General features: G+C 48.3%; 4 long non-coding RNA genes across 4 annotated transcripts; 2 read left to right on the forward strand and 2 right to left on the reverse strand.

Annotated features, from left to right (window-relative positions):
• The first annotated feature begins 382 nt into the window (after window positions 1-382).
• Window positions 383-3,584, forward strand: LOC142906418 (uncharacterized). The gene is made up of 2 exons (XR_012930233.1): window positions 383-2,786; window positions 3,084-3,584. It is a non-coding gene; the product is annotated as an uncharacterized LOC142906418 (long non-coding RNA).
• A 16,294-nt stretch (window positions 3,585-19,878) lies between these two features.
• LOC142906419 (uncharacterized) lies at window positions 19,879-23,101 on the forward strand. Its single transcript, XR_012930234.1, has 2 exons — window positions 19,879-22,300; window positions 22,598-23,101. It is a non-coding gene; the product is annotated as an uncharacterized LOC142906419 (long non-coding RNA).
• A 6,513-nt stretch (window positions 23,102-29,614) lies between these two features.
• LOC142906420 (uncharacterized) lies at window positions 29,615-46,541 on the reverse strand. Its single transcript, XR_012930235.1, has 4 exons — window positions 46,094-46,541; window positions 39,854-39,993; window positions 34,883-35,064; window positions 29,615-34,497 (listed from the first exon to the last, which is right to left on the reverse strand). It is a non-coding gene; the product is annotated as an uncharacterized LOC142906420 (long non-coding RNA).
• Window positions 46,542-59,921: 13,380 nt separating this feature from the next.
• Window positions 59,922-71,110, reverse strand: LOC142906421 (uncharacterized). Its single transcript, XR_012930236.1, has 4 exons — window positions 70,737-71,110; window positions 67,300-67,439; window positions 61,577-61,758; window positions 59,922-61,191 (listed from the first exon to the last, which is right to left on the reverse strand). It is a non-coding gene; the product is annotated as an uncharacterized LOC142906421 (long non-coding RNA).
• Between the last annotated feature and the right edge of the window lie 979 nt (window positions 71,111-72,089).

Here is a 72,089-nt window from a genome sequence, read left to right on the forward strand (position 1 = left end):
ACTGGTAAACATCAAATAAAAACACGAGTCAGTTCAAGAGAATTTGCTGCTAAAATGAGCATAAGAGGCGGCGTTCATCTTACCCCTTTACAGGCCCTGGAGTAATCGGTTGCAATTCCATGTTCGTATGACGGGGGCAAGTCCATCCATCGTAAGTAACCGTAAACTAAATTTTGATTTAAAGCTTTCGTGACTGAAGTAATTCATATTCTTAGTTCTTTATTGTTTTATATATATGTTATTATTTTATTGTTTCCCTTCAACGTGACTTTACCGAAAGAACTAAGAATTATAACCGTAAACTATTTACGTTCACCGCCATTCAAACCGCTCCAACCACACGTGGTGTCCGTCACGTGCTAGTGACGTAATACCCATTGGCTGACGTCACGCCGCCGGAAGTGTCGTCACGACGACCGCGAACTTTGCCATCGTTGGCTGTGGTTTCCACACCTGATGACGATTTGCTTGTGCGTTGCGGTCGAAACGTCGTGAGAATTTTTATTGTTTTATATATATTGTATTATTTTATTGTTTCCCTTCTACGTGGTGACTTTACCGAAAGAAACAAGAATATCGTTGAGGAGACTTTTATTTTATTTTTGTTAAAAATAAAAACAAATATTTTTGTTAAAAATAAAATAAAATAAAAAATGTTTTGCTAAACATGGCGAGTTCCTTCAAACACGTCTTGTGGCTTCTGGGCATCCTCCTAATCCATCGTGGGGAGCAGCCAGAAATGTCCGCGGTCGAGAACTCCACGACAACCTTCTACGAGTTGATGAACAACAACAACAACCACCACCGCGAGTTAATTAAACTTAAACCGAGCGTCTCTCCAGGACGAGTTGATGAACAACAACCACCACCACCGCGAGTTAATTAAAAACTTAAACCGAGCGTCTCTCCAGGACGAGTTGATGAACAACAACAACCACCACCACCACCGCGAGTTAATTAAAAACTTAAACCGAGCATCTCTCCAGGACGAGTTGATGAACAACAACAACAACCACCACCACCACCGAGCGTCTCTCCAGGACGAGTTGATGAACAACAACAACAACCACCACCACCGAGCGTCTCTCCAGGACGGCGTCGTTGCACGCCGCGTGGGAGGGAGGGCGACCTGGGCAGGTAAGGAGCAGGGCCACCCCCCTCCCTGTAACAGGCCCCCCCCCCACGTAGTTCATAGTTCTATTTATTTGGTATAGCCCTGTGAGCCATTCGGCTCTTGAATTGAGTGCAACCGCAACAAACAAGCCTCTCTCCCTGCCCCTCTCTCCCTGTGCCATGCCAATGTCACTGTCCCTCTCTCCCTGTGCCATGCCTCTGTCACTGTCCCTCTCTCCCTGTGCCATGCCTCTCTCTCTGTGCCATGCCTCTCTCCCTGTGCCATGCCTCTGTCACTGTCCCTCTCTCCCTGTGCCATGCCTCTCTCCCTGCCCGCCTCTGTCACTGCCCCTCTCTCGTGTTTTTCAAGGATCAGAAGAAACAAGATGCTCGGTGTATTCGGCAACTTGGTTCCGTTCATCATTTCGGTTTTGTTTGTGTTTTGTTTAATGCTTTGTTTTATGTAACCCCCACCCCCTTTTCTAGAAGGAAGGATTTATTTATTTTAACGTCAACATTTTTTTTGTTTTTTCTTCACGCCCTGCCGGGGGGCAGAGCCACGAGCGGCCGTCGCGTAACGTCGTCACCCGCTACGTCCTCGAAACGCTTTCCTTGGTGGTCGTCGCGATGCTGCTGCTACTGCTACTCCTGCTGCTGCTACTACTCCTGCTGCTGCTGCTACTACTGCTGCTACTACTCCTGTTACTCCTGCTGCTACTACTGCTACTCCTGCTGCTACTCCTGCTGCTGCTACTACTGCTGCTGCTACTACTCCTGCTGCTGCTACTACTGTTACTGCTGCTACTACTGCTACTGCTGCTACTACTGCTACTCCTCCTGCTGTTACTACTGCTGCTACTACTGCTACTACTACTCCTGCTGCTGCTACTCCTGCTGGTGGTGAGGAGTCACGTGGTTGCGCTGCAGCAGCAGAGACCTTCCGCGACCACCCAGAGTGCGCCGTGCGATGCGCGCTCGTCAGTAAGGCCCCCTTGTACCGCCAGACCCCCTGTGCCTCGAGGCCCCCCGTGCCTTGAGGCCCCCCCGTGCCTTGAGGCTCCCTCGTGCCTTGAGGCCCCCTCGTGCCTCGAGGCCCCCCCGTGCCTCGCGGCCCCCTCGTACCTTGAGGCCCCCCCGTGCCTTGAGGCTCCCTCGTGCCTTGAGGCCCCCCCGTGCCTTGAGGCTCCCTCGTGCCTTGAGGCCCCCCCGTGCCTTGAGGCCCCCTCGTACCTTGAGGCCCCCTCGTGCCTTGAGGCTCCCTCGTGCCTTGAGGCCCCCCCGTGCCGCGAGGCCCCCCGTGCCGCGAGGCGGAGCGTGTGGACTGCTCAGCGCACTACCGCTCCGGTTGCATCAGCGAGCAGGAACGGAAGCAGCACTCCTCCACGATGCCGCCCGCCCCGGCGCCCGCCCCGGCCCTCGCTCGGTCGCGCCACGTAGAGCCCCTCGGTGCCGCACACGAACTGCAGCGCCCCCACCAGCTCGGAGCCGCAGAGCGTCTTGGCCGAGCAGGGTTCGCACCGCAGCGTGGCGCACGGCACCAGCGCCAGCCACGCCACAGCCTGGCCGAGGCCGTGCGGACGCGGCTGGCGGCTTGAGGAGTGGAGGAGGCTCGTGGCGATGGGGGAGCGGTGCCGCCCCTGCATGCTGCTGCTGCTGCCGTGATCGCGGTGAGGGTAAGAACGCCGTGGCTCCCTCCACTTGCCGACTTTCAGCCCCCTCACGCCTCGCTCCTTCCCTCACCGCCTCTCTATCGCCTCAACTCCGCACCTCAAATCACGTAGCAGGGCCACCACCCCTACCCCCCCCCCCCCCCCACGTAGCAGGGCCACCCCCCCCCCCCCCCCCCCACGGAGCAGGGTCACCCCCCCCCCCAACGCGACGGGGCTCCCAAGGCAGCGGCCCCGATGTAACCCATCCACCCGCCACCGTCTCACGTTGTCTACGTTGTCCGTCTGCTGCTGTCCCAACAGAACCGACGAGACCTCGGCCGTCTAAAACGTCCCGGCTCAACGTCCCTTCGGCAGACTCCCACCGTGGACCAAAGTCGAAGCCTCCGACCGCCTCAACGTTCTGTGCCACGTCGTCATCACCCTCGTGCGGCTGTGCCTCTCTGTGCGTCGCAAGGCGGGCGAGCGGTCAGAAGCGCGCGTTGAGATCACCGACATTATTATTATTTTGGCTGCTGTGAATGTCCAAATGATGGGCCGCTTTGTTGAGCTATCACTTTGTGGCCAAGTTGCTTCTAAGAAAATAAGTTAATGGCTCAAGTGGGCTTGGCCTGGTCGAGTGATGGTTTGGTGTTGTATTTGTACGTGTTTGGGCGGTTTTGTTTCCCTTGTACTTTGCACTGCCGTCATATTTTTGTATTGTTCGTTGTGAAGTTCTTACAACTGTGGCCCTACCGGACAACTGTGAAGAGCGTAATAGCTCATCAGATTCCTACAGCATTAATAAATGTTCTGATCCTGGCACTCATTGGACTGGTATATTTCATCATCACCACCAGTCATGATTCATCCACTGCTGGATGAAAAATGCATCCCCAAGCTCGCACCATCTCTCACGCTCCTGCAGTGTAATAATTCACTTAGCAGCTAGCTACACGCCGATGTTAGCACTCCATGTAACCTGATGATGTCCTCTTAGACGCGTTGTAGTCCTTTATTACCGCTCCTTTATTACTAGAGACCCTCAGCCAAGCCAACTTTCTTTCTCTAATCCAAGTGTTCCTCATTATGTATGGTATATTGCACTTCTTTCGCACCGTACGTAACCAACCGTGCTAATCGGTGGTGCGTGCGGAGGACACCAAACTTAACACAAAACGCAGAACCAAAGAAATGAGTTTTAAATTTAGATTTAAAAGTGCATAGCTCCGGTGGCTTTCTAATATCGGAAGGAAGAGCATTCCAGACGGCCGCAAGAAGCGCATCTGGTTAGCCAAAAACTGCTGCGAGGATGATCAGTTTGCACGAGGGAAGCACAACAAACTGAACAACTCGATGTAAAGACATAATACTGAGGGCCAGTCAAAAGCAGGCCAATTTATGTTAAGCAGCATGGGCAGTTATGCTTGTACAGCCCTTTTTTGTCAAGCGACTGCTGGATGAAGGCCTCTCCCCATGCCGTGGTGTTCGTGGGGTTGTGAAGAAGAAAGGGTTTTATTCGCCATGAAAGTTCACACCGACACGGAATTTACTTTGGTACGATGGTGCATACATTCAACATATAGGAATCTAAAATCTTAAATAAGTTTTAAACAAGTCTTACTATAATAATAAGGGTTAAAAGTCTAACTAACACCAAGGAGCTCAAGTATATAAAATTGAATAAATATCGAATATAAAATAGCTTTAAGATATAATTTAAAAATAAAATATACAAATAGGTTAACATAGTTAATATCGGCAAGGTGTCATTATGTAGATAAAATGTTAAAATCAGTGTAAGCCCTTGGCCTTGTTTAACAGGCCAGCAGCAGATGGGAAGAAACTGTTATGGCGTGAGGTTTTGGTCCTGATGGACCGAAGCCTTCTGCGGAGGGGAGTAGCTGAAACAGAGTGTCCAGGGTGGGAGGAATCGGCCACAATCTTCCTCGCTTGCTTCATGGTCCTTGTCGTGTGCAGGTCCTCGAGGGTTGGTAGATTGCAGGCAATTACCTTCTCAGCAGTGTGGATGACACGCTGCAGTCTGCTCTTGTCCTTGGCAGTGGCAGCAGCGTACCAGACGGTTATGGAGGAGATGAGGATGGATTCAATGATCGCTGTATAGAATTGCACCATCATTGTCTTTGGCAGGTTGAATTTCTTCAGCTGCCGTGGAAAGTACATCCTCTGTTGAGCTCTCTTGGTGAGGGAGCTGATGTTCAGTTCCCACTTGAGGTCCCGGGAGAGAATAGTGCCCAGGAAGCGGAAGTACTTCACCAAGATGGTTAGTCCGAGCTGGTCTTACAAAGGTGAAGGTTAATGACTGGTTCAAATGCCGTTCGCCACCGATATTAGACGCTTCTCCGCGACTGTTGACTCCCCCGTTGCAGCCCGTCAAAATGCTTGATGGGCTGCAACGGCCTCGCGTTTTGTTAAATAAAAATTTTCAAATTCATAAAAAGGATGACAACTCAAAGATACATTTGCTACCATATACTGCACATGCAATCCAGATGTTCCCAGGTTACATTCCGTGTCTCAGCGTTTCTCGTTCAAACCATGGGCAAGTTTGTTTTAATGCCTCCCAGTCTCTGTCCACCCAGCAGCATAAATGGCTACGCCACAGCCATTCAACCGATTGGACTGTTTAGTGATTAAAAGTGTGGGTATTCCCATTTTTTCCAGTGTAACGTAGGCCACATGCCCTCTAGAATAGTGGCTTGAGAAGGCGGTTTCAGGGTTTCCGCTTTTATCTTTGTTACTTTTGAAGACATTCAATCCTGTTTGTTTTGTGCTGAATTGCAGAAACCGACGATGATGGTGGCGGCGTCCATTGTGGGCAGGGTCAGAGGTCACAGACGAGCCCCTCGCCCCTGCTCCTCGGATGGCTGCAGCCCGGAGGGAAATACGTGCGTGCAACGATGCCACCGGATGCGGCCACAACCAGACCCACGTTCCTCCGCCTGCACTGCCGCCCACCCCTCCTGCACTGGCGAAGACCGGCGCTCGCGACGCTGGCCAGCGAGGCATCCCTTCGCTGATGTCCACCGTTACATCGCCGGCGGGTACCGGCGCTCGCGATGGTTACCGCGGACAAAGACCACCGCTGCTGGTCACTCCGCCACAATCGGCCACCGTGGCCGCCGCCGGAGCCGATGCGCCCGCCGGAGCTGGTTCCCCGGTGAGGTCTGCCCGTCCGCGCGTCCGCGCGGCACGCGACGCCGTCGGCGTCCCCGCCGTGACGCTGTAGACGTCCCGCCGTGGCTCGGGTATCGAGACCCCAATGGTTTCACGTTGACATGAACAGAGAACACTGCTCCCGATACCAGGTGGTCTGGTAGCGAACGATTCGCACGAACACTACGCAGCGATGCACTCACCAAGACCAGCACATGCATACACACACTCACACAAGTGGATGGAACTGCACCGGACCGAAATGGTTGCTTTAGAGGGGCTCTCTGCTGCTCCCTTTGGTGGACATTGCCATTTTGGTCGCGGTGGGAAGGGCGTGGGCGAGTTTTGTTCCAACAACGAATAAAACTTGTGCTCCTCACCGCAGTTGTCAACGCGTCGTACGTGTGCAGGTGGATTGCGGTGCACGAGAAAAAGGTGCATTATATGTGCTCAACACACACACGCACTTAAACATCGTGCATGTAACGCGAGCCGTCCACTGCTTATCAAGCGAAATTAACAAAACAATAAATAAGACAAACACTCCACCCACCACCCCACCCCTGTGTAGCCCTTAACAGAGTGTCGGGGCAAGTGCTGTCAGCGAGCAGCAGCAAAAGCAGCGCCTACGAAGGACGGCACGGCGCACGAGGGGATGGGTGGGTGGCCCAGCAGCACGCCCGGATGCCTTTGTCTCCCCCAGTGGCGATGTTAACGACACACCGCACCAGGTGCTCATTTAAAGGCCGAGTCGACCTTGGGGAGGCCCGGGACCGGTTCAGATAAAATTCGTTTTAAATTTTGATTTAAAAGTGGCTTTCTAATGTCGGAAGGAAGAACGTTCCAGACGGCCGCAAGAAGCGCATCTGGTTAGCCAAAAGCTGCTGCGAGGATGATCAGTTTGCACGAGGGAAGCACAACAAACTGAACAACTCGATGTAAAGACATAATACTGAGGGCCAGTCAAAAGCAGGCCAATTTATGTTAAGCGGCATGGGCAGTTATGATTGTGTAGTGATGGTAGCATCACTACTGTGTACACACGCACACGCGTGACGTCACTATGTGGGGGAGCGTCATGACCACGCGGGTCTACACACACGCATGACGTCATCCCGGCTGGAGGCGGGAATGACGTCAGGGCCGGTTCTGGGCTCCGGGAGGCCACGAGGGTGGTGTGAGGCCGTGGCACTCTCTGTGACCCCGGCTGGACACGTGACTGGGGGCCTAGGAGGCACCTCGGAGGGCACGTGGACAGCAGGGGGGCTTCGAGAGGGTTCTCGAAGGGAGGCGTGGCCGGGGTGGGGCCCGGGCACGCCGAGGCCCATATAAGCAGCCGCCTCACGAGGTTCGAGGCTGCCCGTATCAAGAACGAAGATGCATCGTGAAGACGCCAAGAAGAGTCAAGCCTCCAGTCAGCGGACCTGGCAGTAGCCACCTGGCTGGGTCACGCTAGAGTATTTGATAAGTATGTGTTAGCTAGAGTAGGTTGGTGCTCACCACCTTATGTGCAGTGTTATATTACTTACCGTTCTAATAAATCAGCGTTGCCTCCCAAGGAGTCGTGTGTGCACCTAATTCGAACCCACTACAATTGTAGCCCTTTTTTGTCAAGCGACTGCTGGATGAAGGCCTCTCCCCATGCCGTGGTGTTCGTGGGGTTGTGTTGACCGTACTTCACCAAGATGGTTAGTCCGAGCTGGTCTTAGAAAGGTGCAGGTTAATGACTGGTTCAAATGCCGTTCGCCACCGATATTAGACGCTTCTCCGCGACTGAGAAGCGTCTAATATGCCGTTCGCCGGACTTGCAAAATGCTTTATGGGCTGCAACGGCCTCGTGTTTTGTTCAATGCAAATTACAGATAGTCCTCCAGTTACGATGGTCCGACTTATATTTTGCTCTTACGATGGCGATACGACTAAGAATTTACCGCGTGTTTTTTTTACTTTACACTTTACTGTGCAATGCAGTATTGTAATTAATACATACAGTATATAGTTTGTACAGTACGGTACTGTAAATTGCTCTGTTTTGCTAAATTATCATAATTCTTTAAGACTCCTGGGTAGGCTAGGCCATCTTCGACTTACGATATTTTGACTTACGATGGGGTCGTCGTAACGCACCTCTATCGTAAGTAGAGGACTACCTGTACAAATATATAAAGGAAAAGGATGACAACTCAAAGATACATTTGCTACCATATACTGCACTTGCAATCCAGATGTTCCCGGGTTCCATTCCGTGTCTCAGCGTTTCTTGTTGAAACCATGGGCAAGTTTGTTTTAATGCCTCCCAGTCTCTGTCCACCCAGCAGCATAAATGGCTACGCCACAGCCATTCATTGGACCACAGCCATTCATTGGACTGTTTAGTGATGAAAAGTGTGGGTATTCCCACTTTTTCCAGTGTAACGTAGGCCACATGCCCTCTAGAATAGGCTCTCTCTAAAGTTCTCTAGAGTATAGGCCAGTCCACTGGCAGTGGTTTGAGAAAGCAGTTTCTGGGTTTGCACCTTTATCTTTGTTACTTTTCAAGACATTCAATCGTGTTTGTTTTGTGCTGAATTGCAGAAACCGATGATGATTGTGGCAGCGCCCAACGTGGGCAGGGTCAGAGGTCACAGACGAGCCCTCGCCCCTGCTCTTCGTGCGGCTGCAGCCCGGAGGATAAGACGTGCACGCAACGCTGCGAGCAGACGTGTCCGCAACCAGGCCCACGTCCCCCAGCCTCCACTGCTGCCCACGCCTCCAGCACCTGCGGTGACCAGCGCTCAGGACCCTGGCCAGCTGAGCTCACCTCCACCACTGCCTACCCCATCCAGTGCCAGGGGAGACCAAGTCTCATGATCCTGACCAGCCGAGCCCACCTCCACCGCTGCTGCCCCACGTATCCTGCCCCTCGGATGGCTGCAGCCCGGAGGGAAATACGTGCGCGCAACGATGCGACAGGATGCGGCCACAACCAGACCCACGTTCCTCCGCCTCCACTGCCACCCACCCCTCCGGCACTGGCGAAGACCGGCGCTCGCGACGCTGGCCAGCGAGGCATCCCGTCGCTGATGTCCACCGTTACATCGCCGGCGGGTACCGGCGCTCGCGATGGTTACCGCGGACAAAGACCACCGCTGCTGGTCACTCCGCCACAATCGGCCACCGTGGCCGCCGCCGGAGCCGATGCGCCCGCCGGAGCTGGTTCCCCGGTGAGGTCTGCCCGTCCGCGCGGCACGCGGCGCCGTCGGCGTCCCCGCCGTGACGCTGTAGACGTCCCGCCGTGGCTCGGGTATCGAGACCCCAATGGTTTCACGTTGACATGAGCAGAGAACACTGCTCCCGATACCAGGTGGTCTGGTAGCGAACGATTCGCACGAACACTACGCAGCGATGCACTCACCAAGACCAGCACATGCATAGACACACTCACACAAGTGGATGGAACTGCACCGGACCGAAATGGTTGCTTTAGAGGGACTCTCTGCTGCTCCCTTTTAGTGGACATTGCCATTTTGGTCGCGGAGGGAAGGGCGTGGGCGAGTTTTGTTCCAACAACGAATAAAACTTGTGCTCCTCACCACAGTTGTCAACGCGTCGTACGTGTGCAGGTGGATTGCGGTGCACGAGAAAAAGGTGCATTATATGTGCTCAACACACACACACTTAAAACATCGTGCGTGTACAGTAAACGCTTGTTAATGCGACACATATGGGGTTTCTGGCCTTTGCCGAATTATCCAATATTCCGATTAATGTACAATGGTACTTCACAGTGCCTCCTGCCCCAATACATCATGTTTTCAAAATTTGGTGAAGGTGGGGGGGTGAGGTGAATGGCGATGGTGGGGGGTGAGGCGATGGTGGGTTGTTGGGCAGATAGTGATGTTTGGGGGTGGGGCGGAAAGTAATGGTGGGGTGTTGGGCGAATAGCGATGTTGCGGGGTTGGTCGGATAGTGATTGTGGGGTTTATGACGGATAGTGATGGTGGAGGGTGAGGCGGATGGTAATGGTGGGGGGGTTGGGCAGATAGTGGTGGCGGAGGGCACGGTGAATAGTGATGGTGGGGGCTGGGGCTTTTTGTGATAGTGGGAGGGGGGGGTGAGATGGTGGAGCAGGATGGAGGGGAGGCGGAGAGAAGATTTTCAGACGAAAATCTTCTCCCCGTGGCAGAGCCTTTTTCCCGATTAAAGGCCTCCTGCAAAAGTCATCATAAATATTCGAGAGGTTGACTCTCAGGTGGCCTCCCACTTCGTGGACCCGCTCCTCGGCCACGAAGGAGGAGCAGGCCCTCTGTGACCCACGCCGTCACCCCCACCGCAGCTCGGGGGTCGCTTTGCGGGACGAGCCAATCAGCTGCTGCTGTCGGGTCCGGCTGCTCTTTTTCCGCCGGGGTCGTTGAGGTGGCTTCATGGCCGCCTCCATCTCGAAGGCGGATGTCCTTGACAGCGGCCTCCTCCCAGAACCCGACTGGAGAACTGGTCGACCTCAGCTATAACGGAGGACCGCACGGGCACAGACAGCAGCTGCTCACATCCGAGCAGGGGCGGCTCGGCCCGTCAGGAGTCAGGCGTCGTGGAGGAGGTGGATTCTGGGGGAAAGCGAGAACTAGGGCAAAGTGGGGGGATGCCATCAGCACTGGGCAGTACCTGGACAGTAGCCTTAATCGTCACGCAATGCCAGCACTCACATTCGTCATTCAGTCATCGACGTCAACATGCTATTATCATTGTACTTAAACGTCGGCCGCACGGAGAGATTGCGATTGGAACGGAGCTTGCAACATGTACGACCCAAAGACATCATCGTGACCTTGAGAAGGGTGGCCTTGGCTAGGTAACGTGTCTGGACGGCCATGTCATCAATGTTTTTATTGTAATTATATACTTATATTTAATATCAACGTAATTGTAACGTGTAACGTTCTACGATGGGGGCGGAGCCTTGCCGAAGAAGAGGGCGGGGCCACCAGAGGTTGTGGCAGTGACGTCACCAGAGGGCGGGGCTCGAGGCCTGGACTGTTGGCAACAGTTGGAGCGGGCGGGGGGGGGGGGCAGTTGCCATGGCTACCCGGGTTTGTTGTTGCCCAGCCACATCGCCATCATATTTACTTGTTTAATTAGCGCTCATATTCTTGGTTCTTTCGGTAAAGTCACGCTGAGGGGAAACAATAAAATAATAATATATAAAAAACAATAAAATTCTCACGACGTTTCGACTGTAACGCAAACAGTCATCATCAAACAGTCATCATCAGCAAACACCTGATGATGACTGTTTGCGTTACAGTCGAAACGTCGTGAGAATTTTATTCTTTTATATATATTTTATTATTTTATTGTTTCCCTTCAACGTGGTGACTTTACCGAAAGAACCAAGAATGTGAATCACTGCAGTCACGAAAGCTTTAAATCACAATTAGCGCTCGTTTACCATGTATTTACTTATTGTTACCGAGACCATCCTCACTAACTTACTTGTTTAAAAGATGGCAACTCGTCACGTTTTTAAGAGGAAAAACCGAAGAGGCAAATGTACATACAAGTGCCGCTGGGAGATGTGGCCACAAGCCAAAGAGTAACACACCTTGAAAGTCGTCAACTCTACGTATGAATGTACTCGTAATCGGACCACCTCCTTTGCCAGCACCAAAATATAATAATAGGGTTTTTCCACTTTTTTTCTGGCAACAAAACTGAAACCTTTTTTTATTGTTATTATGATTATATTTTGGTACTGGCAAAGGAGGAGGAGGTCCAATGATGTAGATGCTTAACCCCGAGCTCCTCATTACTTTGATAGTGGCATTGTCTTTGAGCTGTACGACGCCTTTTGGCGTCATCTGGTCGAGCACCAATTGGGTCGAGGCTCTAAAGAAAGCCGTCTCTGGTGTGGACCAATCAGATTCAAGGACAATGCATCATATTATAAGAGTGTGTTTTTACTGGTAGGAACGAAGTTGTAAACTGAGTGTACCAGCCTGCAATAGATGAATGCGTCCGTCCGTCCGTCCCCTTTCAATACTTTAACGAAGTGAAATCTCCTGCTGTTGGGTGTAAAATCAGCAATAGACAGCGCAGAGACTTGTCCTACCAGCCCACCCTGCAGGGACCTGTTTGTTGTTGCATTTTTGACCACAAGTATTGTGGTTAATGCAGTAACATGAATCCTTGTAAAAAAAAGGCTTCAGTTTTGTTGCCAGAAAAAAGGGGAAAAACCCTATTATTATACTAACGTACTCATCGTCGGTATTAAATAATTGTTTACTATCGATCAAGCACGGGCAAGTCAAAGTTGTTTCCCACTGAAGCAAGCGAGTGGTGGTGTTGACTGGTACTCGTGATGAGCACCTGCCCCAAGTCTGTTACGGCTACACGGGGGGGTTTCTTTCCTTGTCTTTGGTCAGAATCTCAATCTATATTCACGCTGGAGGAATACGATGAACCCGAAAGCTCGTTTTCACAGATTTTCAGTACCTTGGTTCGCCTCGTAGACCGCGACCGCTTCGGCCCAAGCGGCTGTGGATGAGGACCTCGCAGGCTTCTTAGAATCCGGAGTCAAAAGGGAGGGGAACCGGGGGCGGAGGGAAAAAATTGTGAAGCGTGCCGCTAAGCACGCTCCTCACGTACAGCTGCAGAGACGAAGATCCCCCCCCTGGTAGCCTTGGGCCAGAGCCGTGCTGAAGACCAGCATGGCACAACACGCCTGGCCACCTTTGTCTCCCCTATGCTGATGTTTTCAAGGGGAGGTCTCCACATTGGGTAATGTTTGTTGTCTGAGTGGACGTAGAAGAGGCCCACGACTTTTTCAAATAAATCTCAACCACTGTAGAATATAAATTCGCGCTACTCCTCTAGCGAGGCAACAGCCCTGCCGACTCCCCACACGGGAATCTACACACACACACAGCGACACTCGCTCCACTCACCATGTCAAAGTCTTTCTGTGCAATCTTCTCGTACGAGGTCATCCTTCGGGAACCTTGAGCGTGGCAAGAACGCAGCTATTTGGCTGACGTCACGGCACGTCACGTGCTCCGTGGTGCACGAATCAGAGAGGAGCCCAGCACACGAACCACTAGCACGCGCCTCGCGCACCCTTCTGAACAGACTGTTGGTAGAAGTTGCACACACACCCCAACAAATACACTTCGTATATAACACGCATGAATACGAATGTAAATACATGTTCTGTTGTCCAAATATTGAATTCAGATACCAACGTGGTGCTGCGGGGTATTTGTCTTTGCGTGAGTGTGTAAATGTGGGAAGCGGTAGTGTCGTGATGAACACACTTCGCCACGAAGTCGGCCAACTAGTTAGATTCCCGCTCACGGCAAAGACCAGTGACGATTGTCTGAATCGGTTATGGCCTTGCCTCGGTCGATCACTGATACGTTGTTTTTTTAGCTCTATTTTGGTGTTTTTGAAAACGTTTTGGTTTAGCCATGTTTGTTTGTTGTAGTACAGAGTTAGCCTGATAACTTTAATCTAAATTTTCTTATGGTTGTTATTGTTTGACTTGCATCCCACTGGAATTTTTGCACACAGCGTTGAAATGCGGTGTTTTTTCTGGAAGACTTTGCTGTTTTTCTGTTGCGTGTGGCCACTTTAAGATGTTTCCTTGTTCATGTTTTTGTTTGTTGCGGTTGCACCGGAGTCAAGAGGTGCGTGGCTCACAGGGCTATATACCTAAAAAATAAACTTGAATTAGCACGGTTGGCTACGTACGGTAATAAAGAAGTTCAACATACGTACAATGAAAGCACCAAAGAGTAATTCCTGCAGTCACGAAAGTGCCAAATCAAGTTTGATACGTACACTGCACGACAAAGTCGGAGATCCGACTGAAATTCCCAGCCATGGCCAACATCAGTGGTCAGTGATACCTGAAGCACTGCTCATCGCCAACCCATGCTGTCAAGGGGTGCCTCTGCGGATGTGTATACTTTAACTTAGCTATTTCAATGCTAAATTCTATGCTAATTCCTTTGTCAAGGGGTGCCTCTGCGGATGTGTATGCTTTAACTTTAACATAGCCTTTTCTGTGACCAGTTACAAGCTAATCACTCAGCCATTTCAATGCAAAATTATATGCTAATTCCTTTGTCAAGGCGCATTGTTTCTTCTCACACAGCTTAAAGGTCGTGATCTGAGCGTGGCTTTTTCACTCCAGCGCTGTCCTACCAGACAGTCTCGTCCCTTCACCTGATGAAGGCCGCTTGTGTTGTGGCCGAAACGTCGTGAGAATATTATTGTGTTATTTTATTTTATCAATTTATTATTTTATTCTCATTCTACGTGACTTTACCGAAAGAACCAAAGAAGATGAATCCTTGCAGTCACGAAAGCTTTAAATCGAAATTTAAGCGTAGTGAAGTTATGGTCAAACAACCCAGATCATCAACATGGCAAAAAGAAAGGCCTTCATCTAGCCGTGGATTGTCACAGGTCTGCTGAGCTCCATTCTTCATATGCAAATCGATGGTATTCACATTCTGGTGTTTAAAGACGACTTAAGTCATAATTACATCTTTTTAAAGCCAAATCAAAACAGCCACCAAGATTTATAAAAATAAAACACCCACTTAAAATATATTTTTAATAACAATTATAATACAATTAATGAGTCCTGCAACGCTTTGATAAGTCTCACAACACACTTTGGTGAGTCCTGCTTTGCAAAATACCTGACCAGTACCTCCTCAGTAAACAAGAGTTCAAATACAACTCTTATCCGAACCAATATTACCCTCGTATATCCTGTTATCCGCCGGTCCTATACGGTCCACAAAAAACTCCTATTACTCGCACCCCTGTTCGTCATATCACCCACGGATATCCACATGTGTTGTCCCATCCCTGCAACGTGGAATGACATAATCCCGTCATCCGCAAATCTTTCGAGGATAAGAGAGTCGCCGCGTGCGGGTAACAGGGCCGGAGGATAAGCGGAGTTCTCCGGAACACGATTGAAATGTCGGTGCTGTGCTGTGGCTCGCCTGTGACACGTAGCCCGTTGGCACGTGGATGGGAGGTATGGGCCCATTGCGAAAAATCATGGGAATTTTGGTTGGACCTGGTTCCAGAGCCAAAATCAACAGGACGTTTTTGCCAGTATCAAAGGATGAAAAAATAAGAATATGTTTTACCCTTTCTGGCAATTAAACAGCAGGTGTTAAGATGTTCAAACACCAAATTGAAACCTTTTGCAAGGAATCAAGTCTGCATGACACCACACACACTACTTGTGGTGAACATGCAAACAAACATGCTCTGATAATATATGGGCATTGTCTTGGAAACTGATTGGCCTACACCATAGACAGCCTTCTTTAGGGCCTAGTCTCACCAGTGTCAGACCAGAGAACGCCAAAAGGCGAACGATACAAAAACAATGTACTATCAGAGCATTTATAACTTGGAGTGAGCAGCTAGAAAATTGGGACATTTTTGCCAGTATCAAAGTATGAAAAAATAACAATAGTGATTTGAAGCTTTGGTGACTGCAGGGATCCATACTCCTCACAAGGCAGCAGACATCGCAGCTGTCACGATTTTCACCTGAAGACGGGCACTTGTGTTGCGTTCGAAACGTCGTGATTTATTTCATTTTATTTCCACCTACGTGACTTTACCGAAAGAACCAAAGAGTATAAAGAACAATAGCGTTTACCGTTTCCGGCAATAAAACAGCAGGTGTTAAGATGTTCAAACACCAAATATAAACCTATTGCAAGGAATTAAGTACTGCTTTAACCACACGTGCTCTGTTACAGTTATATACACAATGGGTCCATGTTAACCAACCCAACGCCCCCACACAACACCCCCACCACAATGCTAAAATACATTCAGGAATCTTCATTCTGGAATCCAATCGCAAACCAAACGGAATCGCCGAATCGCGACGATTTGCATAATTGATCGCTAGGATGCGAGACATCTCGAGTTTAATATGATCGATGTTTTTACTTGGTTTTGCATTCCGAACTGCAATCGTGAGCCTGGACAATTTGCTCGATTGAGATGATTAATCGGCGGCCAACTCGAGAGGACAATGCCGGTAAGGGGGGAGGGGGGGCGAGTTTACGGATTAATCCAGCAGAAGATTCACTCCGGGTGACTTTCTTTCGAAGATTCGGGGATGTTTGTTTGTTTGTTTGCCCCCGCCCCCCATTTCCAGAGCCAAAATCAATTAGTTTGATCGCGACGCCAGTTTGAATTAGGGTGGCGGACACAGCGGGCTAACCGCTTGTTGTTCATCACAGCCACATAAAGCCACCTGGGTTAGATTCCAGACCGCGTGGGGAGTGTCTCTACATTTGCGCCTCTGTTGAAACTGTACAGTAGTCACCCTACAAGGTAACCGGTACCGGTCATACTTATCGCAATCCTGAAACAAATCCCTTAAAATCTGTGAAATTAGAATTGGACAGCAGCTGCAGCAACTTTGGCCGCAAATTATTGCAGAGCCCACGCCCCCCACCCCCGCCCCTCCTGAAAAAGTCGAGTGACTGTGATGTTCTCCTCTGGGGTGAAACGATTGAAATAAGAAAATAATATTTAGAAAAAAAAACACTTTTTTTAAAGCACGCTTTAATGTACCCCACTGGTAATGTAATAACTCCACGACTCCAGGAAGTGGCCCCGAAGCTTGCCGTGACGTAAGGGAACCCGTGGTGATTTACAGCCAACGTCAGTTGAGCGTGGACAATTAGACCCAAGCTGAAACGTCTCCATATATATAAAAGGCAAAGTGGTGAATGTGTGTGTCTGTTCAAAAATGTTTAGCGTACTTCCCGACATACAACAAACTTGAAATTTGCCATGTGGGTACTTTCCAGACTGTACACCATGCAACAATTATAAAAATACACTTTTTTTGGGGGGGGGGTGGGGGGGGGGTGAGCTCAATAATGCATTTATTTTTTGTACGGCAAGTGAGCTGTGACGTCAAATCTATCATGTGACCCGCGCATGTGGAAGTGTAACGCATTGTAGTGTAGTGGTTAGCGTGCTGTGTGTGTGTGTAATCTGTGTGTGTGTAATATGTGTGTGTGTATGTGTAATATGTGTGTGTGTGTAATCTGTGTGTGTGTGGAAGCGTAACGCATTGTAGTGTAGTGGTTAGTGTGCTGTGTGTGTGTGTAATCTGTGTGTGTGTGTAATCTGTGTGTGTGTGTATGTGTGTGTGTGTAATCTGTGTGTGTGTGTAATCTGTGTGTGTGTAATCTGTGTGTATGTGTGTGTGTAATCTGTGTGTGTGTGTGGAAGTGTAACGCATTGTAGTGTAGCGGTTAGCGCGCCGCGCTACGAACCCGGCGACCCGAGTTCGATTCCAGCTCACTGCCCCCACCGGTGACGATTATTTTAACCGGTCCTGGGTCTCCCCTAGGTCGACTCAGCCTCAAGCGAGTAACTGCTGTGGTGTGTGAACATCGCCACTGGGGGGACAAAGGCGGCCGCGTGTGGTGGATCCAAGTCCCGGGCGAAGCCGGGGGTAGTACAGCTGGTAACATATAAAACATCTTCTTTGGTTCTTTCGGTAAAGTCACATAGAATGAGAATAAAATAGTAAATTAATAAAATAAAATAACACAATAAAATTATCACGACGTTTCGGCCACAACACAAGCGGCCTTCATCGTCCCTTCACCTGATGAAGGCCACTTGTGTTGTGGCCGAAACGTCGTGAGAATTTTGTTGTGTTATTTTATTTTATTAATTTATTATTTTATTCTCATTCTACGTGACTTTACCGAAAGAGCCAAAGAAGATGAATCCTTGCAGTCACGAAAGCTTTAAATCGAAATGTAAAACATGTTTAAAAGTTTGCAGTCGATACCACATTGGGAAGTGGGTAAAAATGTAGATACAAGATTTGAGGATACAACAGAGTGAGTTAATAGAAAGCGTGTATTCTTGGTTCTTTCAGTAAAGGCACGTAGAAGGGAAATAAATAAATAGAACAATACAATTCTCACGACGTTTCGATTGCAATCATCATCAGGTGTGAAAACCACAGTCAAGAAAATTTGATGATGATTTGCTTGCGTTGCAGTCGAAACGTCGTGAGAATTTTATTGTTTTATATTTTTATTATTTTATTGTTTCCCTTCAACGTGACTTTACCGAAAGAGCTAAGTATATACTTGAACGATGTTAAGCTTATTCTTGGTTCTTTCGGTAAAGTCACTACGTAGAAGGGAAACAATAAAAATATATAAAACAATAAAATTCTCACGACGTTTCGACTGCAACACAAGCAATCATCATCAGGTGTGAAAACCACAGTCAAGAAAATTTTATGATGATTGCTTGCGTTGCAGTCGAAACGTCGTGAGAATTTTATTGTTTTATATATATTTTATTATTTTATTGTTTCCCTTCAACGTGGTGACTTTACCGAAAGAACCAAGAATATGAATTCCTGCAGTCACGAAAGCTTTAAATCAAGATGTTAAGCTTGTTGATGGCCACATTAAAGTACGCTGCTGCTGCTGATGCTGCGTTTGCTTGCCGGGAGAAATTATTTTTTTTAACAATTTTGCCGCTAACGCCATCGTTAAGATAGAAATATCGTAAGTCGGGGACTATCCGTATATTTACTCAACTAAGCCACTAAATATAGTAGCTTTTTGTTTCTTCATAATAGTTCAACGAAGCGCGCGCGGAAATGTTAATATCGTCAGATAAATACACAGCAACCATTCCGGGCGCCAAGCATGAGTACAGTACAACTAATTGTACAGTGACCGCGAGTTAATTAAACTTAATTTTGTTTTTAAAATGACCACCACACACCGCGATATAAGTGGAGGGGGGAGGGGTGTAGTTTTAATTGCGTGTAAGTTTGGTGCTCTGTGTGTAGGCTCTTAACGAGTGCGTCAAATATATGTACTGGTTTTTTTTACTCTATACACCGTTTTGTGTTTTATTACTTTAGCTAACTTTAGCTCGCGGTTAAAACAAACTCTACAAGAGCTCACCCCGAGGTGCAGCGAATACACAAACTGGGAGGGCTTCGTTAGTGAGCAGGGGGTATGGAGTAGAGGAATCCCTTATTTGTTAAAGATCAATTAGATGTACAGTACAGTATAGTTAACTCTTTAAGTGTAAGTAAAGTCACGTCAAAGGTGATTTGCTGCTCGAATGAAGCGTAAGAGTTAGTGTTCATCTACTGGCCCCGGAGGTCACCGGGTGAAGTTTCACGATCGTATGACGGGGTTAAGTCCATCCATTTAACAACAATTATTAACTTACCCACATAGCTGTACTGTACTAACTTTAGCATGGGGGGGGGACTTGTTTACTCAGCCACTGAGACTATGGAGGGCTAAATATATAAGTTGATAGGCTTCAAACATGCAATTGAGATGTAAATATAAGTCAGATGGAAATGTATACACATAACGTAAACTTATATGCACATTTCACGCTGCTATTTAAATTAATTAATTTACATTAAACTTTACGATCTATGGACCTTAAGGTCTTTTTTTATTTAAAGTGAAATTTATTTTGATAGGGCCTTACATATGCATAAACAATGTAAATGTAAACTTAACTGGTAAACATCAAATAAAAACACGAGTCAGTTCAAGAGAATTTGCTGCTAAAATGAGCATAAGAGGCGGCGTTCATCTTACCCCTTTACAGGCCCTGGAGTAATCGGTTGCAATTCCATGTTCGTATGACGGGGGCAAGTCCATCCATCGTAAGTAACCGTAAACTAAATTTTGATTTAAAGCTTTCGTGACTGAAGTAATTCATATTCTTAGTTCTTTATTGTTTTATATATATGTTATTATTTTATTGTTTCCCTTCAACGTGACTTTACCGAAAGAACTAAGAATTATAACCGTAAACTATTTACGTTCACCGCCATTCAAACCGCTCCAACCACACGTGGTGTCCGTCACGTGCTAGTGACGTAATACCCATTGGCTGACGTCACGCCGCCGGAAGTGTCGTCACGACGACCGCGAACTTTGCCATCGTTGGCTGTGGTTTCCACACCTGATGACGATTTGCTTGTGCGTTGCGGTCGAAACGTCGTGAGAATTTTTATTGTTTTATATATATTGTATTATTTTATTGTTTCCCTTCTACGTGGTGACTTTACCGAAAGAAACAAGAATATCGTTGAGGAGACTTTTATTTTATTTTTGTTAAAAATAAAAACAAATATTTTTGTTAAAAATAAAATAAAATAAAAAATGTTTTGCTAAACATGGCGAGTTCCTTCAAACACGTCTTGTGGCTTCTGGGCATCCTCCTAATCCATCGTGGGGAGCAGCCAGAAATGTCCGCGGTCGAGAACTCCACGACAACCTTCTACGAGTTGATGAACAACAACAACAACCACCACCGCGAGTTAATTAAACTTAAACCGAGCGTCTCTCCAGGACGAGTTGATGAACAACAACCACCACCACCGCGAGTTAATTAAAAACTTAAACCGAGCGTCTCTCCAGGACGAGTTGATGAACAACAACAACCACCACCACCACCGCGAGTTAATTAAAAACTTAAACCGAGCATCTCTCCAGGACGAGTTGATGAACAACAACAACAACCACCACCACCACCGAGCGTCTCTCCAGGACGAGTTGATGAACAACAACAACAACCACCACCACCGAGCGTCTCTCCAGGACGGCGTCGTTGCACGCCGCGTGGGAGGGAGGGCGACCTGGGCAGGTAAGGAGCAGGGCCACCCCCCTCCCTGTAACAGGCCCCCCCCCCACGTAGTTCATAGTTCTATTTATTTGGTATAGCCCTGTGAGCCATTCGGCTCTTGAATTGAGTGCAACCGCAACAAACAAGCCTCTCTCCCTGCCCCTCTCTCCCTGTGCCATGCCAATGTCACTGTCCCTCTCTCCCTGTGCCATGCCTCTGTCACTGTCCCTCTCTCCCTGTGCCATGCCTCTCTCTCTGTGCCATGCCTCTCTCCCTGTGCCATGCCTCTGTCACTGTCCCTGTCTCCCTGTGCCATGCCTCTGTCACTGTCCCTCTCTCCCTGTGCCATGCCTCTCTCCCTGCCCGCCTCTGTCACTGCCCCTCTCTCGTGTTTTTCAAGGATCAGAAGAAACAAGATGCTCGGTGTATTCGGCAACTTGGTTCCGTTCATCATTTCGGTTTTGTTTGTGTTTTGTTTAATGCTTTGTTTTATGTAACCCCCACCCCCTTTTCTAGAAGGAAGGATTTATTTATTTTAACGTCAACATTTTTTTTGTTTTTTCTTCACGCCCTGCCGGGGGGCAGAGCCACGAGCGGCCGTCGCGTAACGTCGTCACCCGCTACGTCCTCGAAACGCTTTCCTTGGTGGTCGTCGCGATGCTGCTGCTACTGCTACTCCTGCTGCTGCTACTACTCCTGCTGCTGCTGCTACTACTGCTGCTACTACTCCTGTTACTCCTGCTGCTACTACTGCTACTCCTGCTGCTACTCCTGCTGCTGCTACTACTGCTGCTGCTACTACTCCTGCTGCTGCTACTACTGTTACTGCTGCTACTACTGCTACTGCTGCTACTACTGCTACTCCTCCTGCTGTTACTACTGCTGCTACTACTGCTACTACTACTCCTGCTGCTGCTACTCCTGCTGGTGGTGAGGAGTAACGTGGTTGCGCTGCAGCAGCAGAGACCTTCCGCGACCACCCAGAGTGCGCCGTGCGATGCGCGCTCGTCAGTAAGGCCCCCTTGTACCGCCAGACCCCCTGTGCCTCGAGGCCCCCCGTGCCTTGAGGCCCCCCCGTGCCTTGAGGCTCCCTCGTGCCTTGAGGCCCCCTCGTGCCTCGAGGCCCCCCCGTGCCTCGCGGCCCCCTCGTACCTTGAGGCCCCCCCGTGCCTTGAGGCTCCCTCGTGCCTTGAGGCCCCCCCGTGCCTTGAGGCTCCCTCGTGCCTTGAGGCCCCCCCGTGCCTTGAGGCCCCCTCGTACCTTGAGGCCCCCTCGTGCCTTGAGGCCCCCCCGTGCCGCGAGGCCCCCCGTGCCGCGAGGCGGAGCGCGTGGACTGCTCAGCGCACTACCGCTCCGGTTGCATCAGCGAGCAGGAACGGAAGCAGCACCCCTCCACGATGCCGCCCGCCCCGGCGCCCGCCCCGGCCCTCGCTCGGTCGCGCCACGTAGAGCCCCTCGGTGCCGCACACGAACTGCAGCGCCCCCACCAGCTCGGAGCCGCAGAGCGTCTTGGCCGAGCAGGGTTCGCACCGCAGCGTGGCGCACGGCACCAGCGCCAGCCACGCCACAGCCTGGCCGAGGCCGTGCGGACGCGGCTGGCGGCTTGAGGAGTGGAGGAGGCTCGTGGCGATGGGGGAGCGGTGCCGCCCCTGCTTGCTGCTGCTGCTGCTGCCGTGATCGCGGTGAGGGTAAGAACGCCGTGGCTCCCTCCACTTGCCGACTTTCAGCCCCCTCACGCCTCGCTCCTTCCCTCACCGCCTCTCTATCGCCTCAACTCCGCACCTCAAATCACGTAGCAGGGCCACCACCCCTACCCCCCCCCCCCCCCCACGTAGCAGGGCCACCCCCCCCCCCCCCCCCCCACGGAGCAGGGTCACCCCCCCCCCCAACGCGACGGGGCTCCCAAGGCAGCGGCCCCGATGTAACCCATCCACCCGCCACCGTCTCACGTTGTCTACGTTGTCCGTCTGCTGCTGTCCCAACAGAACCGACGAGACCTCGGCCGTCTAAAACGTCCCGGCTCAACGTCCCTTCGGCAGACTCCCACCGTGGACCAAAGTCGAAGCCTCCGACCGCCTCAACGTTCTGTGCCACGTCGTCATCACCCTCGTGCGGCTGTGCCTCTCTGTGCGTCGCAAGGCGGGCGAGCGGTCAGAAGCGCGCGTTGAGATCACCGACATTATTATTATTTTGGCTGCTGTGAATGTCCAAATGATGGGCCGCTTTGTTGAGCTATCACTTTGTGGCCAAGTTGCTTCTAAGAAAATACGTTAATGGCTCAAGTGGGCTTGGCCTGGTCGAGTGATGGTTTGGTGTTGTATTTGTACGTGTTTGGGCGGTTTTGTTTCCCTTGTACTTTGCACTGCCGTCATATTTTTGTATTGTTCGTTGTGAAGTTCTTACAACTGTGGCCCTACCGGACAACTGTGAAGAAGAGCGTAATAGCTCATCAGATTCCTACAGCATTAATAAATGTTCTGATCCTGGCACTCATTGGACTGGTATATTTCATCATCACCACCAGTCATGATTCATCCACTGCTGGATGAAAAATGCATCCCCAAGCTCGCACCATCTCTCACGCTCCTGCAGTGTAATAATTCACTTAGCAGCTAGCTACACGCCGATGTTAGCACTCCATGTAACCTGATGATGTCCTCTTAGACGCGTTGTAGTCCTTTATTACCGCTCCTTTATTACTAGAGACCCTCAGCCAAGCCAACTTTCTTTCTCTAATCCAAGTGTTCCTCATTATGTATGGTATATTGCACTTCTTTCGCACCGTACGTAACCAACCGTGCTAATCGGTGGTGCGTGCGGAGGACACCAAACTTAACACAAAACGCAGAACCAAAGAAATGAGTTTTAAATTTAGATTTAAAAGTGCATAGCTCCGGTGGCTTTCTAATATCGGAAGGAAGAGCATTCCAGACGGCCGCAAGAAGCGCATCTGGTTAGCCAAAAACTGCTGCGAGGATGATCAGTTTGCACGAGGGAAGCACAACAAACTGAACAACTCGATGTAAAGACATAATACTGAGGGCCAGTCAAAAGCAGGCCAATTTATGTTAAGCAGCATGGGCAGTTATGCTTGTACAGCCCTTTTTTGTCAAGCGACTGCTGGATGAAGGCCTCTCCCCATGCCGTGGTGTTCGTGGGGTTGTGAAGAAGAAAGGGTTTTATTCGCCATGAAAGTTCACACCGACACGGAATTTACTTTGGTACGATGGTGCATACATTCAACATATAGGAATCTAAAATCTTAAATAAGTTTTAAACAAGTCTTACTATAATAATAAGGGTTAAAAGTCTAACTAACACCAAGGAGCTCAAGTATATAAAATTGAATAAATATCGAATATAAAATAGCTTTAAGATATAATTTAAAAATAAAATATACAAATAGGTTAACATAGTTAATATCGGCAAGGTGTCATTATGTAGATAAAATGTTAAAATCAGTGTAAGCCCTTGGCCTTGTTTAACAGGCCAGCAGCAGATGGGAAGAAACTGTTATGGCGTGAGGTTTTGGTCCTGATGGACCGAAGCCTTCTGCGGAGGGGAGTAGCTGAAACAGAGTGTCCAGGGTGGGAGGAATCGGCCACAATCTTCCTCGCTTGCTTCATGGTCCTTGTCGTGTGCAGGTCCTCGAGGGTTGGTAGATTGCAGGCAATTACCTTCTCAGCAGTGTGGATGACACGCTGCAGTCTGCTCTTGTCCTTGGCAGTGGCAGCAGCGTACCAGACGGTTATGGAGGAGATGAGGATGGATTCAATGATCGCTGTATAGAATTGCACCATCATTGTCTTTGGCAGGTTGAATTTCTTCAGCTGCCGTGGAAAGTACATCCTCTGTTGAGCTCTCTTGGTGAGGGAGCTGATGTTCAGTTCCCACTTGAGGTCCCGGGAGAGAATAGTGCCCAGGAAGCGGAAGTACTTCACCAAGATGGTTAGTCCGAGCTGGTCTTACAAAGGTGAAGGTTAATGACTGGTTCAAATGCCGTTCGCCACCGATATTAGACGCTTCTCCGCGACTGTTGACTCCCCCGTTGCAGCCCGTCAAAATGCTTGATGGGCTGCAACGGCCTCGCGTTTTGTTAAATAAAAATTTTCAAATTCATAAAAAGGATGACAACTCAAAGATACATTTGCTACCATATACTGCACATGCAATCCAGATGTTCCCAGGTTACATTCCGTGTCTCAGCGTTTCTCGTTCAAACCATGGGCAAGTTTGTTTTAATGCCTCCCAGTCTCTGTCCACCCAGCAGCATAAATGGCTACGCCACAGCCATTCAACCGATTGGACTGTTTAGTGATTAAAAGTGTGGGTATTCCCATTTTTTCCAGTGTAACGTAGGCCACATGCCCTCTAGAATAGTGGCTTGAGAAGGCGGTTTCAGGGTTTCCGCTTTTATCTTTGTTACTTTTGAAGACATTCAATCCTGTTTGTTTTGTGCTGAATTGCAGAAACCGACGATGATGGTGGCGGCGTCCATTGTGGGCAGGGTCAGAGGTCACAGACGAGCCCCTCGCCCCTGCTCCTCGGATGGCTGCAGCCCGGAGGGAAATACGTGCGTGCAACGATGCCACCGGATGCGGCCACAACCAGACCCACTTTCCTCCGCCTCCACTGCCGCCCACCCCTCCGGCACTGGCGAAGACCGGCACTCGCGACGCTGGCCAGGGAGGCATCCCATCGCTGATGTCCACCGTTACATCGCCGGCGGGTACCGGCGCTCACGATGGTTACCGCGGACAAAGACCACCGCTGCTGGTCACTCCGCCACAATCGGCCACCGTGGCCGCCGCCGGAGCCGATGCGCCCGCCGGAGCTGGTTCCCCGGTGAGGTCTGCCCGTCCGCGCGTCCGCGCGGCACGCGACGCCGTCGGCGTCCCCGCCGTGACGCTGTAGACGTCCCGCCGTGGCTCGGGTATCGAGACCCCAATGGTTTCACGTTGACATGAACAGAGAACACTGCTCCCGATACCAGGTGGTCTGGTAGCGAACGATTCGCACGAACACTACGCAGCGATGCACTCACCAAGACCAGCACATGCATACACACACTCACACAAGTGGATGGAACTGCACCGGACCGAAATGGTTGCTTTAGAGGGGCTCTCTGCTGCTCCCTTTGGTGGACATTGCCATTTTGGTCGCGGTGGGAAGGGCGTGGGCGAGTTTTGTTCCAACAACGAATAAAACTTGTGCTCCTCACCGCAGTTGTCAACGCGTCGTACGTGTGCAGGTGGATTGCGGTGCACGAGAAAAAGGTGCATTGTGCTCAACACACACACACACACGCACTTAAACATCGTGCATGTAACGCGAGCCGTCCACTGCTTATCAAGCGAAATTAACAAAACAATAAATAAGACAAACACTCCACCCACCACCCCACCCCTGTGTAGCCCTTAACAGAGTGTCGGGGCAAGTGCTGTCAGCGAGCAGCAGCAAAAGCAGCGCCTACGAAGGACGGCACGGCGCACGAGGGGATGGGTGGGTGGCCCAGCAGCACGCCCGGATGCCTTTGTCTCCCCCAGTGGCGATGTTAACGACACACCGCACCAGGTGCTCATTTAAAGGCCGAGTCGACCTTGGGGAGGCCCGGGACCGGTTCAGATAAAATTCGTTTTAAATTTTGATTTAAAAGTGGCTTTCTAATGTCGGAAGGAAGAACGTTCCAGACGGCCGCAAGAAGCGCATCTGGTTAGCCAAAAGCTGCTGCGAGGATGATCAGTTTGCACGAGGGAAGCACAACAAACTGAACAACTCGATGTAAAGACATAATACTGAGGGCCAGTCAAAAGCAGGCCAATTTATGTTAAGCGGCATGGGCAGTTATGATTGTGTAGTGATGGTAGCATCACTACTGTGTACACACGCACACGCGTGACGTCACTATGTGGGGGAGCGTCATGACCACGCGGGTCTACACACACGCATGACGTCATCCCGGCTGGAGGCGGGAATGACGTCAGGGCCGGTTCTGGGCTCCGGGAGGCCACGAGGGTGGTGTGAGGCCGTGGCACTCTCTGTGACCCCGGCTGGACACGTGACTGGGGGCCTAGGAGGCACCTCGGAGGGCACGTGGACAGCAGGGGGGCTTCGAGAGGGTTCTCGAAGGGAGGCGTGGCCGGGGTGGGGCCCGGGCACGCCGAGGCCCATATAAGCAGCCGCCTCACGAGGTTCGAGGCTGCCCGTATCAAGAACGAAGATGCATCGTGAAGACGCCAAGAAGAGTCAAGCCTCCAGTCAGCGGACCTGGCAGTAGCCACCTGGCTGGGTCACGCTAGAGTATTTGATAAGTATGTGTTAGCTAGAGTAGGTTGGTGCTCACCACCTTATGTGCAGTGTTATATTACTTACCGTTCTAATAAATCAGCGTTGCCTCCCAAGGAGTCGTGTGTGCACCTAATTCGAACCCACTACAATTGTAGCCCTTTTTTGTCAAGCGACTGCTGGATGAAGGCCTCTCCCCATGCCGTGGTGTTCGTGGGGTTGTGTTGACCGTACTTCACCAAGATGGTTAGTCCGAGCTGGTCTTAGAAAGGTGCAGGTTAATGACTGGTTCAAATGCCGTTCGCCACCGATATTAGACGCTTCTCCGCGACTGAGAAGCGTCTAATATGCCGTTCGCCGGACTTGCAAAATGCTTTATGGGCTGCAACGGCCTCGTGTTTTGTTCAATGCAAATTACAGATAGTCCTCCAGTTACGATGGTCCGACTTATATTTTGCTCTTACGATGGCGATACGACTAAGAATTTACCGCGTGTTTTTTTTACTTTACACTTTACTGTGCAATGCAGTATTGTAATTAATACATACAGTATATAGTTTGTACAGTACGGTACTGTAAATTGCTCTGTTTTGCTAAATTATCATCATTCTTTAAGACTCCTGGGTAGGCTAGGCCATCTTCGACTTACGATATTTTGACTTACGATGGGGTCGTCGTAACGCACCTCTATCGTAAGTAGAGGACTACCTGTACAAATATATAAAGGAAAAGGATGACAACTCAAAGATACATTTGCTACCATATACTGCACTTGCAATCCAGATGTTCCCGGGTTCCATTCCGTGTCTCAGCGTTTCTTGTTGAAACCATGGGCAAGTTTGTTTTAATGCCTCCCAGTCTCTGTCCACCCAGCAGCATAAATGGCTACGCCACAGCCATTCATTGGACCACAGCCATTCATTGGACTGTTTAGTGATGAAAAGTGTGGGTATTCCCACTTTTTCCAGTGTAACGTAGGCCACATGCCCTCTAGAATAGGCTCTCTCTAAAGTTCTCTAGAGTATAGGCTAGTCCACTGGCAGTGGTTTGAGAAAGCAGTTTCTGGGTTTGCACCTTTATCTTTGTTACTTTTCAAGACATTCAATCGTGTTTGTTTTGTGCTGAATTGCAGAAACCGATGATGGTGGCAGCGCCCATCATGGGCAGGGTCAGAGGTCACAGACGAGCCCTCGCCCCTGCTCTTCGTGCGGCTGCAGCCCGGAGGATAAGACGTGCACGCAACGCTGCGAGCAGACGTGTCCGCAACCAGGCCCACGTCCCCCAGCCTCCACTGCTGCCCACGCCTCCAGCACCTGCGGTGACCAGCGCTCAGGACCCTGGCCAGCTGAGCTCACCTCCACCGCTGCCTACCCATCCAGTGCCAGGGGAGACCAAGTCTCATGATCCTGACCAGCCGAGCCCACCTCCAACGCTGCTGCCCCACGTATCCTGCCCCTCGGATGGCTGCAGCCCGGAGGGAAATACGTGCGCGCAACGATGCGACAGGATGCGGCCACAACCAGACCCACGTTCCTCCGCCTCCACTGCCGCCCACCACTCCGGCACTGGCGAAGACCGGCGCTCGCGACGCTGGCCAGCGAGGCATCCCGTCGCTCATGTCCACCGTTACATCGCCGGCGGGCACCGGCGCTCGCGATGGTTACCGCGGACAAAGACCACCGCTGCTGGTCACTCCGCCACAATTTGCCACAGTGGCCGCCGCCGCCGGAGCCGATGCGCCCGCCGGAGCTGGTTCCCCGGTGAGGTCTGCCCGTCCGCGCGGCACGCGGCGCCGTCGGCGTCCCCGCCGTGACGCTGTAGACGTCCCGCCGTGGCTCGGGTATCGAGACCCCAATGGTTTCACGTTGACATGAACAGAGAACACTGCTCCCGATACCAGGTGGTCTGGTAGCGAACGATTCGCACGAACACTACGCAGCGATGCACTCACCAAGACCAGCACATACATACACACACTCGCACAAGTGGATGGAACTGCACCGGACCGAAATGGTTGCTTTAGAGGGGCTCTCTGCTGCTCCCTTTGGTGGACATTGCCATTTTGGTCGCGGTGGGAAGCGCGTGGGCGAGTTTTGTTCCAACAACGAATAAAACTTGTGCTCCTCAACACAGTTGTCAACGCGTCGTACGTGTGCAGGTGGATTGCGGTGCACGAGAAAAAGGTGCATTATGTGTGCTCAACACACACACACACACGCACTTAAAACATCGTGAATTTAACGCTAGCCGCCCACTGCTCATCAAGCGAAATTAACAAAACAATAAATAAGACAAAGACTCCACCCACCACCCCACCCCTGTGTAGCCCTTAACAGAGTGTCGGGGCAAGTGCTGTCAGCGAGCAGCAGCAGCAAAAGCAGCGCCTACGAAGGACGGCACGGCGCACGAGGGGATGGGTGGGTGGCCCAGCAGCACGCCCGGACGCCTTTGTCTCCCCCCAGTGGCGATGTTAACGACACACCGCACCAGGTGCTCATTTAAAGGCCGAGTCGACCTTGGGGAGGCCCGGGACTGGTTCAGATAAAATTCGATTTAAATTTTGATTTAAAAGTGGCTTTCTAATGTCGGAAGGAAGAACGTTCCAGACGGCCGCAAGAAGCGCATCTGGTTAGCCAAAAGCTGCTGCGAGGATGATCAGTTTGCACGAGGGAAGCACAACAAACTGAACAACTCGATCTAAAGACATAATACTGAGGGCCAGTCAAAAGCAGGCCAATTTATGTTAAGCGGCATGGGCAGTTATGATTGTACAGCCCTTTTGTCAAGTGACTGCTGGATGAAGGCCTCTCCCCATGCCGTGGTGTTCGTGGCGTTGTGTTGACCGTACTTCACCAAGATGGTTAGTCCGAGCTGGTCTTAGAAAGGTGCAGGTTAATGACTGGTTCAAATGCCGTTCGCCACCGATATTAGACGCTTCTCCGCGACTGAGAAGCGTCTAATATGCCGTTCGCCGGACTTGCAAAATGCTTGACGGGCTGCAACGGTCTCGCGTTTTGTTCAATGCAAATTACAGATAGTCCCCGAGTTACGATGGTCCGACTTACGATATTTTGCTCTTACGATGGCGATACGACAAATTGCATGTAAAAAGTTTTTAACAGCAGATAGGATTGTTTCCTGAAAAAAACTTGCAATTAAATTGCAGTTCATATAGGTAGGCTAAGAATTTACCGCGTGTTTTTTTTACTTTACACTTTACTGTGCAATGCAGTATTGTAATTAATACATACAGTATATAGTTTGTACAGTACGGTACTGTAAATTGCTCTGTTTTGCTAAATTATCATCATTCTTTAAGACTCCTGGGTAGGCTAAGGCCATCTTCGACTTACGATATTTTGACTTACGATGGGGTCGTCGTAACGCACCTCTATCGTAAGTAGAGGACTACCTGTACAAATATATAAAGGAAAAGGGTGACAACTCAAAGATACATTTGCTACCATATGCTGCACTTGCAATCCAGATGTGCCCGGGTTCCATTCCGTGTCTCAGCGTTTCTTGTTGAAACCATGGACAAGTTTGTTTTAATGCCTCCCAGTCTCTGTCCACCGAGCAGCATAAATGGCTACGCCACAGCCATTCATTGGACTGTTTAGTGATGAAAAGTGTGGGTATTCCCACTTTTTCCAGTGTAACGTAGGCCACATGCCCTCTAAAGTTCTCTAGAGTGTAGGCCAGTCCACTGGCAGTGGCTTGAGAATGCAGTTTCTGGGTTTGCACCTTTATCTTTGTTACTTTTGAAGACATATTCAATCCTGTTTGTTTTGTGCTGAATTGCAGAAACCGATGATGGTGGCAGCGCCCAACGTGGGCAGGGTCAGAGGTCACAGACGAGCCCTCGCCCCTGCTCTTCGTGCGGCTGCAGCCCGGAGGATAAGACGTGCACGCAACGCTGCGAGCAGACGTGTCCGCAACCAGGCCCACGTCCCCCAGCCTCCACTGCTGCCCACGCCTCCAGCACCTGCGGTGACCAGCGCTCAGGACCCTGGCCAGCTGAGCTCACCTCCACCACTGCCTACCCCATCCAGTGCCAGGGGAGACCAAGTCTCATGATCCTGACCAGCCGAGCCCACCTCCACCGCTGCTGCCCCACGTATCCTGCCCCTCGGATGGCTGCAGCCCGGAGGGAAATACGTGCGCGCAACGATGCGACAGGATGCGGCCACAACCAGACCCACGTTCCTCCGCCTCCACTGCCGCCCACCCCTCCGGCACTGGCGAAGACCGGCGCTCGCGACGCTGGCCAGCGAGGCATCCCGTCGCTGATGTCCATCGTTACATCGCCGGCGGGTACCGGCGCTCGCGATGGTTACCGCGGACAAAGACCACCGCTGCTGGTCACTCCGCCACAATCCGCCACCGTGGCCGCCGCCGCCGGAGCCGATGCGCCCGCCGGAGCTGGTTCCCCGGTGTGGTCTGCCCGTCCGCGCGGCACGCGGCGCCGTCGGCGTCCCCGCCGTGACGCTGTAGACGTCCCGCCGTGGCTCGGGTATCGAGACCCCAATGGTTTCACGTTGACATGAACAGAGAACACTGCTCCCGATACCAGGTGGTCTGGTAGCGAACGATTCGCACGAACACTACGCAGCGATGCACTCACCAAGACCAGCACATGCATAGACACACTCACACAAGTGGATGGAACTGTACCGGACCGAAATGGTTGCTTTAGAGGGGCTCTCTGCTGCTCCCTTTGGTGGACATTGCCATTTTGGTCACGGTGGGAAGGGCGTGGCCGAGTTTTGTTCCAACAACGAATAAAACTTGTGCTCCTCACCACAGTTGTCAATGCGTCGTACGTGTGCAGGTGGATTGCGGTGCATGAGAAAAAGGTGCATTATATGTGCTCAACACACACACACACACACTTAAACATCGTGCGTGTACAGTAAACGCTTGTTAATGCGACACATATGGGGTTTCCGGCCTTTGCCGAATTATCCAATATTCCGATTAATGTGCAATGGTACTCCACAGTGCCTCCTGCCCCAATACATTATGTTTTCCAAATTTGGTGAAGGTGGGGGGTGAGGCGATGGTGATGGTGGGGGGTTTGGGCAGATAGTGGTGGCGGAGGGCACGGTGAATAGTGATGGTGGGGGTTGGGGCTTTTGTGATAGTGGGGGGGGGGGGTGAGATGGTCGAGCAGGATGGAGGGGAGGCGGAGAGAAGATTTTCAGACGAAAATCTTCTCCCCGTGGCAGCGCCTTTTTCCCGATTCAAGGCCTCCTGCAAAAGTCATTATAAATATTCGAGAGGTTGACTCTCAGGTGGCCTCCCACTTCGTGGACCCGCTCCTCGGCCACGCAGGAGGAGCAGGCCCTCTGTGACCCACGCCGTCACCCCCACCGCAGCTCGGGGGTCGCTTTGCGGGACGAGCCAATCGGCTGCTGCTGTCGGGTCCGGCTGCTCTTTTTCCGCCGGGGTCGTTGAGGTGGCTCCATGGCCGCCTCCATCTCGAGGCGGATGTCCTTGACAGCAGCCTCCTCCCAGAACCCGACTGGAGAACTGGTCGACCTCAGATATAACTGAGGACCGCACGGGCACAGACAGCAGCTGCTCACATCCGAGCAGGGGCGGCTCGGCCCGTCAGGAGTCAGGCGTCGTGGAGGAGGTGGATTCTGGGGGAAAGCGAGAACTAGGGCAAAGTGGGGGGATGCCATCAGCACTGGGCAGTACCTGGACAGTAGCCTTAATCGTCACGCAATGCCAGCACTCACATTCGTCATTCAGTCATCGACGTCAACATGCTATTATCATTGTACTTAAACGTCGGCCGCACGGAGAGATTGCGATTGGAACGGAGCTTGCAACATGTACGACCCAAAGACATCATCGTGACCTTGAGAAGGGTGGCCTTGGCTAGGTAACGTGTCTAGACGGCCATGTCATCAATGTTTTTATTGTAATTATATACTTATATTTAATATCAACGTAATTGTAACGTGTAACGTTCTACGATGGGGGCGGAGCCTGCAGAAGAAGAGGGCGGGGCCACCACAGAGGTCGTGGCAGTGACGTCACCAGAGGGCGGGGCTCGAGGCCTGGACTGTTGGCAACAGTTGGAGCGGGGGGGGGGCAGTTGCCATGGCTACCCGGGTTTGTTGTTGTTGCCCAGCCACATCGCCATCATATTTACTTGTATAATTAGTGCTCATATTCTTGGTTCTTTCGGTAAAGTCACACTGAGGGGAAACAATAAAATAATAATATATAAAAAACAATAAAATTCTCACGACTTTCGACTGTAACGCAAACAGTCATCATCAAACAGTCATCATCAGCAAACACCTGATGATGACTGTTTGCATTACAGTCGAAACGTCGTGAGAATTTTATTCTTTTATATATATTTTATTATTTTATTGCTTCCCTTCAACGTGGTGACTTTACCGAAAGAACCAAGAATGTGAATCACTGCAGTCGCGAAAGATTTAAATCACAATTGGCGCTCGTTTACCATGTATTTACTTATTGTTACCGAGACCATCCTCACTAACTTACTTGTTTAAAAGATGGCAACTCGTCACGTTTTCAAGAGGAAAAACCAAAGAGGCAAATGTACATACAAGTGCCGCTGGGAGGGAGATGTGGCCATAAGCCAAAGAGTAACACACCTTGAATGTCATAAACTCTACGTATGAATGTACTCATAATCGGACCACCTCCTTTGCCAGTAACAAAAAATAATGTTTTTTCCCCTTTTTTTCTGGCAACAAAACTGAAACCTTTTTTTATTATTGTTATTATGATTACATTTTGGTACTGGCAAAGGAGGAGGAGGTCCAATGATGTAGATGCTTAACCCCGAGCTCCTCATTACTTTGATAGTGGCATTGTCTTTGAGCTGTACGACGCCTTTTGGCGTCATCTGGTCGAGCACCAATTGGGTCGAGGCTCTAAAGAAAGCCGTCTCTGGTGTGGACCAATCAGATTCAAGGACAATGCATCATATTATAAGAGTGTGTTTTTACTGGTAGGAACGAAGTTGTAAACTGAGTGTACCAGCCTGCAATAGATTCATGCGTCCGTCCGTCCGTCCATCTCCTTTCAATACTTTAACGAAGTGAAATCTCGTGCTGTTGGGTGTAAAATCAGCAATAGACAGCGCAGAGACTTATCCTACCAGCCCACCCTGCAGGGACCTGTTTGTTGTTGCATTATTGACCACAAGTATTGTGGTTAATGAAGTAACATGAATCCTTGTAAAAAAAAAGCTTTCAGTTTTGTTGCCAGAAAAAAGGGGAAAAACCCTATTATTATATTAACGTACTCATCGTCGGTATTAAATAATTGTTTACTATCGATCAAGCATGGGCACGTCAAAGTTGTTTCCCACTGAAGCAAGCGAGTGGTGGTGTTGACTGGTACTCGTGATGAGCACCTGCCCCAAGTCTGTTACGGCTACACGGAGGGTTTCTTTCCTCGTCTTTGGTCAGAATCTCAATCTATATTCACGCTGGAGGAATACGATGAACCCGAAAGCTCGTTTTCACACATGATCAGTACCTTGGTTCGCCTCGTAGACCGCGACCGCTTCGGCCCAAGCGGCTGTGGATGAGGACCTCGCAGGCTTCTTAGAATCCGGAGTCAAAAGGCAGGGGAACCGGGGGCGGAGGGAAAAAATTGTGAAGCGTGCCGCTAAGCACGCTCCTCACGTACAGCTGCAGAGACGAAGATCCCCCCCCTGGTAGCCTTGGGCCAGAGCCGTGCTGAAGACCAGCACGGCACACCACGCCTGGCCACCTTTGTCTCACCTATGCTGATGTTTTCAAGGGGAGGTCTCCACATTGGGTAATGTTTTTTGTCTGAGTGGACGTAGAAGAGGCCCACGACTTTTTCAAATAAATCTCAACCACTGTAGAATATAAATTCGCGCTACTCCTCTAGCGAGGCAACAGCCCTGCCGACTCCCCACACGGGAATCTACACACACACACAGCGACACTCGCTCCACTCACCATGCCAATGTCTTTCTGTGCAATCTTCTCGTACGAGGTCATCCTTCGGGAACCTTGAGCTTGGCAAGAACGCAGCTATTTGGCTGACGTCACGGCACGTCACGTGCTCCGTGGTGCACGAATCAGAGAGGAGCCCAGCACACGAACCACTCGCACGCGCCTCGCGCACCCTTCTGAACAGACTGTTGGTAGAAGGTGCACACACACCCCAACAAATACACTTCGTATATAACACGCATGAATACGAATGTAAATACATGTTCTGTTGTCCAAATATTGAATTCAGATACCAACGTGGTGCTGCGGGGTATTTGTCTTTGCGTGTGTAAATGTGGGAAGCGGTAGTGTCGTGATGAACACACTTCGCCACAAAGTCGGCCAACTAGTTAGATTCCCGCTCACGGCAAAGACCAATGACGATTGTCTGAATCGGTTATGGCCTTGCCTCGGTCGATCACTGTTACGTTGTTTTCATAGCTATATTTTGGCGATTTTGATAACGTTTTGGTTTAGCCATGTGTTTGTTTTAGCACAGAGTTAGCCTGATAACTTCAATCTAAATTTTCTTATGGTTGTTATTGTTTGACTTGCATCCCACTGGAATTTTTGCACACAGCGTTGAAATGCGGTGTTTTTTCTGGAAGACTTTGCTGTTTTTTCCTGCATTTTTCTGTTGCGTGTGGCCACTTTAAGATGTTTCCTTGTTCATGTTTTTGTTTGTTGCGGTTGCACTGGAGTCAAGAGCCGCGTGGCTCACAGGGCTATGTGCCTAATAAATAAACTTGAATTAGCACGGTTGGCTACGTACGGTAATAACGAAGTTCAACATACGTACAATGAAAGCACCAAAGAGTAATTCCTGCAGTCACGAAAGTGCCAAATCAAGTTTGATACGTACACTGCACGACAAAGTCGGAGATCCGACTGAAATTCCCAGCCATGGCCAACATCAGTGGTCAGTGATACCTGAAGCACTGCTCATCGCCAACCCACGCTGACAAGCGTAGTGAAGTTATGGTCAAACAACCCAGATCATCAACATGGCAAAAAGAAAGGCCTTCATCTAGCCGTGGATTGTCAAAGGTCTGCTGAGCTCCATTCTTCAGATGCAAATCGATGGTATTCACATTCTGGTGTTTAAAGACGACTTAAGTCATAATTACATCTCTTTAAAGCCTAATCAAAACAGCCACCAAGTTTTATAAAAATAAAACACCCACTTAAAATATATTTTTAATAACAATTATAATACAATTAATGAGTCCTGCAAAGCTTTGATAAGTCTCACAACACACTTTGGTGAGTCCTGCTTTGCAAAATACCTGACCAGTACCTCCTCAGTAAACAAGAGTTCAAATACAACTCTTGTCCGCACCAATATTACCCTCGCATCATGTCATCCGCCGGTCCTATACGGTCCACAAAAAACTCCTATTACTCGCACCCCTGTTCGTCATATCACCCACGGATATCCACATGTGTTGTCCCATCCCTGCAATGTGGAATGACATAATCCCGTCATCCGCAAATCTTTCGAGGATAAGAGAGTCGCCGCGTGCGGGTAACAGGGCCGGAGGATAAGCGGAGATCTCCGGAACACGACTGAAATGTCGGTGCTGTGCTGTGGCTCGCCTGTGACACGTAGCCCGTTGGCACGTGGATGGGAGGTATGGACCCATTGCGAAAAACCATGGGAACTTCGGTTGGACCTGGTTCCAGAGCCAAAATCAATAGGACGTTTTTGCCAGTATCAAAGGATGAAAAAATAAGAATATGCTTTACCCTTTCTGGCAATTAAACAGCAGGTGTTAAGATGTTCAAACACCAAATTGAAACCTTTTGCAAGGAATCAAGTCTGCATGACACCACACACACTACTTGTGGTGAACATGCAAACAAACATGCTCTGATAATATATGGGCATTGTCGTGGAAACTGATTGGCCTACACCATAGACAGCCTTCTTTAGGGCCTAGTCTCACCAGTGTCAGACCAGAGAACGCCAAAAGGCGAACGATACAAAAACAATGTACTATCAGAGCAGCTAGAAAATGGGACATTTTTGCCAGTATCAAAGTATGAAAAAATAACAATAGTGATTTGAAGCTTTCGTGACTGCAGGGATCCATACTCCTCACAAGGCAGCAGACATCGCAGCTGTCACAATTTTCACCTGAAGACGGGTGCTTGTGTTGCGTTCGAAACGTCGTGATTTATTTCATTTTATTTCTACCTACGTGACTTTACCGAAAGAACCAAAGAGTATAAAGAACAATAGCGTTTACCCTTTCCGGCATTAAAACAGCAGGTGTTAAGATGTTCAAACAACAAATATAAACCTATTGCAAGGAATTAAGTACTGCTTTAACCACACGTGCTCTGTTACAGTTATATACACAATGGGTCCATGTTAACCAACCCAACGCCCCCACACAACACCCCCACCACAATGCTAAAATACATTCTGGAATCTTCATTCTGGAATCCAATCGCAAACCAAACGGAATCGCCGAATCGCGACGATTTGCATAATTGATCGCTAGGATGCGAGACATCTCGAGTTTAATATGATCGATGTTTTTACTTGGTTTTGCATTCAGAACTGCAATCGTGAGCCTGGACAATTTGCTCGATTGAGATGATTAATCGGCGGCTAACTCGTGAGGACAATGCCGGTAAGGGGGGAGGGGGGGGCGAGTTTACGGATTAATCCAGCAGAAGATTCACTCCGGGTGATTTTCTTTCGAGGATTCGGGGATGTTTGTTTGTTTGTTTGCCCCCGCCCCCCCATTTCCAGAGCCAAAATCAATTAGTTTGATCGCGACGCCAGTTTGAATTAGCGTGGCGGACGCAGCGGGCTAACCGCTTGTTGTTCATCACAGCCACAGAAAGCCACCTGGGTTCGATTCCAGACCGCGTGGGGAGTGTCTCTACGTTTGCGCCTCTGTTAAAACTGTACAGTAGTCACCCTACAAGGTAACCGGTACCGGTCATGCTCATCGCAATCCTGAAACAAATCTGTGAAATTGGGATTGGACAGCAGCTGCAGCAACTTTGGCCGCAAATTATTGCAGAGCCCACGCCCCCACCCCCACCCCTCCTGAAAAAGTCGAGTGACTGTGATGTTCTCCTCTGGGGTGAAACGATTGAAATAAGGAAATAATATTTTAAAAAAAACCTTTTTTTTTAAAGCACGCTTTAATGTACCCCACTGGTAATGTAATAACTCCACGACTCCAGGAAGTGGCCCCGAAGCTTGCCGTGACGTAAGGAAACCCGTGGTGATTTACAGCCAACGTTAGTTGAGCGTGGACAATTAGACCCAAGCTGAAACATCTCCATATATATAAAAGGCAAAGTTGTGATTGTGTGTGTCTGTTCAAAAATGTTTAGCGTACTTCCCGACATGCAACAAACTTGAAATTTGCCACGTGGGTACTTTCCAGACTGTACACCATGCAAAAATTATAAAAATACACTTTTTTTGGGGGGGGGGTGGGGGGGGTGAGCTCAATAATGCATTTATTTTTTGCACGGCAAGTGAGCTGTGACGTCAAATCTATCATCTGACCCGCGCATGTGGAAGCGTAACGCATTGTAGTGTAGTGGTTAGCGTGCTGTGTGTGTGTGTAATCTGTGTGTGTTTGGAAGCATAACGCAGTATAGTGGTTAGCGTGCTGTGTGTGTGTAATCTGTATGTGTGTGTATCTGTGTGTGTATGTGTGTGTATGTGTCTCTGTGTGTGTAATCTGTGTGTGTGTGTGTAATCTGTGTGTGTGGAAGCATAACGCAGTATAGTGGTTAGCGTGCTGTGTGTGTGTGTAATCTGTGTGTGTGTGGAAGTGTAACACATTGTAGTGTAGTGGTTAGCGTGCTGTGTGTGTGTGTAATCTGTGTGTGTGTGTGTAATCTGTGTGTGTGTGTGTAATCTGTGTGTGTGTGTGTAATTTGTGTGTGTGTGGAAGCGTAACGCATTGTAGTGTAGTGGTTAGTGTGCTGTGTCTGTGTAATCTGTGTGTGTGTGTGGAAGCGTAACGCCTTGTAGTGTAGTGGTTAGCGTGCTGTGTGTGTGTAATCTGTGTGTGTGTAATCTGTGTGTGTGTAATCTGTGTGTGTATGTGTGTGTGTAATCTGTGTGTGTGTGGAAACGTAACGCATTGTAGTGTAGCGGTTAGCACACCGCGCTACGAACCCAGCGACCCGAGTTCGATTCCAGCTCACTGCCCCCACCGGTGACGATTATTTAACCGGTCCTGGGTCTCCCCTAGGTCGACTCAGCCTCAAACGAGTAACTGCTGTGGTGTGTGAACATCGCCACTGGGGGGACAAAGGCGTGTGGTGGATCCAAGTCCCGGGCGAAGCCGGGGGTAGTACAGCTAGTAACATATGAAACATGTTTAAAAGTTTGCAGTCGATACCACATTGGGAAGTGAGTAAAAATGTAGTTACAAGATTTGAGGATACAACAGAGTGAGTTAATAGAAAGCGTGTATTCTTGGTTCTTTCAGCAAAGGCACGTAGAAGGGAAATAATTAAATAAAATAAACCAATACAATTCCCACGACGTTTCGATTGCAACACAAGCAATAATCATCAGGTGTGAAAACCACTTTTTTCAAATTTCCTTGCTGTGGTTTTTACACCTGATGATGATTGCTTGTGTTGCAATCGAAACGTCGTGATAATTTTATCGGTTTATTTTTATTATTTTATTATTTCCCTTCTACGTGGTGGTGACTTTACCGAAAGAACCAAGAATATGAATCCCTGCAGTCACGAAAGCTTTGGATCGAAACAGAAAGCGTGTAAATAAACATCCGTTTCGTATTGTTGATTCTAAGCGGGTTTTTTTGGTGATATTCCCCCATGCCCCCCCCCCTAGGCAAAATTAGTATTTCAGCCGATGAGATGTGCAGGTGAATTTTTGATGGCCTTACACCGTATCGGCCAGACCACACCAATACCAGTTACCTGGTGTGCTGTGTAAACATCGCCCACTGGGAAGACAAAGGCGGTCGGGCGTGGTTGCTGGCCAACCCCACCCCCTCCGTGTGCCCCGGTGCCGGCCTTCACAGGTGCTGCTCCTCGCTGACAGCGCTCGCCCCAACAGTCTGTCACAGGCGACACGGTGACGGTCAAGGTCTCTGTAGAGTGTTTACAATGAAAGCGTCAACATCTCGCGACTAGAAACAACAACAACAACAAACAAACAGCCGCCACCGCCTTTCACGATTAAGTTGGCGGGAGACGTCAACCACGGCGCTTGTGCCAGGCTAGGTGCACCTTGAGGCAAGTGCACTAAACAAAACAAAAACCCAAAACCGCTCTCGCCTGCCCATGGATCTACATCCACCAACCCAAACGCAGAAGCAATGTATACGTGTTAAACTTCTTTCGCACCGTACGTAGCCAACCGTGCTAATCGCAGAGTTCCAGAGCCACGTGGACAGCATGCAGAGACCAGTGTCGACGAGACTCAAAAAAAGGGGCAGCAATTGTTGAACAGAATCATTGCGTCTTGCGTTAATTGTGAAGTAAATGACTCATGTTTTTTTGTTTAGTATCGAGATTCGGTTAACCCCAAAGTCGTCAACGCCACACACGCGCACGCGTGCGAACTAAACTATAAACATTCATAATAAAGGTTTTTGGGTTAGATCGCGTTTATTTATAAATGTGTCGTAACCCTCCACCACCCGACACGGCCAATCAGCAAAAAAGTGTCACGTTGACAAAAGACAAATAATTCACTACTTCAGGCTGAAGTAGTGAATTATTTGTCTTTTGTCAACGTGACACACTTCAGGCTGAAGTAGTGAATTATTTGTCTTTTGTCAACGTGACACTTTTTTGCTGATTGGCCGTGTCGGGTGGTAGAGGGTTACGACACATTTATAAATAAACGCGATCTAACCCAAAAACCTTTATTATGAATAATATTGGTCGCGAAAGCCTACGTGTTAAACTAAACTATAAACATGTTTTTAAATTTTGATTTAAAGCTTTCGTGACTGCAGTAATTCATATTCTTAGTTTTTTCGGTAAAGTCACGTTGAAGAGAAACAACAAAATAACAAAATATATATAAAACAATAAAAAATTCTCACGACGTTTCGACCATAACTCAAACGGTCATCATCAGGTGTGTTGGTTTGCATAAATTTATTTTTAAACGGCACATTTATTTATTTATAAAAAAACGTTGGCGTCACGCGCAGCGATTGGCAGTTTGCCCAGGACTAGTCCATCTATTTTTTTGAAAAGAGGAGGGGGGAGACGAAATTTTATACGCACAGAACTAGATCAGTTAGACAAGACACTCTACAAATCACACTTATCATTGACGGCAATAATGTCCACATCGGATTGGGAACATGTAGACAATATGACTGCCTCTTCAGCTGCTACTATGTCGACCAAATGTAAGGAAAACCTGATTTCCAAATTTAACCTCCTCTTCAACAAAAGACCGGACCCACACACCAAAAAGTTAGACGTTAATAAAGTCGTAATTAATCGCAGTAACAGTTCTATTTCCGATGGTCTGAAATCCGTTTTAGCTAAAGGTCTAAACTTTGCAGTCACACCTAAACACATACCAGTTAATGATATAATTGCCCAAGTAGACGTTGCTCTCAGGGGCCTGGGTCACATCGCTGCAGACGTAGCAAGATCTGAAATCGCTGCAACCCTCAAAAACGCTAAGATGCCAGCTAGCAACCTCAGCAAAGATGAGCGTTTTGAATTATATAAATTAAAAAAGAGGAATGATATTGTAGTTCTCTCAGCTGACAAAGGCAATGCTACTGTCATCATGGATAAAATAGAATACAACAACAAAATTAAAGAATTACTCGACGATGGTAGTTATACAAAAATAAAAAGAGATCCCACCAACAGCCTCGTCACACAAACCAACAAAATAATTTCTGATTCAACCGCATTAATTGATCAATCTAAACAGTTTTCGTTGAAACTGTCTGCTGCCAGGCCACCAAGATTATACGGCTTACCAAAAATACATAAAGTTGATACACCTCTTCGTCCCATAGTCTCTACTATCAGCTCCCCCACCTACAAACTAGCTCGTTTTTTGTCTGAAATCCTGCGTCCTTTCACTGGAAAGACCACCTCTGCGGTACAAAATTCTACTCACCTGGTATCAACAATCAAGGGTATTTCCCTGTCCCCAGACGACCTGCTTGTCAGTTTTGATGTAGTTTCCTTATTCACCAAGGTTCCTGTACCTGACACCATTGCAATCATTGAAGACTTGGTTCATCAAGGACTAAACACTGAGGTACCCCCCCTGGTGAGACAGTTTAACCAATACATACTTCACTTGGAATGGAACTTTCTACAAACAAACTGAGGGCACCCCAATGGGCTCCCCCCTTTCTCCAGTTATAGCTAACATTTTCATGGAGAGATTTGAGACTGACGCCATCCAGACTGCCACTCTGCGCCCAACCTTATGGAAGAGGTACGTGGATGACACTTTTGTCATCTGGCCACATGGCCGGCCTGCTCTAGACCAATTCTTCGACCACATCAATTCCATACACCCAGCCATCAGATTTACCATGGAAGTCGAAATAGATGGCAAGATACCTTTTTTGGATGTCCTAATTAAAAAGAGACCTGATGGTTCAATGAGCCACTCTGTCTACAGGAAAGCTACCCATACGGATGCTTATCTGAAACCGGATTCCCACCACCATCCATCACAGAAGAATTCTCTCATCAAGACTCTGTATCATAGAGCCCAATGCATATCCGACCAGGAACACATAAGCAGTGAACTCAAGCACGTACACCAAGCTCTTAGGGCTAATGGTTACTCCGACTATACAATCCGCAAAGCTATCACTCAAACCATGAAGAAGAACCCTCTTGAGGAGCCTTTCAAAACCATCACTTTACCCTACATTGCTGGGATCACAAAAAAGATCTCCAAAATCTTGAATAAACACAAGATCCAGGTCCGTTTCAACACATTACATAAAATCCGTGATCTGGTTCTGTCTGTAAAAGATGTGATTCCGGACATACAATACCCTGGTGTCTACAAACTAAGTTGCCTCTGTGGTAGTAGTTACATTGGAGAAACCAAACGCCATGTCTCGGACCGCATTCGTGAACATAAAGCAAACCTTAAACACGGTAGGACCAACACCTCGGCCGTAGCAGATCATTGTTCTAATTCAGTAGGCTCACATGCCATTGACTTTTCCAAGACGGAGGTTCTTTGTAAGCCATCTGGCTTCCATGAGAGATTCGTTCATGAGGCTATCCACATATACAAGCACAGAGACAATTTCAACCGAGAAGATGGATTCTATCTTAGCAATCATTGGAAAGATTTGATAAATCATTTCAGTTCTTGATTGATTGTTCACGCTTACAGTGGCTTTCAGACAGCATACATTATAAAAAATTTCGTCTCCCCCCTCCTCTTTTAAAAAAAAAAGATGGACTAGTCCTGGGCAAACTGCCAATCGCTGCGCGTGACGCCAACGTTTTTTTATAAATAAATAAATGTGCCGTTTAAAAATAAATTTATGCAAACCAACACACCTGATGATGACCGTTTGAGTTATGGTCGAAACGTCGTGAGAATTTTTTTATTGTTTTATATATATTTTGTTATTTTGTTGTTTCTCTTCAACGTGACTTTACCGAAAAAACTAAGAATATAAACATATTTATATATATTCTTGGTTCTTTCGGTAAAGTCACCACGTAGAAGGGAAACAATAAAATAATAAAAATATAAAACAATAAAATTCTCACGACGTTTCGACTGCAACACAAGCAGCAATCATCATCACATTTTCTTGACTGTGGTTTTCGCACCTGATGATGACTGTTTGTGTTGCAGTCGAAACGTCGTGAGAATTTTATTGTTTTATATTTTTATTATTTTATTGTTTCCCTTCTACGTGGTGACTTTACCGAAAGAACCAAGTATATGAATCCCTGCAGTCACGAAAGCTTTAAATCAAAATATACTCAAATGTTAAATTCTCCCATAGACTACAATGTTAAATTCTCAAAGGTATGCCAATGTTACATTCTCCCACAGACGCCAATCTGAAATTATCCTATAGACGCCAGTGTTAAATTCTCCCATGTTTATATATTTACCCAGTTAAGCCCCCCCACTTAGCCACTATAAAGGTAGTCCCCGACTTACGATACAGGGTAGTCCCCGACTTACGATGGAGATGCGTTACGACTCCATCGTTAAGTCAAGAATATCGTAAGTCGAAGATGGCCCTAGCCTAACCCAGGAGTCTTAAAGAATGTAATAATTTTGCAAAACAGAGCAATATACAGTACCGTACTGTATAAAGTATATACTGTATTTATTAATTACAATACTGTATTGGCACAGTAAGATGTAAAGTTAAAAAAACAAGGTAAAATTCTCAGCCTACCTATATGAACTGCAATATAACGGAACGTTTTTTTTTCATGAAACAATCCTATCTGCTACATATATATAAAAAACACTTTTAACGTGCATTGAACCTACGTACCGTATCGTGGTAACCCTAAAATGAATGAAATCGCTAAAGCAAAGTATCATCATACATTCTGTCCGTCGTCTGGCATACGTGAGAATTTTATTGTTTTTTATATATTTTTTATTTTATTGTTTCCCTTCAACGTGACTTTAGCGAAAGAGCTAAGAATAGACTTGAACGATGTTAAGCTTATTCTTGGTTCTTTCGGTAAAGTCACCACGTAGAAGGGAAACAATAAAAATATATAAAAATATATAAAACAACAAAATTCTCACGACGTTTCGACTGCAACACAAGCAATCATCATCAGGTGTGAAAACCACAGTCAAGAAAATTTGATTTTGATTGCTTGCGTTGCAGTCGAAACGTCGTGAGAATTTTATATTTTTTATATTTTTATTATTTTATTGTTTCCCTTCTACGTGGTGACTTTACCGAAAGAACCAAGAATATGAATCACTGCAGTCACGAAAGCTTTAAATAAAGATGTTAAGCTTGTTGATGGCCACATTAAAGTACGCTGCTGCTGATGCGTTTGCTTGCCCGGCGAAATTAAAAAAAATATTTAACAATTTTGTCGCTGACGCCATCGTTAAGATCGAAATATCGTAAGTCGGGGACTATCCGTATATTTACTCAACTAAGCCACTAAATATAGTAGCTTTTTGTTTCTTCATAATAGTTCAACGAAGCGCGCGCGGAAATGTTAATATCGTCAGATAAATACACAGCAACCATTCCGGGCGCCAAGCATGAGTACAGTACAACTAATTGTACAGTGACCGCGAGTTAATTAAACTTAATTTTGTTTTTAAAATGACCACCACACACACCGCGATATAAGTTGGAGGGGGGAGGGGTGTAGTTTTAATTGTGTGTAAGTTTGGTGCTCTGTGTGTAGGCTCTTAACGAGTGCGTCAAATATATGTACTGGTTTTTTGTACTCTATACACCGTTTCGTGTTTTATTACTTTAGCTAACTTTAGCTCGCGGTTAAAACAAACTCTACAAGAGCTCACCCCGAGGTGCAGCGAATACACAAACTGGGAGGGCTTCGTTAGTGAGCAGGGGGTATGGAGTAGAGGAATCCCTTATTTGTTAAAGATCAATTAGATGTACAGTACAGTATAGTTAAATCTTTAAGTGTAAGTAAAGTCACGTCAAAGGTGATTTGCTGCTCGAATGAAGCGTAAGAGTTAGTGTTCATCTACTGGCCCTGGAGGTCACCGGGTGAAGTTTCACGATCGTATGACGGGGTTAAGTCCATCCATTTAACAACAATTGTTAACTTACCCACATAGCTGTACTGTACTAACTTTAGCATGGGGGGGGGGGGACTTGTTTACTCAGCCACTGAGACTATGGAGGGCTAAATATATAAGTTGATAGGCTTCAAACATGCAATTGAGATGTAAATATAAGTCAGATGGAAATGTATACACATAACGTAAACTTATATGCACATTTCACACTGCTATTTAAATTAATTAATTTACATTAAACTTTACGATCTATGGACCTTAAGGTATTTTTTATTTAAAGTGAAATTTATTTTGATAGGGCCTTACATATGCATAAACAATGTACATGTAAACTTAACTGGTAAACATCAAATAAAAACACGAGTCAGTTCAAGAGAATTTGCTGCTAAAATGAGCACAAGAGGCGGCGTTCATCTTACCCGTTTACAGGCCCTGGAGTAATCGGTTGCAATTCCATGTTCGTACGACGGGGACAAGTCCATCCATCGTAAGTAACCGTAAACTAAATTTTGATTTAAAGCTTTCGTGACTGCAGTAATTCATATTCTTAGTTCTTTATTGTTTTATATATATGTTATTTTATTGTTTCCCTTCAACGTGACTTTACCGAAAGAACTAAGATTATAACCGTAAACTATTTCCGTTCACCGCCATTCAAACCGCTCCAACCACACGTGGTGTCCGTCACGTGCTAGTGACGTAATACCCATTGGCTGACGTCACGCCGCCGGAAGTGTCGTCACGACGACCGCGAACTTTGCCATCGTTGGCTGTGGTTTTCACACCTGATGACGATTTGCTTGTGCGTTGCGGTCGAAACGTCGTGAGAATTTTATTGTTTTATATTTTTATTATTTTATTGTTTCCCTTCTACGTGGTGACTTTACCGAAAGAAACAAGAATATCGTTGAGGAGACTTTTATTTTATTTTTGTTAAAAAAATATTTCTGTTAAAAATAAAATAAAATAAAAAATGTTTTGCTAAACATGGCGAGTTCCTTAAAACACGTCTTGTGGCTTCTGGGCATCCTCCTAATCCATCGTGGGGAGCAGCCAGAAATGTCCGCGGTCGAGAACTCCACGACAACCTTCTACGAGTTGATGAACAACAACAACCACCACCACAACCACCGCGAGTTAATTAAAAACTTAAACCGAGCGTCTCTCCAGGACGAGTTGATGAACAACCACAACAACCACCACCACCACCGCGAGTTAATTAAACTTAAACCGAGCGTCTCTCCAGGACGAGTTGATGAACAACAACAACCACCACCACCGCGAGTTAATTAAAAACTTAAACCGAGCGTCTCTCCAGGACGAGTTGATGAACAACAACAACCACCACCGCTGAGCGTCTCTCCAGGACGGCGTCGTCGCACGCCGCGTGGGAGGGAGGGCGACCTGGGCAGGTAAGGAGCAGGGCCACCCCCCCTCCCTGTAGCAGTGCCCCCACCCCACACGTACCAGGGCCCCCCCCCCCCCCCACGTAGTTCATAGTTCTATTTATTTTGGTATAGCCCTGTGAGCCATTCGGCTCTTGAATCGGGTGCAACCACAACAAACACAAAAACTAAAACACGAACAATAAAAACTTCTTAAAGTGACTACTTTGTGTTGACTGTGCAAACAGAAAATCCAGGACACAAAAAAAACATCAAAATATTCCTGAAATAGCACCGTACACCAACGCTGTGTGCAAAACATCCCAGTGGCACGCAAGTCAACAACAACAACCACAAGACAACTAAGTTTAAGGCCATCAGCCTAACTCCGTACTACAATAAACAAAAACATGGCCAAACCACGCAAAAAAAAACCAGCGAGGCGACACACGGACGGACATCACAAACAGCACACACAACAATGTCAAAACCGCACGGAGGCAGCAATGAATCTCCCTGGCTTTAAACGTTTTGATAAGATTGGGACATGCGCACTGACCAGATGAATGTGGACTGAGAGGAGGAAGAGAGTGGTGGGAGATGCGTTGAGAGATGGGGAGTTCGATATCTATCGCGAGAGACCAAGGACGCATGGAGTCGGGAGATTTACAGAGATGTCATCATAGAAGGCTGTAAGCATCTGTTTGAAGATGCACCAGGAGGAGGAGGAGACATGCTTATTATTTTAACTGGGCTATTGTATACGTGTGTATTATGGTAACGATTGATGATAACAAGCGTTGGTAATCATGGAAGTGTGTGTACAGATGATGTGGGTGTTGTATATTATAATTTATGATGACTGTGATCGTGATGGTGGTCGCGGTCATTACCAGCAGCAGCAGCGATGATGCTGTGATATTCCTTATGGATAGTGGACAGTTAAGATTATTAAGATGACGAAGATAACGATCATGGTGATTTAATACGAGAGACGATGATGCTACTGCTCCATGATGAAGTTGGTGGTCTAAGACTCGCGCAGATGATTTGTGTGCTTGCAAATTCCCTGCGGGGAATCCCCACGTAAATATTCCCATAGACCACTGCGCGCTGTGCAATCCGAAGGTTCAACAACCATCGCCAACCATCATCATCACCAACAACATAAATCATTATCAACACCGTCGTCATAATCATCAGCTCCTGCAGCAACATCACCACCACCTCGGCCAGGACCACCATCATGACAATATCACTTACTGTGCACCGTTATTGTCGTCAACGTGCCACCATCACCACCATTACCACCACCACTACCATCATCACCACCATCGTCACCATCATCACCACCATCATTAACATAGTGGACAATATCGCCATCACCACCACCATCAACACTCTCTCACCTGACCTGGCGATGGCCCGCCTCTCGTTCCGTCCCTCTTCCTCCCCCCTCTCCTCTCTCCATCTCCTCTTTTTGTTTCGCCTTCCCACTCCTCTTCAGTGACGAGCTTCTTCCTCCCTCTGCTGCTCTCACTGTCCCTCTCTCTCTCTCTCCCTGTGCCATGCCTCTGTCACTGTCCCTCTCTCCCTGTGCCATGCCTCTCTCCCTGTGCCATGCCTCTGTCACTGTCCCTCTCTCCCTGTGCCATGCCTCTGTCACTGTCCCTCTCTCCCTGTGCCATGCCTCTGTCACTGTCTCTCTCCCTGTGCCATGCCTCTGTCACTGTCTCTCTCTCTCTGTGCCATGCCTCTCTCCCTGTGCCATGCCTCTCTCCCTGTGCCATGCCTCTCTCCCTGTGCCATGCCTCTCTCCCTGTGCCATGCCTCTCTCCCTGTGCCATGCCTCTGTCACTGCCCCTCTCTCCCTGTGCCATGCCTCTCTCCCTGTCCCTCTCTCCCTGTGCCATGCCTCTCTCCCTGCCCGCCTCTGTCACTGCCCCTCTCTCGTTTTTTTCAAGGATCAGAAGAAACAAGATGCTCGGTGTATTCGGCAACTTGGTTCCGTTCATCATTTCGGTTTTGTTTGTGTTTTGTTTAATGCTTTGTTTTACGTAACCCCCACCCCCTCTTCTTTTCCAGAAGGATTTATTTATTTTAACGTCAACATTTTTTTTGTTTTTTCTTCACGCCGTGCCGGGGGGCAGAGCCACGAGCGGCCGTCGCGTAACGTCGCCACCCGCTACGTCCTCGAAACGCTTTCCTTGGTGGTCGTCGCGATGCTGCTGCTACTACTACTCCTGCTGCTGTTACTGCTGTTACTACTGCTGCTACTACTGCTACTACTCCTGCTGCTGCTGTTACTGCTGTTACTACTGCTGCTACTACTACTACTCCTGCTGCTGCTACTCCTGCTGGTGGTGAGGAGTCACGTGGTTGCGCTGCAGCAGCAGAGACCTTCCGCGACCACCCAGAGTGCGCCGTGCGATGCGCGCTCGTCAGTAAGGCCCCCTTGTACCGCCAGACCCCCTGTGCCTCGAGGCCCCCCGTGCCTCCAAGCCCCCCCGTGCCTCGCGGCTCCCTCGTGCCTTGAGGCCCCCTCGTACCTTGAGGCCCCCCTGTGCCGCGAGGCCCCCCGTGCCGCGAGGCGGAGCGTGTGGACTGCTCAGCGCACTACCGCTCCGGTTGCATCAGCGAGCAGGAACGGAAGCAGCACTCCTCCACGATGCCGCCCGCCCCGGCGCCCGCCCCGGCCCTCGCTCGGTCGCGCCACGTAGAGCCCCTCGGTGCCGCACACGAACTGCAGCGCCCCCCACCAGCTCGGAGCCGCAGAGCGTCTTGGCCGAGCAGGGTTCACAACGCAGCGTGGCGCACGGCACCAGCGCCAGCCACGCCACAGCCTGGCCGAGGCAGTGCGGACGTGGCTGGCGGCTTGAGTGGAGGAGGCTCGTGGCGATGGGGGAGCGGTGCCGCCCCTGCTTGCTGCTGCTGCTGCCGTGATCGCGGTGAGGGTAAGAACGCCGTGGCTCCCTCCACTTGCCGACTTTCAGCCCCCTCACGCCTCGCTCCTTCCCTCACCGCCTCTCTATCGCCTCAACTCCGCACCTCAAATCACGTAGCAGGGCCACCACCCCTACCTCCACCCCCCCCCCCCACGTAGCAGGGCCCCCCCCCCCCCCCCACGGAGCAGGGCCACCCCCCCCCCCCCCCCCCCACGGAGCAGGGCCACCCCCCCCCCAACGCGCTACCGTCATATTTTTGTATTGTTCGTTGTGAAGTTCTTACAACCGTGGCCCTACCGGACAACTGTGAAGAAGAGCCTAATAGCTCATCAGATTCCTACAGCATTAATACATGTTCTGATCCTGGCACTCATTGGACTGCTATATTTCATCATCACCACCAGTCATGATTTATCGACTGCTGGATGAAGAAGGCATCCCCAAGCTCTCACCAACTCTCACGCTCCTGCAGTGTAATAAAGCCGATGTTAGCACTCCATCTAACCTTATGATGTCCTCTTAGACGCGTTGTAGTCCTTTATTACCGCTCCTTTATTACTAGAGACCCTCAGCCAAGCCAACTTTCTTTCTCTAATCCAAGTGTTCCTCCTTATGTATGGTATATTGCACTTCTTTCGCACCGTACGTAACCAACCGTGCCAATCGGTGGTGCGTGCGGAGGACACCAAACTTAACACAAAACGCAGAACCAAAGAAATGAGTTTTAAATTTAGATTTAAAAGTGCATAGCTCCGGTGGCTTTCTAATATCAGAAGGAAGAGCATTCCAGACGGCCGCAAGAAGCGCATCTGGTTAGCCAAAAGGTGCTGCGAGGATGATCAGTTTGCACGAGGGAAGCACAACAAACTGAACAACTCGATGTAAAGACATAATACTGAGGGCCAGTCAAAAGCAGGCCAATTTATGTTAAGCGGCATGGGTAGTTATGCTTGTACAGCCCTTTTTTGTCAAGCGACTGCTGGATGAAGGCCTCTCCCCATGCCGTGGTGTTCGTGGGGTTGTGAAGAATAAGAAAGGGTTTTATTCGCCATGAAAGTTCACACCGACACGGAATTTACTTTGGCACGATGGTGCATACATTCAACATATAGGAATCTGAAATCTTAAATAAGTTTTAAACAAGTCTTACTATAATAATAAGGGTTAAAAGTCTAACTAACACCAAGGAGCTAAAGTACATAAAATTGAATAAATATCGAATATAAAATAGCTTTAAGATATAATTTTAAAATAAAAAATACAAATAGGTTAACATAGTTAATATCGGCAAGGTGTCATTATGTAGATAAAATGTTAAAATCAGTGTAAGCCCTTGGCCTTGTTTAACAGGCCAGCAGCAGATGGGAAGAAACTGTTTTTATGGCGTGAGGTTTTGGTCCTGATGGACCGAAGCCTTCTGCGGAGGGGAGTAGCTGAAACAGAGAGTGTCCAGGGTGGGAGGAATCGGCCACAATCTTCCTCGCTCGCCTCATGGTCCTTGTCGTGTGCAGGTCCTCGAGGGTTGGTAGATTGCAGGCAATTACCTTCTCAGCAGTGTGGATGACACGCTGCAGTCTGCTCTTGTCCTTGGCAGTGGCAGCAGCGTACCAGACGGTTATGGAGGAGATGAGGATGGATTCAATGATCGCTGTATAGAATTGCACCATCACTGTCTTTGGCAGGTTGAATTTCTTCAGCTGCCGTGGAAAGTACATCCTCTGTTGAGCTCTCTTGGTGAGGGAGCTGATGTTCAGTTCCCACTTGAGGTCCCGGGAGAGAATAGTGCCCAGGAAGCGGAAGTACTTCACCAAGATGGTTAGTCCGAGCTGGTCTTACAAAGGTGAAGGTTAATCACTGGTTCAAATGCCGTTCGCCACCGATATTAGACGCTTCTCCGCGACTGTTGACTCCCCCGTTGCAGCCCGTCAAAATGCTTGATGGGCTGCAACGGCCTCGCGTTTTGTTAAATAAAAATTTTCAAATTCATAGAAAGGATGACAACTCAAAGATACATTTGCTACCATATACTTCACATGCAATCCAGATGTTCCGAGGTTCCATTCCGTGTCACAGCGTTTCTCGTTCAAACCATGGGCAAATTGTTTTAATGCCTCCCAGTCTCTGTCCACCCAGCAGCATAAATGGCTACGCCACAGCCATTCAACCGATTGGACTGTTTAGTGATTAAAAGTGTGGGTATTCCCATTTTTTCTAGTGTAACGTAGGCCACATGCCCTCTAGAATAGTGGCTTGAGAAGGCGGTTTCAGGGTTCCCGCTTTTATCTTTGTTACTTTTGAAGACATTCAATCCTGTTTGTTTTCTGCTGAATTGCAGAAACCGACGATGATGGTGGCGGCGCCCATTGTGGGCAGGGTCAGAGGTCACAGACGAGCCCTCGCCCCTGCTCATCGGATAGCTGCAGCCCAGAGGCAAATACGTGCGCGCAACGATGCGACAGGATGCGGCCACAACCAGACCCACGTTCCTCCGCCTCCACTGCCGCCCACCACTCCGGCACTGGCGAAGACCGGCGCTCGCGACGCTGGCCAGCGAGGCATCCCGTCGCTGATGTCCACCGTTACATCGCCGGCGGGCACCGGCGCTCGCGATGGTTACCGCGGACAAAGACCACCGCTGCTGGTCACTCCGCCACAATCCGCCACCGTGGCCGCCGCCGCCGGAGCCGATGCGCCCGCCGGAGCTGGTTCCCCGGTGTGGTCTGCCCGTCCGCGCGGCACGCGGCGCCGTCGGCGTCCCCGCCGTGACGCTGTAGACGTCCCGCCGTGGCTCGGGTATCGAGACCCCAATGGTTTCACGTTGACATGAACAGAGAACACTGCTCCCGATACCAGGTGGTCTGGTAGCGAACGATTCGCACGAACACTACGCAGCGATGCACTCACCAAGACCAGCACATGCATACACACACTCGCACATGTGGATGGAACTGCACCGGACCGAAATGGTTGCTTTAGAGGGGCTCTCTGCGGCTCCCTTTGGTGGACATTGCCATTTTGGTCGCGGTGGGAAGGGCGTGGGCGAGTTTTGTTCCAACAACGAATAAAACTTGTGCTCCTCACCACAGTTGTCAACGCGTCGTACGTGTGCAGGTGGATTGCGGTGCACGAGAAAAAGGTGCAATATGTGCTCAACACACACACACACGCACTTAAACATCGTGCATTTAACGCTAGCCGCCCACTGCCCATCAAGCGAAATTAACAAAACAATAAATAAGACAAAGATTCCACCCACCACCCCACCCCTGTGTAGCCCTTAACAGAGTGTCGGGGCAAGTGCTGTCAGCGAGCAGCAGCAAAAGCAGCGCCTACGAAGGACGGCACGGCGCACGAGGGGATGGGTGGGTGGCCCAGCAGCACGCCCGGACGCCTTTGTCTCCCCCCAGTGGCGATGTTAACGACACACCGCACCAGGTGCTCATTTAAAGGCCGAGTCGACCTTGGGGAGGCCCGGGACTGGTTCAGATAAAATTCGATTTAAATTTTGATTTAAAAGTGGCTTTCTAATGTCGGAAGGAAGAACGTTCCAGACGGCCGCAAGAAGCGCATCTGGTTCGCCAAAAGCTGCTGCGAGGATGATCAGTTTGCACGAGGGAAGCACAACAAACTGAACAACTCGATGTAAAGACATAATACTGAGGGCCAGTCAAAAGCAGGCCAATTTATGTTAAGCGGCATGGGCAGTTATGATTGTACAGCCCTTTTGTCAAGTGACTGCTGGATGAAGGCCTCTCCCCATGCCGTGGTGTTCGTGGCGTTGTGTTGACCGTACTTCACCAAGATGGTTAGTCCGAGCTGGTCTTAGAAAGGTGCAGGTTAATGACTGGTTCAAATGCCGTTCGCCACCGATATTAGACGCTTCTCCGCGACTGAGAAGCGTCTAATATGCCGTTCGCCGGACTTGCAAAATGCTTGACGGGCTGCAACGGCCTCGCGTCTTGTTCAATGCAAATTACAGAAAGTCCCCGAGTTACGATGGTCCGACTTACGATATTTTGCTCTTATGATGGCGATACGACAAATTGCATGTAAAAAGTTTTTAACAGCAGATAGGATTGTTTCCTGAAAAAAACTTGCAATTAAATTGCAGTTCATATAAGTAGGCTAAGAATTTACCGCGTGTTTTTTTACTTTACACTTTACTCTGCAATGCAGTATTGTAATTAATAAATACATACAGTATATAGTTTTTACAGTACGGTACTGTAAATTGCTCTGTTTTGCTAAATTATCATCATTCTTTAAGACTCCTGGGTAGGCTAAGGCAATCTTCGACTTACGATATTTTGACTTACGATGGGGTCGTCGTAACACACCTCTATCGTAAGTAGAGGACTACCTGTACAAATATATAAAGGAAAAGGATGACAACTCAAAGATACATTTGCTACCATATGCTGCACTTGCAATCCAGATGTTCCCGGGTTCCATTCAGTGTCTCAGCGTTTCTTGTTGAAACCATGGGCAAGTTTGTTTTAATGCCTCCCAGTCTCTGTCCACCGAGCAGCATAAATGGCTACGCCACAGCCATTCATTGGACCACAGCCTTTCATTGGACTGTTTAGTGATGAAAAGTGTGGGTATTCCCACTTTTTCCAGTGTAACGTAGGCCACATGCCCTCTAGAATGGGCTCTCTCTAAAGTTCTCTAGAGTGTAGGCCAGTCCACTGGCAGTGGCTTGAGAATGCAGTTTCTGGGTTTGCACCTTTATCTTTGTTACTTTTGAAGACATATTCAATCCTGTTTGTTTTGTGCTGAATTGCAGAAACCGATGATGGTGGCAGCGCCCAACGTGGGCAGGGTCAGAGGTCACAGACGAGCCCTCGCCCCTGCTGTTCGTGCGGCTGCAGCCCGGAGGATAAGACGTGCACGCAACGCTGCGAGCAGACGTGTCCGCAACCAGGCCCACGTCCCCCAGCCTCCACTGCTGCCCACGCCTCCAGCACCTGCGGTGACCAGCGCTCAGGACCCTGGGCCAGCCGAGCTCACCTCCACCGCTGCCTACCCATCCAGTGCCAGGGGAGACCAAGTCTCATGATCCTGACCAGCCGAGCCCACCTCCACCGCTGCTGCCCCACGTATCCTGCCCCTCGGATGGCTGCGGCCCGGAGGGAAATACGTGCGCGCAACGATGCGACAGGATGCGGCCACAACCAGACCCACGTTCCTCCGCCTCCACTGCCGCCCACCACTCCGGCACTGGCGAAGACCGGCGCTCGCGACGCTGGCCAGCGAGGCATCCCGTCGCTGATGTCCACCGTTACATCGCCGGCGGGCACCGGCGCTCGCGATGGTTACCGCGGACAAAGACCACCGCTGCTGGTCACTCCGCCACAATCGGCCGCCGGAGCCGATGCGCCCGCCGGAGCTGGTTCCCCGGTGAGGTCTGCCCGTCCGCGCGGCACGCGGCGCCGTCGGCGTCCCCGCCGTGACGCTGTAGACGTCCCGCCGTGGCTCGGGTATCGAGACCCCAATGGTTTCACGTTGACATGAACAGAGAACACTGCTCCCGATACCAGGTGGTCTGGTAGCGAACGATTCGCACGAACACTACGCAGCGATGCACTCACCAAGACCAGCACATGCATACACACACTCACACAAGTGGATGGAACTGCACCGGACCGAAATGGTTGCTTTAGAGGGGCTCTCTGCTGCTCCCTTTGGTGGACATTGCCATTTTGGTCGCGGTGGGAAGGGCGTGGGCGAGTTTTGTTCCAACAACGAATAAAACTTGTGCTCCTCAACACAGTTGTCAACGCGTTGTACGTGTGCAGGTGGATTGCGGTGCACGAGAAAAAGGTGCATTATATGTGCTCAACACACACACACACACACGCACTTAAACATCGTGCATTTAACGCTAGCCGCCCACTGCTCATCAAGCGAAATTAACAAAACAATAAATAAGACAAAGACTCCACCCACCACCCCACCCCTGTGTAGCCCTTAACAGAGTGTCGGGGCAAGTGCTGTCAGCGAGCAGCAGCAAAAGCAGCGCCTACGAAGGACGGCACGGCGCACGAGGGGATGGGTGGGTGGCCCAGCAGCACGCCCGGATGCCTTTGTCTCCCCCCAGTGGCGATGTTAACGACACACCGCACCAGGTGCTCATTTAAAGGCCGAGTCGGCCTTGGGGAGGCCCGGGACTGGTTCAGATAAAATTCGTTTTAAATTTTGATTTAAAAGTGGCTTTCTAATGTCGGAAGGAAGAACGTTCCAGACGGCCGCAAGAAGCGCATCTGGTTAGCCAAAAGCTGCTGCGAGGATGATCAGTTTGCACGAGGGAAGCACAACAAACTGAACAACTCGATGTAAAGACATAATACTGAGGGTCAGTCAAAAGCAGGCCAATTTATGTTAAGCGGCATGGGCAGTTATGATTGTACAGCCCTTTTTTGTCAAGCGACTGTTGGATGAAGGCCTCTCCCCATGCCGTGGTGTTCGTGGGGTTGTGTTGACCGTACTTCACCAAGATGGTTAGTCCGAGCTGGTCTTAGAAAGGTGCAGGTTAATGACTGGTTCAAATGCCGTTCGCCACCGATATTAGACGCTTCTCCGCGACTGAGAAGCGTCTAATATGCCGTTCGCCGGACTTGCAAAATGCTTGATGGGCTGCAACGGCCTCGTGTCTTGTTCAATGCAAATTACAGATAGTCCTCCAGTTACGATGGTCCGACTTATGATATTTTGCTCTTACGATGGCGATACGACTAAGAATTTACCACGTGTTTTTTTTACTTTACACTTTACTGTGCAATGCAGTATTGTAATTAATACATACAGTATATAGTTTGTACAGTACGGTACTGTAAATTGCTCTGTTTTGCTAAATTATCATCATTCTTTAAGACTCCTGGGTAGGCTAAGGCCATCTTCGACTTACGATATTTTGACTTACGATGGGGTCGTCGTAACGCGCCTCTATCGTAAGTAGAGGACTACCTGTACAAATATATAAAGGAAAAGGATGACAACTCAAAGATACATTTGCTACCATATACTGCACTTGCAATCCAGATGTTCCCGGGTTCCATTCCGTGTCTCAGCGTTTCTTGTTGAAACCATGGGCAAGTTTGTTTTAATGCCTCCGAGTCTCTGTTCACCGAGCAGCATAAATGGCTACGCCACAGCCATTCATTGGACCACAGCCATTCATTGGACTGTTTAGTGATGAAAAGTGTGGGTATTCCCACTTTTTCCAGTGTAACGTAGGCCACATGCCCTCTAGAATGGGCTCTCTCTAAAGTTCTCTAGAGTGTAGGCCAGTCCACTGGCAGTGGCTTGAGAATGCAGTTTCTGGGTTTGCACCTTTATCTTTGTTACTTTTGAAGACATATTCAATCCTGTTTGTTTCGTGCCGAATTGCAGAAACCGATGATGATGGTGGCAGCGCCCAACGTGGGCAGGGTCAGAGGTCACAGACGAGCCCTCGCCCCTGCTCTTCGTGCGGCTGCAGCCCGGAGGATAAGACGTGCACGCAACGCTGCGAGCAGACGTGTCCGCAACCAGGCCCACGTCCCCCAGCCTCCACTGCTGCCCACGCCTCCAGCACCTGCGGTGACCAGCGCTCAGGACCCTGGGCCAGCTGAGCTCACCTCCACCGCTGCCTACCCCTCCAGTGCCAGGGGAGACCAAGTCTCATGATCCTGACCAGCCGAGCCCACCTCCACCGCTGCTGCCCCACGTATCCTGCTCCTCGGATGGCTGCAGCCCGGAGGGAAATACGTGCGCGCAACGATGCGACAGGATGCGGCCACAACCAGACCCACGTTCCTCCGCCTCCACTGCCGCCCACCCCTCCGGCACTGGCGAAGACCGGCGCTCGCGACGCTGGCCAGCGAGGCATCCCGTCGCTGATGTCCATCGTTACATCGCCGGCGGGCACCGGCGCTCGCGATGGTTACCGCGGACAAAGACCACCGCTGCTGGTCACTCCGCCACAATCCACCACCGTGGCCGCCGCCGCCGCCGGAGCCGATGCGCCCGCCGGAGCTGGTTCCCCGGTGAGGTCTGCCCGTCCGCGCGGCACGCGGCGCCGTCGGCGTCCCCGCCGTGACGCTGTAGACGTCCCGCCGTGGCTCGGGTATCGAGACCCCAATGGTTTCACGTTGACATGAACAGAGAACACTGCTCCCGATACCAGGTGGTCTGGTAGCGAACGATTCGCACGAACACTACGCAGCGATGCACTCACCAAGACCAGCACATGCATACACACACTCGCACAAGTGGATGGAACTGTACCGGACCGAAATGGTTGCTTTAGAGGGGCTCTCTGCTGCTCCCTTTGGTGGACATTGCCATTTTGGTCGCGGTGGGAAGGGCGTGGGCGAGTTTTGTTCCAACAACGAATAAAACTTGTGCTCCTCACCGCAGTTGTCAACGCGTCGTACGTGTGCAGGTGGATTGCGGTGCACGAGAAAAAGGTGCATTATGTGCTCAACACACACACACACTTAAACATCGTGCGTGTACAGTAAACGCTTGTTAATGCGACACATTGTGGGGTTTCCGGCCTTTGCCGAATTATCCAATATTCCGATTAATGTGCAATGGTACTCCACAGTGCCTCCTGCCCCAATACATTATGTTTTCCAAATTTGGTGAAGGTGGGGGGTGAGGCGATGGTGATGGTGGGGGGGTTGGGCAGATAGTGGTGGCGGAGGGCACGGTGAATAGTGATGGTGGGGGTTGGGGCTTTTTGTGATAGTTGGGGGGGGGGTGAGATGGTCGAGCAGGATGGAGGGGAGGCGGAGAGAAGATTTTCAGACGAAAATCTTCTCCCCGTGGCAGCGCCTTTTTCCCGATTCAAGGCCTCCTGCAAAAGTCATTATAAATATTCGAGAGGTTGACTCTCAGGTGGCCTCCCACTTCGTGGACCCGCTCCTCGGCCACGCAGGAGGAGCAGGCCCTCTGTGACCCACGCCGTCACCCCCACCGCAGCTCGGGGGTCGCTTTGCGGGACGAGCCAATCAGCTGCTGCTGTCGGGTCCGGCTGCTCTTTTTCCGCCGGGGTCGTTGAGGTGGCTCCATGGCCGCCTCCATCTCGAGGCGGATGTCCTTGACAGCAGCCTCCTCCCAGAACCCGACTGGAGAACTGGTCGACCTCAGATATAACTGAGGACCGCACGGGCACAGACAGCAGCTGCTCACATCCGGGCAGGGGCGGCTCGGCCCGTCAGGAGTCAGGCGTCGTGGAGGAGGTGGATTCTGGGGGAAAGCGAGAACTAGGGCAAAGTGGGGGGAATGCCATCAGCACTGGGCAGTACCTGGACAGTAGCCTTAATCGTCACGCAATGCCAGCACTCACATTCGTCATTCAGTCATCGACGTCAACATGCTATTATCATTGTACTTGAACGTCGGCCGCACGGAAAGATTGCGATTGGAACGGAGCTTGCAACATGTACGACCCAAAGACATCATCGTGACCTTGAAAAGGGTGGCCTTGGCTAGGTAACGTGTCTAGACGGCCATGTCATCAATGTTTTTATTGTAATTATATACTTATATTTAATATCAACGTAATTGTAACGTGTAACGTTCTACGATGGGGGCGGAGCCTGCAGAAGAAGAGGGCGGGGCCACCACAGAGGTCGTGGCAGTGACGTCACCAGAGGGCGGGGCTCGAGGCCTGGACTGTTGGCAACAGTTGGAGCGGGGGGGGGGGGGGCGCAGTTGCCATGGCTACCCGGGTTTGTTGTTGTTGCCCAGCCACATCGCCATCATATTTACTTGTTTAATTAGCGCTAATGTTCTTGGTTATTTCGGTGAAGTCACGCTGAGGGGAAACAATAAAATAATATATAAAAAACAATAAAATTCTCACGACGTTTCGACTGTAACGCAAACAGTCATCATCAAACAGTCATCATCAGCAAACACCTGATGATGACTGTTTGCGTTACAGTCGAAACGTCGTGAGAATTTTATTCTTTTATATATATTATTATTATTTTATTGCTTCCCTTCAACGTGGTGACTTTACCGAAAGAACCAAGAATGTGAATCACTGCAGTCGCGAAAGATTTAAATCACAATTGGCGCTCGTTTACCATGTATTTACTTATTGTTACCGAGACTATCCTCACTAACTTACTTGTTTAAAAGATGGCAACTCGTCACGTTTTTAAGATGGAAAAACCAAAGAGGCAAATGTACATACAAGTGCCGCTGGGAGATGCGGCCACAAGCCAAAGAGTAACACACCTTGAATGTCATAAACTCTACGTATGAATGTACTCGTAATCGGACCACCTCCTTTGCCAGTACCAAAATATAATAATAGGGTTTTTCCACTTTTTTTCTGGCAACAAAACTGAAACCTTTTTTTAATTGTTATTATGATTATATTTTGGTACTGGCAAAGGAGGAGGAGGTCCAATGATGTAGATGCTTAACCCCGAGCTCCTCATTACTTTGATAGTGGCATTGTCTTTGAGCTGTACGACGCCTTTTGGCGTCATCTGGTCGAGCACCAATTGGGTCGAGGCTCTAAAGAAAGCTGTCTCTGGTGTGGACCAATCAGATTCAAGGACAATGCATCATATTATAAGAGTGTGTGTTTTACTGGTAGGAACGAAGTTGTAAACTGAGTGTACCAGCCTGCAATAGATTAATACGTCCGTCCGTCCCCTTTCAATACTTTAACGAAGTGAAATCTCGTGCTGTTGGGTGTAAAATCAGCAATAGACAGCGCAGAGACTTGTCCTACCAGCCCACCCTGCAGGGACCTGTTTGTTGATGCATTTTTGACCACAAGTATTGTGGTTAATGCAGTAACATGAATCCTTGTAAAAAAAAGGTTTCAGTTTTGTTGCCAGAAAAAAGGGGAAAAACCCTATTATTATATTAACGTACTCATCGTCGGTATTAAATAATTGTTTACTATCGATCAAGCACGGGCAAGTCAAAGTTGTTTCCCACTGAAGCAAGTGAGTGGTGGTGTTGACTGGTACTCGTGATGAGCACCTGCCCCAAGTCTGTTACGGCTACACGGGGGGTTTCTTTCCTCGTCTTTGGTCAGAATCTCAATCTATATTCACGCTGGAGGAATACGATGAACCCGAAAGCTCGTTTTCACAGATGTTCAGTACCTTGGTTCGCCTCGTAGACCACGACCGCTTCAGCCCAAGCGGCTGTGGATGAGGACCTCGCAGGCTTCTTAGAATCCGGAGTGAAAAAGGAGGGGAACCGGGGGCAGAGGGAAAAAATTGTGAAGCGTGCCGCTAAGCACGCTCCTCACGTACAGCTGCAGAGACGAAGATCCCCCCCCTGGTAGCCTTGGGCCAGAGCCGTGCTGAAGACCAGCACGGCACACCACGCCTGGCCACCTTTGTCTCCCCTATGCTGATGTTTTCAAGGGGAGGTCTCCACATTGGGTAATGTTTGTTGTCTCAGTGGACGTAGAAGAGGCCCACGACTTTTTCAAATAAATCTCAACCACTGTAGAATATAAATTCGCGCTACTCCTCTAGCGAGGCAACAGCCCTGCCGACTCCCCACACGGGAATCTACACACACACACAGCGACACTCGCTCCACTCACCATGCCAATGTCTTTCTGTGCAATCTTCTCGTACGAGGTCATCCTTCGGGAACCTTGAGCGTGGCAAGAACGCAGCTATTTGGCTGACGTCACGGCACGTCACGTGCTCCGTGGTGCACGAATCAGAGAGGAGCCCAGCACACGAACCACTAGCACGCGCCTCGCGCACCCTTCTGAACAGACTGTTGGTAGAAGGTGCACACACACCCCAACAAATACACTTCGTATATAACACGCATGAATACGAATGTAAATACATGTTCTGTTGTCCAAATATTGAATTCAGATACCAACGTGGTGCTGCGGGGTATTTGTCTTTGCGTGAGTGTGTAAATGTGGGAAGCGGTAGTGTCGTGATGAACACACTTCGCCACAAAGTCGGCCAACTAGTTAGATTCCCGCTCACGGCAAAGACCAGTGACGATTGTCTGAATCGGTTATGGCCTTGCCTCGGTCGATCACTGTTACGTTGTTTTTATAGCTCTATTTTGGTGTTTTTGAAAACGTTTTGGTTTAGCCATGTTTGTTTGTTGTAGTACAGAGTTAGCCTGATAACTTTAATCTAAATTTTCTTATGGTTGTTATTGTTTGACTTGCATCCCACTGGAATTTTTTGCACACAGCGTTGAAATGCGGTGTTTTTTCTGGAAGACTTTGCTGTTTTTCTGTTGCGTGTGGCCACTTTAAGATGTTTCCTTGTTCATGTTTTTGTTTGTTGCGGTTGCACCGGAGTCAAGAGGTGCTTGGCTCACAGGGCTATATACCTAAAAAATAAACTTGAATTAGCACGGTTGGCTACGTACGGTAATAAAGAAGTTCAACATACGTACAATGAAAGCACCAAAGAGTAATTCCTGCAGTCACGAAAGTGCCAAATCAAGTTTGATACGTACACTGCACGACAAAGTCGGAGATCCGACTGAAATTCCCAGCCATGGCCAACATCAGTGGTCAGTGATACCTGAAGCACTGCTCATCGCCAACCCATGCTGTCAAGGGGTGCCTCTGCGGATGTGTATACTTTAACTTAGCTATTTCAATGCTAAATTCTATGCTAATTCCTTTGTCAAGGGGTGCCTCTGCGGATGTGTATGCTTTAACTTTAACATAGCCTTTTCTGTGACCAGTAACAAGCTAATCACTCAGCCATTTCAATGCAAAATTATATGCTAATTCCTTTGTCAAGGCGCTTTGTTTCTTCTCACACAGCTTAAAGGTCGTGATCTGAGTGTGGCTTTTTCACTCCAGCGCTGTCCTACCAGACAGTCTCGTCCCTTCACCTGATGAAGGCCGCTTGTGTTGTGGCCGAAACGTCGTGAGAATATTATTGTGTTATTTTATTTTATCAATTTATTATTTTATTCTCATTCTACGTGACTTTACCGAAAGAACCAAAGAAGATGAATCCTTGCAGTCACGAAAGCTTTAAATCGAAATTTAAGCGTAGTGAAGTTATGGTCAAACAACCCAGATCATCAACATGGCAAAAAGAAAGGCCTTCATCTAGCCGTGGATTGTCAAAGGTCTGCTGAGCTGCATTCTTCATATGCAAATCGATGGTATTCACATTCTGGTGTTTAAAGACGACTTAAGTCATAATTACATCTCTTTAAAGCCTAATCAAAACAGCCACCAAGTTTTATAAAAATAAAACGCCCACTTAAAATATATTTTTAATAACAAATATAATACAATTAATGTGTCCTGCAACGCCTTGATAAGTCTCACAACACACTTTGGTGAGTCCTGCTTTGCAAAATACCTGACCAGTACCTCCTCAGTAAACAAGAGTTCAAATACAACTCTTGTCCGCACCAATATTACCCTCGCATCCTGTCATCCGCCGGTCCTATACGGTCCACAAAAAACTCCTATTACTCGCACCCCTGTTCGTCATATCACCCACGGATATCCACATGTGTTTTCCCATCCCTGCAACGTGGAATGACATAATCCCGTCATCCGCAAATCTTTCGAGGATAAGAGAGTCGCCGCGTGCGGGTAACAGGGCCGGAGGATAAGCGGAGTTCTCCGGAACACGATTGAAATGTCGGTGCTGTGCTGTGGCTCGCCTGTGACACGTAGCCCGTTGGCACGTGGATGGGAGGTATGGACCCATTGGGAAAAATCATGGGAATTTTGGTTGGACCTGGTTCCAGAGCCAAAATCAATAGGACGTTTTTGCCAGTATTAAAGGATGAAAAAATAAGAATATGCTTTACCCTTTCTGGCAATTAAACAGCAGGTGTTAAGATGTTCAAACACCAAATTGAAACCATTTGCAAGGAATCAAGTCTGCATGACACCACACACACCACTTGTGGTGAACATGCAAACAAACATGCTCTGATAATATATGGGCATTGTCTTGGAAACTGATTGGCCTACACCATAGACAGCCTTCTTTAGGGCCTAGTCTCACCAGTGTCAGACCAGTGAAGGCCAAAACGCGAACGATACAAAAACAATGTACTATCAGAGCATTTATAACTTGGAGTGAGCAGCTAGAAAATTGGGACATTTTTGCCAGTATCAAAGTATGAAAAAATAACAATAGTGATTTGAAGCTTTGGTGACTGCAGGGATCCATACTCCTCACAAGGGAGCAGACATCGCAGCTGTCACGATTTTCACCTGAAGACGGGCACTTGTGTTGCGTTCGAAACGTCGTGATTTATTTCATTTTATTTCCACCTACGTGACTTTACCGAAAGAACCAAAGAGTATAAAGAACAATAGCGTTTACCGTTTCCGGCAATAAAACAGCAGGTGTTAAGATGTTCAAACACCAAATATAAACCTATTGCAAGGAATTAAGTACTGCTTTAACCACACGTGCTCTGTTACAGTTATATACACAATGGGTCCATGTTAACCAACCCAACGCCCCCACACAACACCCCCACCACAATGCTAAAATACATTCAGGAATCTTCATTCTGGAATCCAATCGCAAACCAAACGGAATCGCCGAATCGCGACGATTTGCATAATTGATCGCTAGGATGCGAGACATCTCGAGTTTAATATGATCGATGTTTTTACTTGGTTTTGCATTCCGAACTGCAATCGTGAGCCTGGACAATTTGCTCGATTGAGATGATTAATCGGCGGCCAACTCGAGAGGACAATGCCGGTAAGGGGGGAGGGGGGGCGAGTTTACGGATTAATCCAGCAGAAGATTCACTCCGGGTGACTTTCTTTCGAAGATTCGGGGATGTTTGTTTGTTTGTTTGCCCCCGCCCCCCCATTTCCAGAGCCAAAATCAATTAGTTTGATCGCGACGCCAGTTTGAATTAGGGTGGCGGACACAGCGGGCTAACCGCTTGTTGTTCATCACAGCCACATAAAGCCACCTGGGTTAGATTCCAGACCGCGTGGGGAGTGTCTCTACGTTTGCGCCTCTGTTAAAACTGTACAGTAGTCACCCTACAAGGTAACCGGTACCGGTCATACTCATCGCAATCCTGAAACAAATCCCTTAAAATCTGTGAAATTAGAATTGGACAGCAGCTGCAGCAACTTTGGCCGCAAATTATTGCAGAGCCCACGCCCCCCACCCCCGCCCCTCCTGAAAAAGTCGAGTGACTGTGATGTTCTCCTCTGGGGTCAAACGATTGAAATAAGAAAATAATATTTAGAAAAAAAAACACTTTTTTTTTTAAAGCACGCTTTAATGTACCTTACTGGTAATGTAATAACTCCACGACTCCAGGAAGTGGCCCCGAAGCTTGCCGTGACGTAAGGGAACCCGTGGTGATTTACAGCCAACGTTAGTTGAGCGTGGAAAATTAGACCCAAGCTGAAACATCTCCATATATATAAAAGGCAAAGTTGTGAATGTGTGTGTCTGTTCAAAAATGTTTAGCGTACTTCCCGACATGCAACAAACTTGAAATTTGCCATGTGGGTACTTTCCAGACTGTACACCATGCAAAAAATTATAAAAATACACCTTTTTTTTGGGGGGGGGGGTGGGGGGGGTGAGCTCAATAATGCATTTATTTTTTGCACGGCAAGTGAGCTGTGACGTCAAATCTATCATCTGACCCGCGCATGTGGAAGTGTAACGCATTGTAGTGTAGCGGTTAGCGTGCTGTGTGTGTGTGTAATCTGTGTGTGTGTAATCTGTGTGTGTGTAATCTGTGTGTGTGTGTAATCTGTGTGTGTGTGGAAGCATAACGCATTGTAGTGTAGTGGTTAGCGTGCTGTGTGTGTGTGTAATGTGTGTGTGTGTGGAAGCGTAAAGCATTGTAGTGTAGTGGTTAGCGTGCTGTGTGTGTGTAATCTGTGTGTGTGTAATCTGTGTGTGTGGAAGAGTAACATATTGTAGTGTAGTGGTTAGCGTGCTGTGTGTGTGTGTATCTGTGTGTGTGTGTGGAAGCATAACGCATTGTAGTGTAGTGGTTAGCCTGCTGTGTTTAATCTGTGTGTGTGTGTGGAAGTGTAACATATTGTAGTGTAGTGGTTAGCGTGCTGTGTGTGTGTGTGTATCTGTGTATGTGTGTGTGTGTGGAAGAGTAACGCATTGTAGTGTAGCGGTTAGCATGCTGTGTCTGTGTAATCTGTGTGTGTATGTATATTTGTCTGTGTATGTGTGTGTGTAATCTGTGTGTGTGGAAGCGTAACGCATTGCGGTTAGCGCTCTGTGCTACGAACCCGGCGACCCGAGTTCGATTCCAGCTCACTGCCCCCACCGGTGACGATTATTTTAACCGGTCCTGGGTCTCCCCTAGGTCGACTCAGCCTCAAGCGAGTAACTGCTGTGGTGTGTGAACATCGCCACTGGGGGGACAAAGGCGTGTGGTGGATCCAAGTCCCGGGCGAAGCCGGGGGTAGTACAGCTGGTAACATATAAAACATCTTCTTTGGTTCTTTCGGTAAAGTCACGTAGAATGAGAATAAATTAATAAATTAATAAAATAACACAATAAAATTATCACGACGTTTCGGCCACAACACAAGCGGCCTTCATCGTCCCTTCACCTGATGAAGGCCACTTGTGTTGTGGCCGAAACGTCGTGAGAATTTTATTGTGTTATTTTATTTTATCAATTTATTATTTTATTCTCATTCTACGTGACTTTACCGAAAGAAGCAAATAAGATGAATCCTTGCAGTCACGAAAGCTTTAAATCGAAATTTAAAACATGTTTAAAAGTTTGCAGTCGATACCACATTGGGAAGTGGGTAAAAATGTAGATACAAGATTTGAGGATACAACAGAGTGAGTTAATAGAAAGCGTGTATTCTTGGTTCTTTCAGTAAAGGCACGTAGAAGGGAAATAATTAAATAAAACAATTTAATTCTCACGACGTTTCGATTGCAACACAAGCAATAATCATCAGGTGTGAAAACCACTTTTTTCAAATTTCCTTGCTGTGGTTTTTACACCTGATGATGATTGCTTGTGTTGCAATCGAAACGTCGTGATAATTTTATCGGTTTATTTTTATTATTTTATTATTTCCCTTCTACGTGGTGGTGACTTTACCGAAAGAACCAAGAATATGAATCCCTGCAGTCACGAAAGTTTTGGATCGAAACAGAAAGCGTGTAAATAAACATCCGTTTTGTATTGTTGATTCTAAGCGGGTTTTTTTTGTGATATTCCCCCATGCCCCCCCCCCTAGGCAAAATTAGTATTTCAGCCGATGAGATGTGCAGGTGAATTTTTGATGGCCTTACACCGTATCGGCCACACCACACCAATACCAGTTACCTGGTGTGCTGTGTAAACATCGCCCACTGGGAAGACAAAGGCGGTCGGGCGTGGTTGCTGGCCAACCCCACCCCCTCCGTGTGCCCCGGTGCCGGCCTTCACAGGTGCTGCTCCTCGCTGACAGCGCTCGCCCCAACAGTCTGTCACAGGCGACACGGTGACGGTCAAGGTCTCTGTAGAGTGTTTACAATGAAAGCATCAACATCTCGCGACTAGAAACAACAACAACAACAACCAAACAAACAGCCGCCGCCTTTCACGACTAAGTTGGCGGGAGACGTCAACCACGGCGCTTGTGCCAGGCTAGGTGCACCTTGAGGCAAGTGCACTAAACAAAACAAAAACCCAAAACCGCTCTCGTCTGCCCATGGATCTACATCCACCAACCCAAACGCAGAAGCAATGTATACGTGTTAAACTTCTTTCGCACCGTACGTAGCCAACCGTGCTAATCGCAGAGTTCCAGAGCCACGTGGACAGCATGCAGAGACCAGTGTCGACGAGACCCAAAAAAAGGGGCAGCAATTGTTGAACAGAATCATTGCGTCTTGCGTTAATTGTGAAGTAAATGATTCATGTTTTTTTGTTTAGTATCGAGATTCGGTTAACCCCAAAGTCGTCAACGCCACACACACGCACGCGTGCGAACTAAACTATAAACATGTTTTTATATATATTCTTGGTTCTTTCGGTAAAGTCACCACGTAGAAGGGAAACAATAAAATAATAAAAATATAAAACAATAAAATTCTCACGACGTTTCGACTGCAACACAAGCAGCAATCATCATCAAATTTTCTTGACTGTGGTTTTCACACCTGATGATGACTGCTTGTGTTGCAGTCGAAACGTCGTGAGAATTTTATTGTTTTATATTTGTATTATTTTATTGTTTCCCTTCTACGTGGTGACTTTACCGAAAGAACCAAGAATATGAATCCCTGCAAGTCACGAAAGCTTTAAATCAAAATATACTCAAATGTAAAATTCTCCCATAGACTACAATGTTAAATTCTCAAAGGTACGCCAATGTTAAATTCTCCCACAGACGCCAATCTGAAATTATCCTATAGACGCCAGTGTTGAATTATCCCATGTTTATATATTTACCCAGTTAAGCCCCCCCACTTAGCCACTATAAAGGTAGTCCCCGACTTACGATACAGGGTAGTCCCCGACTTACGATGGAGATGCGTTACGACTCCATCGTTAAGTAAAAAATATCGTAAGTCGAAGATGGGCCTAGCCTAACCCAGAAGTCTTAAAGAATGGTGATAATTTAGCAAAACAGAGCAATATACAGTACCGTACTGTATAAAGTATATACTGTATTTATTTATTACAATACTGTATTGGCACAGTAAGATGTAAAGTAAAAAAACAAGGTAAAATTATCAGCCTACCTATATGAACTGCAATATAACGAACGTTTTTTTTTCATTAAACAATCCTATCTGCTACATATATAAAACACTTTTAACGTGCATTGAACCTACGTACCGTATCGTGGTAACCCTAAAATGAATGAAATCGCTAAAGCAAAGTATCATCATACATTCTGTCCGTCGTCTGGCATACGTGAGAATTTTATTGTTTTTTTATATATTTTTTTATTTTATTGTTTCCCTTCAACGTGACTTTACCGAAAGAGCTAAGAATATACCTGAACGATGTTAAGCTTATTCTTGGTCCTTTCGGTAAAGTCACCACGTAGAAGGGAAACAATAAAAATATATAAAAATATAAGACAATAAAATTATCACGACGTTTCGACTGCAACACAAAGCAATCATCATCAGGTGTGAAAACCACAGTCAAGAAAATTTGATGATTGCTTGCGTTGCAGTCGAAACGTCGTGAGAATGTTATAGTTTTTATATTTTTATTATTTTATTGTTTCCCTTCAACGTGGTGACTTTAGCGAAAGAGCTAAGAATAGACTTTAACGATGTTAAGCTTATTCTTGGTTCTTTCGGTAAAGTCACCACGTAGAAGGGAAACAATAAAATAATAAAATATACATAAAACAATAAAATTCTCACGACGTTTCGACTGCAACACAAGCAATCATCATCAGGTGTGAAAACCACAGTCAAGAAAATTTTATGATGATTGCTTGCGTTGCAGTCGAAACGTCGTGAGAATTTTATTGTTTTATATATATTTTATTATTTTATTGTTTCCCTTCAACGTGGTGACTTTACCGAAAGAACCAAGAATATGAATTCCTGCAGTCACGAAAGCTTTAAATCAAGATGTTAAGCTTGTTGATGGCCACATTAAAGTACGCTGCTGCTGATGTGTTTGCTTGCCGGGAGAAATTATATTTTTTTAAAACAATTTTGTCGCTAACGCCATCGTTAAGATCGAAATATCGTAAGTCGGGGACTATCCGTATATTTACTCAACTAAGCCACTAAATATAGTAGCTTTTTGTTTCTTCATAATAGTTCAACGAAGCGCGCGCGGAAATGTTAATATCGTCAGATGAATACACAGCAACCATTCCGGGCGCCAAGTATGAGTACAGTACAACTAATTGTACAGTGACCGCGAGTTAATTAAACTTAATTTTGTTTTTAAAAAGACCACCACACACACCGCGATATAAATGGAGGGGGGAGGGGTGTAGTTTTAATTGTGTGTAAGTTTGGTGCTCTGTGTGTAGGCTCTTAACGAGTGCGTCAAATATATGTACTGGTTTTTTTACTCTATACACCGTTTTGTGTTTTATTACTTTAGCTAACTTTAGCTCGCGGTTAAAACAAACTCTACAAGAGCTCACCCCGAGGTGCAGCGAATACACAAACTGGGAGGGCTTCGTTAGTGAGCAGGGGGTATGGAGTAGAGGAATCCCTTATTTGTTAAAGATCAATTAGATGTACAGTACAGTATAGTTAACTCTTTAAGTGTAAGTAAAGTCACGTCAAAGGTGATTTGCTGCTCGAATGAAGCGTAAGAGTTAGTGTTCATCTACTGGCCCTGGAGGTCACCGGGTGAAGTTTCACGATCGCATGACGGGGTTAAGTCCATCCATTTAACAACAATTATTAACTTACCCACATAGCTGTACTGTACTAACTTTAGCATGGGGGGAGACTTGTTTACTCAGCCACTGAGACTTTGGAGGGCTAAATATATAAGTTGATAGGCTTCAAACATGCAATTGAGATGTAAATATAAGTCAGATGGAAATGTATACACATAACGTAAACTTATATGCACATTTCACACTGCTATTTAAATAAATTAATTTACATTAAACTTTACGATCTATGGACCTTAAGGTATTTTTTATTTAAAGTGAAATTTATTTTGATAGGGCCTTACATATGCATAAACAATGTAAATTTAACTGGTAAACATCAAATAAAAACACGAGTCAGTTCAAGAGAATTTGCTGTTAAAATGAGCATAAGAGGCGGCGTTCATCTTACCCGTTTACAGGCCCTGGAGTAATCGGTTGCAATTCCATGTTCGTACGACGGGGACAAGTCCATCCATCGTAAGTAACCGTAAACTAAATTTTGATTTAAAGCTTTCGTGACTGCAGTAATTAATATTCTTAGTTCTTTATTATTTTATATATATTTTATTGTTTCCCTTCAACGTGACTTTACCGAAAGAACTAAGACTATAACCGTCAACTATTTCCGTTCACCGCCATTCAAACCGCTCCAACCACACGTGGTGTCCGTCACGTGCTAGTGACGTAATAACCATTGGCTGACGTCACGCCGCCGGAAGTGTCGTCACGACGACCGCGAACTTTGCCATCGTTGGCTGTGGTTTTCACACCTGATGACGATTTGCTTGTGCGTTGCGGTCGAAACGTGAGAATTTTATTGTTTTATATATATATTTATTATTTTATTGTTTCCCTTCTACGTGGTGACTTTACCGAAAGAAACAAGAATATCGTTGAGGAGACTTTTATTTTATTTTTGTTAAAAAAATTTGTTAAAAATAAAATAAAAAATGTTTTTTGCTAAACATGGCGAGTTCCTTCAAACACGTCTTGTGGCTTCTGGGCATCCTCCTAATCCATCGTGGGGAGCATCCAGAAATGTCCGCGGTCGAGAACTCCACGACAACCTTCTACGAGTTGATGAACAACAACCACCACAACAACCACCACCACCGCGAGTTAATTAAACTTAAACCGAGCGTCTCTCCAGGACGAGTTGATGAACAACAACAACAACAACCACCACCGAGCGTCTCTCCAGGACGGCGTCGTCGCACGCCGCGTGGGAGGGCGACCTGGGCAGGTAAGGAGCAGGGCCACCCCCCCTCCCTGTAGCAGGGCCACCCCCCCTCCCCCCACGTAGCAGGCCCCCCCCCCCCCCCCCCCACGTAGCAGTGCCCCCCCCTCCCCCCACGTAGCAGGGCCACCCCCCCCCACGTAGCAGCCCCCCCCCACACACACGTACCAGGGCCCCCCCCCCACGTAGTTCATAGTTCTATTTATTTGGTATAGCCCTGTGAGCCATTCGGCTCTTGAATCGGGTGTAACCGCAACAAACAAACACAAAAACTAAAACACGAACAATAAAAACATCTTAAAGTGACTTTGTGTGTGACTGTGCAAACAGAAAATCCATGAACACAAAAAAACATCAAAATATGCCTGAGATAGCACCGTACACCAACGCTGTGTGCAAAACATCCCAGTGGCACGCAAGTCAAACAACAACAACAACCACAAGACAACTAAGTTTAAGGCCATCAGTCTAACTCCGTACTACAATAAACAAAAACGTGGCCAAACCACACACAAAAACCAGCGA

Source organism: Petromyzon marinus, chromosome 64, assembly GCF_048934315.1.
Source record: "Petromyzon marinus isolate PM22_M1 ecotype Great Lakes invasive population chromosome 64, UKy_Petmar_22M1.pri1.0, whole genome shotgun sequence".
Lineage (NCBI taxonomy): Eukaryota > Metazoa > Chordata > Hyperoartia > Petromyzontiformes > Petromyzontidae > Petromyzon > Petromyzon marinus.